At 42.3% G+C, this 60948-nt stretch overlaps 1 non-coding gene across 1 annotated transcript; it reads right to left on the minus strand.

Annotated features, from left to right (window-relative positions):
- Positions 1–40724: 40724 nt before the first annotated feature.
- On the minus strand, positions 40725–40888 carry LOC132385318 (U1 spliceosomal RNA). The gene has a single exon (XR_009509148.1). It is a non-coding gene; the product is annotated as a U1 spliceosomal RNA (small nuclear RNA).
- Positions 40889–60948: the final 20060 nt, after the last annotated feature.

Genomic DNA, 60948 nt, shown 5'->3' on the forward strand with positions numbered 1-60948 from the left:
CATTTCTACCCCATTCTGGTGTTTGGTCTGAACAAAAACTGAACTTTGTGACCATGTCTGCATGCTTTTATGCATTGAGTTACTGCCACATGATTGGCTGATTAGATATTTGCATTAACAAGCAGTTATATAGGTGTACCTAATAAGGTGAACACAGAGTGTACTTCTGCATCTGAATGGAATCCCTCTTTGTAGTCAATTAAAGTATATATCTCCTTCAAGGAATTTGAAATTCCTGGATGAAAAAGGCTGTAGATTTTTTCTGGTAGATTGGTGAAAACGGAGAATACAAAATCTCTCTGGTATGCTTTTTTGGTTTGCCTTTTTTTATTTTTATTTATTAGTCATTAACTAGATGTTTGTAATTCATTGCATTTAAACTTTCTGTTTAAAAATAATAAGTGACTGGATTGGCCACTGGGGTTTTGTATGCAAATTAGATGTCTTCAGGCATGGGAAAGATGGAGCCATGAACGACTTTATTTTGAAGCATCAAGGAAGATTGAAGGTGAATGCGGAGGAGGTCAGTGGTCCCCCTCCATGGGTCGATGGCATTTGGTAGCCGGGTCAGTGGTGTTTGGAAGGCAACAGGTTGGCAACGCGATAGCATAGTGGCTGCTCTTTTCAAAAGGATTGAGTGTGAGGGCCACTCTCCTCGATTCTGACGAGAGTATGTGTTCGAAATTCTAAGATGTATGTGAGTATTGGACTGCAGTTTGTATTGCTCTACTTCAGCTTTCTGTGTTTTCATTCTTGTTGCCAATCAGCAGGTTGGTGTTTCGGGTGGGCGATGTATTAGTTTTTGTGCGAGGAAGGGGTTGGGGATTTGGGGTCTGATGTCCATGTTGGTTTTTCTGTGTGGCTAATCTGTTAGCTTTTGTGAGTGAGGGAGAGGTTGGGGGTTTGGTATTATTGTTGATGTTCTTTTTTGCAAGGGAAGGGGTTAGGAGTTTGATGTTACTGTCTCTGTTTTTTGTGTGAGGGAGGGGTTGGGGGTTTTAGGGTTTAATTTTCCAACTGCCATTTTTCATGTGGGCAATTTGTTAGTTTTTTCTGTGTAACAGAGAGGTGTGGGGGGGGTTGTGGTTTGCAAGGTTTTTTTCCTTGTTCCTTTTCATGCAAGGAGGGGTGTTGATGTCTTTTCTTTCAATGACTCCCATGGTTTTTCTGTATTCCATGGCTATCTGGAGAAGACAAATATCAGAGTCGTATTGTACATGCATACTTTGCCGAAAGAAAATTAGTCTTAGAACCTTTGTACCTGCATGCCGTCTGCCTTATTGCTGTTAAATGTCAGCTTGGTATCTGTGTTCCCATTCAAACATCTAACTCCATGTCGTTCTGATTGTGATTGTGACCTGGCCAGCTGCAGCAGACCAAAATACAAGAGATTCTGCAGGTGCTGGAAATCCAGAGAAGTGCATGCAAAATGCTGGAGAAGCCCAGAAGGTCCGGCAGCATCTATGGAACAGAATAAAGAATTAATGTTTCAGGCCGAGACCCTTCAACAGGACCAAAAACCAAAGTTGCCCATTCACGTGTGTGAAATGTCGCTGCTGGAAATCTTGTTTATTTTTATTTCACTCTTTTCTCTTCTTTTATCTTATTTATAAAACCGTGCATTCTCATGCAGAGTTGGGTTTATTATCACTGACATATGTCAGGAAATTTGTTGTTTTGTTGAAGCAATACAGTGAAACCAATAAAATATTACTGTAAGTCACAAAAATAAATATGAGGGGTGATTGATAAGTTCATGGCTCATAAGAAGGAGTCAATTTTAGAAAACCTAGCACATTTATTTTTCAACATAGTCCACTCCTACATTTACACACTTAGACCAGCAGTCGTGGAACATACAGATCTTGGACCCCCAGAAAGTGTCCACAGATGGGTGATTGATAAGTTCATAGCCCAAGGTAGAATGAGATGAGTTCCAAGACGCTCTCGTTACATGCACATGCAGTTCAACTCTGAGTGATTATGCAGAAAGTTTGAAGTTAATAACTCATCTCCTTCTAGCTTAGGCCACAAAATTATCAATCACCCCAATGAGTTATTAACTTCAAACTTTCTGCATAATCACTCAAAGAGTTGAACTGCATGTGCATGTAACGAGAGCTGTATAACTCATCTCCTTCTACCTTAGGCCACAAGCTTATCAATCACCCCTCGTAGTGCAAAAAGATGCATAACAAGATAGTGTTCATAGGTACATGGGTCATTCAGATATCTGATGGAGGACAGTAAGAATCTGTTACTAAAACATTGGGAGTGTGTCTTCAGGCTTCTGTATACCCTCCCTCATGGTAGTAATGAGAAGAGGGCATATCATGTATAGCTAGGGCCTTTAATGAGGGTGCTGCTTTCTTGAGGCACTATCTCTTGAAGATGTCCCTGATGGTAGTAAGGATTGTGCCTGTGATGGAACTGACTGAGTACAATCACCTACAGCCTTTTTTTTTTAATCCTGTGCATTGGGGCTTCCATACAGGAAGCGATGAAACCAGTCAGAATGGTCTCCACAGTACTCCTCCAGAAATTAGCAAGAATCATTGGTAGCATACCAGATCTCCTGAAACTCCAATTGAACTAAAGCCACCGGTCTGCCTTCTTCAGTGTGTTCATCAATATGTTGTGTCCAAGATAGATCTGAGCTGTTGATACCCAGGGACTTGAAACTGCTCACCTTTTCCACTCCTGGCCCCTCAATGAGGATTTACGTGTGTTCTCGAACTCATTACAAACTACTTGTTAGGATTTTGAGAAAATTAAGTATGTCATCAAATGTCTGTAGGTGGAGAACATTCTGACCGGTTGCATCACAGCCTGGTTTGGAGGCTGCAATACACAGGATCAAAGAGGCTGTAGAGACTCTGCCAGTTCCATCACCGGCACAACCCTCTCCATCATCAAGGATATTTTCAAGATGCAGTGCCTCAGGAACGTAATATCTATCACTAAGCGCCCTCACCATCCGGGACATGCCCTCTTCTTGAACGAACTTCTGAATGATTCAGAAACAGTTTTTTCACCTCTGCCATCAAATTTCTGAATGGCTCATGAACCCATCAACACCATCTCATTTTCCTCTATCTAATTTTGTAACTTATAGCTATTTTATGATTTCACACTCTACTGTTGCTGCAAAACAGTAGAATTCACATATATAAGCCTGATTCTGATTATGAGACAATGCAGACAGGTAGCTGCAATAACCAGGTGGATGATAGAAGAAGTCAAAACACTTTGACAAACTCAATGCTGAGTATTACAAGATGGTACATTTCAGTAGGAGAAGTAACAAAACTCTAAAGGGGTACAGCACGATAAAACCATAAGGGCATAAGCATGGTAACATAGTAAGGGATGGCATGGTATTGCAGCAGAAGTCAGCATGGCTGCATAGTAGATAGCATAAAGCTTGACAGCATGAGCGGTCATGGCCAAATCCTGCTCCTGCCTGTAAGGAGTTTATACATTCTGCTCATATGACTATGTGCTCTGGTTTCCTCCCATATTCCACAGACTTATGAGTTAGGCTTAGTAACTTGTGGGCATGCTATGTTGGTGCCAGAAGCCTGCCATCACTTGTGGGCTGCTTCCGGCACATCATTTGACAGTGCTGGTTATCGATGCAAACAACGCATTTCACTGACTGTTTCAATAAGTAATTCCAAAGTTCAAAGTACATTTATTACCGAAGTATAACCTTGAGATTTGTCTCCTTACAGGCAGCCACAAAACAAAGAACCCATTAAAAAAAACTGTCAAATGCCCAATGTGCAGAAAAAAAGTTATAATCAATAAATTATACAACAAATAAAGTTAATCTATATGTTTAAGTCTTTAACCTTTATGGAATCTGTTCAAAACAGAAGAAGTATCAACAAATGCAGTTATAATGCATGCCGGACCCTGGCCTACCTAGAGAGACACAGTACAAGAACAAGGTCTGACTTTCTGTCTGACTGGACATTAAAACTCTTGGTCAATAAGTTTGCAAAAGGCACAAAATTAGGAGGCATTGTTGACAGTACAAAAAGGTTATCATAGATTGCAAGGGGATCTTGATCAGTTTGAAGTGGTTTGAGGAATGGCAAATGGGTTTCAATACCGACAAGCATGAGGGGCTGCATTTTTATAGTTTTTTACACCAGAGAGGAGTTGCTCACACAGAGCACGGTAGATGTGTGGATTGCACTGCCAGGAATTATGGTAGAGGCAGATACATTAGGGACATTTAAGAGACTCCTAAAGGGGCACATGGATGAAAGAAAAATGGAGGACTATGTGGGAGGGAAGGATAGATTGATCTTGGGATAGGTTAAAGAGTTAGCATAACATTATGGGCTGAAAGGCCTATACTATGTTTTATTAGCTTTAATTCTAAAGTTAGATAGCTAAATCTACTCCTATGTCTTATGGACTTAGAGCTTGTGTCACCCTGTTAAAGGAAGGATATATTTAAATTGGAAAGAGTACAGAAACGATTTAAGAAGATGTAGCCAGGACTAGAGGGAATGCGTTATAAGGAGAGGTTGACCTGGCTAGCTCTTTATTCCTTAGAATGCAGGGGAATGAAGGGCAATCTTATAGAAATATTTAAAATTGCAAGGGGGCATTAAATAATATTTCCCAAGAAGAATGCTGAGTATTCTGCTTTGATGTGAAGTCCAGGAATGATTCCTTTGTGAAACGTGAGAATTGCAAATTAGTTGCATTCAAACTGGGGTATAATATCGGAAATTTAATTGAAAAATATCTCCAGTCTGTGTGGTAACATTCCGTGAATCACATGTACTGGATATATGCTTTGGTTGAATTGATCCAGCAGGAAATGACATGAATTCTGATAAAATCTTCTGAATCTCAAAAGACTCATTGAATAAAGTACAAGGGGTGATTGATAAGTTTGTGGCCTAAGGTAGGAGTCAATTTTAGAAAACCTGGCACGTTTATTTTTCAACATAGTCCCCTCCTACATTTACATACTTAGTCTAGCGGTTGTGGAGCATACGGATCTTGGACCTCCAGAAAGTGTCCACAGCAGGGCTGATTGATAAGTTTGTAGCCTAAGGTAGGAGGAGATGAGTTATACAGCTCTTGTTACATGCACATGCAGTTCAACTCTTTGAGTGATTATGCAGAACGTTTGAAGTTAATAACTCATCTCCTTCTACCTTAGGGCACAAAATTATCAATCACCCCTGATGAGTTATTAATGTCAAACTTTCTGCATAATCACTCAAAGTGTTGCTCTTCAGTGATTTAATCACAGCAACAATGTCTTCTTTCTTAAGCGGATCTGTGTTGACATCCTCTGCTGCCAGATATGTCAGGTTCTTCTTCTGGTAGTAGTCTATTTCAGTAATTCTCTGAAATACTTCTTGTTCTTTCTCAGTTGTCAAAGGCAGATCATTCTTATCTTTCATGGGACCACTGAATCTGGCCTGGAACTTTCCATATACCAATTTTGAATTCTTCTTTCATCACCTTGATTGCTTCTTCAGCTTGCACAGAAAGGTCTTCCATGTAGACTTTCGTATCCTTTCTTACAAACGTCTTCAATTTCTTGTTAACTTCGGTGTATGTGAATTGAAGCTTTGCCTTAAGTCATATTGCCTTTGCATCTATCACTTTATTCTTAATTTTCCATCTTTCTTCTAAGGCTGTCCATGTTTCCTGCTCTATCCATTCTTTGTTCTTTTTTCCAACTCTGTATCCTAGACAAACCTCACTGCTCTCATTTGCTGACACATTGTGTCGACCTAATATCCTCATCAAAATCTTCCAAGGCCTAAAAACTGTTTTTAATCTGAACGGTAAAGGTAGATCTTACATCAGTGTCCTTAAGCTTCCCAACATCAAAATGTCTTTGTACACGTGTTCTGGTCCTAGTGCTCATCAGCCTGAGTTTCATCGCTGCTACAAGCTGCTGATCACCTCCTGTATCCGCTCCTCTCTTGAATCCTGCAAGGATTGTCTCCACATACCAATGGCCAGTCTGGCTCGTGTTGCACCCATTGGATGAGCTCCGTGCCAGTTCGTGGATTTCTCGGTGTGGTAAGAGGGTCCCTCCAATGACCAGATTGTCCATGGCACAGAATCCCACCAGTTTTTTGCCATTATTATTCATCGTTCAACAGCCATGACCCTAGTGAAGTGTGCATTATTATTTCCCACTTGGTTTTTACCTCTCCCATGACGATCATTGTGTCATGCTGTGGTGTTAACTCTACCTCTGATCACAGTTGTTCACAGAAGACATCCTTTTCTTCAATGTCACTATTATTAGTTGGAGCATAGCAATGGATCACAGTCAAGTTCACTCGCTTCCCTTTCAGTCTGACTCTCATCAGCCATCTGTTAATCTGTTTCCACTCCAACAACCCACTGATTCCACAGCTTCCTGGACTATACCTCTTCCCACCCTGTTACTTGTAAAAATGTCAAACCCTTCTTTCAAATCCTCTGTCTCCACCACATCTGCTCTCAGGATGAGGTTTCTCATTCATCAAAGATGTCCTCCTTCAACAAAGAAAGGTGCTTCCCTTCCTCCACTATTAATGCTGCCCTCACCTACATCTCTTCCATTTCATGCACGTCTGCCCTCACACCATCCTCTCACCACCCCACCAGGGATAGGTGAACCCCACTTTTCCTCACCTACCATCTCACCAGCCTCTATATCCAGCACATAATTCTCAGTAATTTCCATCATCTCCAACCGGATCCCACCACCGAGCATATCTTTCTCTCCCCACCACATTCTGCCATCCGCAAGGATCGCTTCCAACATAACTCTCTTGTCCGTTTGTCCCTCCCCCCACAATCTCATTCCTGGCACTTATCTTTGTAAGAGGAACAAGTGCTACACCTGCCCATTCACCTCCTCCTTACCTCCATCCAGGGCCCCTAACAGTCCTTCCAGATGAGGGAACACTTCACATGTGAGTATATTGGGATCATCTACTGTATCCGGTGCTCCCGGTGTGGCCTCCTGTATATCGGTGAGAACCGATGTAGAGTGGGAGACCACTTCCCAGTGGCCACCCATTTTAATTCCACTTCCCATTCCCATTCGAACATTTTATTCCATGGCCTCCTCTACTGTGGCGATGAGGCCACACTCAGGTTGGAGGAGCAACACCTTAGATTCTGTCTGGGTAGCCTCCAACCGATTTTTTGAACTTCCGGTAATGGTACCCTCCCTCCCCCCACCATCTCCTTTACCATTCGCCGTTCCCATTTTCCTCTCTCATATTATCTCCTTACCTGCCCAATACCTCCTTCTGGTGCTCCTCTCCATTCCCTTTCTTCCGTGGCCTCTGTCATCGCCAATCAGATTCCCTCTTCTCCAACCTTTTGTCTCTTTCACCAATCAATCCCCAGCTCTTTACTTCACCCCTTCCCCTATCCCATTTTCATCTATCACCTACTCCCTTGTATTTCTTCCTCCCCCACCTACCTTCTTACTCTGACTTCCTATCTCTTTTTTCCAGTCATGATGAAAGGTCTTGCCCGAAACATTGACTGTTTACTCTTTTCCATAGATGCTGCTTGGCCTGCTGAGTTCCTCCAGCATTTTGTGTGAGTTGCAAACACTTCTCAATGATCATCGTGATACTGGCCATTTTCCCTTCTTGAGTATAAAATTGTTTCACCAGTTGCTGCCTTTAGCTGCCATATCCTGTCCATCTACTTTCCTTGACACCCAGTATATGTAGACTGTAATGATACATTTCTGCAGTTACAGTATTTGCATAGGTTGCCAGTGTTGTACATGGTTCATACATCAATTTTGGTGTTGGTCTTGGCAATGTTCAGGGCTTCCTTCATCATGCCAGTAGCTTTCTCTTGGTTTTCACCACTGTCAGTCATGCAAGTTCTGGGTGGAGATTCAGGAATACCATCGCACTCAGATGTAGAAGGATTCTTCATTGCTGTTTTGATAACAATTTTATTTTACCAGTTAGGGTTGTTAGACTTGAGCTGAACCCCCTGAACCCCTGAACCTGGATGGACCACTCTTAATCTGGCCTCTACCTTTTGACTTGTTTGGCATGGGTGCCCCTACCAAGTGCCAAAGCACTCCAGCCAACATAACTCTCCAGATCATTGAGACATGCAGGCCTCCAAATCCCACAACAAGGTTGAGGTCCTCTTGGAGGGCTTAGGATTTAGGTTCCTTGAAATTTTCTCTAAACTATCAGAAGACTTTTTTTTGTAAACCATCATTTCTATGAACAGCAAAAGTTATAAACAGAAAATTAATGTTTGATACAATCCTCTTTTTGCCCCATGCTTTGAAAAGGAAAATTACCTATCACCTTCTCACTTGTTTTCCTTCCACTTCCCCCACCGTCTCACTCTGGTTTCTTCCCCCTTATTTTACAGCCCTGATGAAGGTTCTAGCCACAAAATGCTGACCTTTTATTCCATTCCGTAGATGCTGCCTGATCTACTGAGTTCCTCTAGTATTTTGTACATGTTGCTCAATAACGATCTCCATTATGATCTTCTTCTTCTTCTGCTTCTTAAACCCATCATCCTGACTGTGGCAAAGGCCATCAACAGCAGCTCACCACTGTCCTCTGTCCTGGGCCAGTCTTTCAATTTGTCCTGAGGTGTAGCTCATCTTCTTGATCCTTCTTCTCCCAGGGATGAGGTCTATGCAGTTTCTTTTGGCACTTCTGAAGCTCTGGGCTGTTCCAGGATGGGGTTGCTCACTCCATGCCCAACTCTCCTCCTTTTACAGCCAGGCTTGGGATCCATGGCAGAGTTTCCATTATGATAGTTTTCCTTATATTCAGTTACTTCTGAGATGTCTCCACCTTATTATTTGCTCAGATGAACAAACACAGTTTAATTTTCAGCTGTGAAAACAGCTTTTTAGTCATAATATGAATTAATTTTAAAGTAATTAAAAAGGTCGATACAATAGTGTAATAGGACCATAAGCCAGAGGAGCAGAATTAGGCTACTTGGCCCATCAAGTCTGCTCTTCCATTTCATCATGGCTGATTTATTATTCCCCTCAACTCCATTCTTCTGCCTTCTCCCGACACCCTGACTAATCAAGAATCTCTTCTTCAATACTCGATGATTTGGCCTCGAATATCGGTGGCAATGAATTCCACAGTTTCACAGCCTTCTGGTTAAAGAAATCCCTTTTTATCTCTGTTCTAAATGGACATTCCTCTATTCTGAAGCTGTGCCCTCTGGTCCTAGACTTACCTTCAATAAGAAACATCCTCTTCACATCCTCTGTCTAGGTCTTTCAATATTCAATGTTTCAATGACATTGACCCTCATTCTTCTAAATTCCAGTGAGTACAAGCTCAGAGCCATCAAATGCTCCTGATAGATGTTAACTTTTTAATTCCTGAAATCAATCTCATGTACCTCTTCTGGATCCTCTCCAATACCAGCACAATTTTCTTAGATAAGGGGCCCTAAACTGCTTACAATACTCTGAGTGCAGTCTAACTAATGCCTTATAGAATCTCAGCATCACATCTTTGCTTTTATATTCTAGTTCTCTCAAAATGAATGCTAACATTGTATTTTCCACTGACTCAAGCTGTAAGGGAATCCTGCACGAGGACTCCCAAGTACTTCTGAACCTCTGAATTTTGAACTTTCTCCCTATTTATTCCTTCTACCAAAGTGCAGACCATACACTGCCCTAGGCTATGTTCCACCTGCCACTTCTTTGCCCATTCTTTCAATAATGCCCTAGTCCTTCTGCAGACTCCTCGTTTTCTCATCACTACGTGCCTCTCCACCTATCTTTGTATCATCTGAAATACCAATCCCTGTGGAGCAACACTTGTCACCAGCAACCAACCAGAAAAGGCCCCCTTCAATCCAATCTTTGCCTCTTACCAATCAGCCAATTTTCTATCCATGCTAGTAGCTTTCCTGTAATACCATGGGCTTTTATCTGGTTAAGCAGCCTCATGTGCATCATCTTGTCAAAGGCCTTCTGAAAATCCAAATAAACCATATCCATTGACTTTCCTTTGTTTATCATACCTGCTATTTTCTCAAAGAATTCCTTCTATTTAGTACTAGCAACAATACTCACTTCTGCCTTCAACGCTTTCAAATATCTGGTATACTGCTAGTTTCTTCCACAGCAAAGACTGACTCAAAATACTGTCCACCATTTCTTTGTCCCCCATTGCTATCTCTCCAGCAACATTTTCCAGCAGTGCAATATCTACTCTTGCCTCTCTTTTACTCTTTATATATCTGAAAAACCTTTTGGTATCCTCTTTATATATTTTTGGCTACCTTACCTTCATACTTCATCTGTTTTCTTCTGATGGTTTTTAATTGCCTGTTGTTTTTTGAAAGTTTCCCAATCTTTTAAATTACCACTTTTTTTTGCTATATTATATCCCATATGTTTTATTTTTATGCTGTTTTTGATTTCTCTTGTCAGCCACAATTGTCTCATCCTTCCTTTAGAATACTTCTGCATCTTTGGGATGTATCTATCCTGTTGAATTGCCCCAGAAACTCCAGATTGCTGTTCTGCCATCATCCATGCTAGTGTCTTTTTCCAATCAACTTTGTTCAGCAAATCTCTCATGCTTCTGCAATTCCCTCTACTCCACTGTAAAGCTGATAAATCTGACTTTATCTTCTCCCACTCAAACTGCAGTGTTACTTCTATCATATTATGATGACTGGCTCCTAATAGTTCCCTTACCTTAAGCTCCCTCATCAATTCTGGTTCATAACACAAAACCTAATCCAGAATTACCTTTCCCCAAGTGGACAGGTCATACCTTCCCCAGAAGAGATCGCAATGATCCAGAAATCTGAAACCCTGCCCCCTGCACCACTTTCTCAGCCACTCATTTATCTGTACCATCATCCTATTCCTGCCCTGATTAGCATGTGACACTGGGAGTAATCCAAAGATTACTACCTTGGAGGTCCTGTTCTTCAGCCTGTTCCCTAACTCCCTGAACTCACTATACAGTATGTCTTCCCCCTTCTACCTACAGTATATCATCAGTGCCAATGTGCACCACAACCTCTGGCTGGCCACTCTCCCTCTTGAGAATCTTCTGCAGCTGCTCTGAGACATCCCGGACCCTAGCACCTGAGAGGCAACACACCACTTGGCTTCTCTTTTGCAGCCACAGAATCTCCTGTCCATCCCCCTATCAAGTCTTCTACCACTACCACTCTGCCTGGCTTTACCCTTCCCTGCTGACCCTCAGAGTCGGCCACATTGCCACTGGTCTGGCTGCTGCTGTACTCTGATAGGTCATTCACTTCCCTCCCCCAATGCCCAGCAGTATCCAAAGGGATATACTTGGTGCTGAGTGGAACGGCCACAGAGGAACCCTGCACTGTCTGCTTACTCCCTTTGTGGTCAACCACCTACTATCTGCAGCCTGCACTCGGGGTAACAAAGAGAAATGTATTTAAAGGCTAGCTGAATTATATATCTGTCTCCTATACTGAAAATCAATATCAACATATTCTGCTTCTATCCAGAGCATATGGAGATATGCTTTGGGTGGGAATATAAAATCAATAGTTTGTTTTCCCTGTATCAGCAATCTCTGGTGCATAATGTGTTTGTGATTCCTTTGAAACTCTTGTTTAATTGTCTCAATTAAACAAACACAATTAAGGAACCTGTATGCTAATTCAGATTAGAAATAACATGTTACATAAATACTGGAGAAAACCACTCACAACACAAGGTTTGCATGAGCTGATAAGAGATTGTAAACATCTTCCTCCAAAGCAAATGTCTCATGATTCAGTTTCTTGCATGGTATCAGGTTGTTATTCAAAATCTATTTAATTACTTTTTCTCCATCTTGCCTGCACTTTGTTTACAATTGCTGGAATAAAAGAGCTGAATAGCATATCTTAATGCGGAGAATTTCAAGATTATTTATATTAAACTTAGTCTGTTTAAGGTATCATAAATCCTTGGTTTTAGAAGTTACATTTTAGTTTGTAACATTAATTAATTTCTCCAGTGAGATATGTATACAGAAAGGTGCTGGAAAAAGGGCAGTAATATCATGAAGGATCCCATTCACTCTGCTCATGGACAGTTTGTTCCACTCCCATCAAGGAGGAGGCTGCGTAGTATCACCAGATTCAAAAAAAGTTACTTTCCACAAGCAGTAAGACAGATCCACTCACTCACCCACAAACCTGCCCCACCAGTAGTTTATCATTTCATGTCAGTCACCTTATATACAGACACTCCTTTTATAGACATACAATCAATCTACATACATATGCTGTCTCAAATATTTATACTTATTGTGTTTTATTTTATTATTACATTCTTTATCTTATGGTTTTTTGCACTCTATTGGATACAGAGTAATAATTATTTTGTTCTTCTTTACATTTGTTTCTGGAAATAACATTAAACAATCTTGAAGATTGAATCAGTGCTTAGTTTCCAGTATCTTCAAATTCTGTAGGGTAAAATTGAATAGGTTAGGAATTTATTCCCTGGGGTGTAGGAGAATGAGGGGAGATTTGATAGAGGTATGCACAATATGAGGAGTTTAGATAGGGTAAATGCAAGCAAGCGTTTTCCTCTGAGGCTGGATCAGAATAGCTGGATCAGAGGTGAAAGGTGAAATATTTCAGGGGAACCTGAGGCAGAACCTCTTCACTCAGAGGGTGGTGAGAGTGTGGAACGAGCTGCCAGTGGAAGTGGTGAATGCAGGTTCAATTGTAACATGTAAGAGAGTTTGGTTAGGTATTTGAATTCAATGTACCTTTATTATCAAAGAATATATAAATTATACAACCTTAACCTTGGCTTACAGGCAGCCACAATGCAAGAAACTGGAAAGAACACATCTAAAAACAGACAAAAATCTAATACGCAGAGAAAGAGAATAAAAAACACAAATCATGCAAGTAATAGCACTCCAAACAAAATTGAGTTCATAGACTCGGAGTCTGGAGCAGCTGCAGTAGGCCCATAGCCTCGGTCTCAGTGGGGCAAATTGCCACGAAGCATGTAGCAGCTGGAGCAGTCTCACAGCCTCAGCGTTGGAGAGAGAGGAGTAAATGTTGCGGAAGATCAAGCAGAATTGGCCCAATCCTCACCTCCGGTCCTGCCACCCTGCCTTTTCAGTCTCTCTGGGCTGGCCTTTAAATCACCACAGCGATATTCTCTGAGCCTGTACCCCACCGCCCAGCCTGTGGCCATTCTCAACCTTCTCAAATCAGCCCGGCGCTTAGTTCGATTCAACCTCACTCTTGGTTTAGGTGAACAGGCTCAGAAACTCTTCCGCACTGACGCCTCTCCAACTCACTCAATCCAACCCTGGTCAGACCCCACTTGGAGTACTGTGCTCAGTTCTGGTCACCTCACTACAGGAAGGATGTGGAAACCATAGAAAGGGTGCAGAGGAGATTTACAAGGATGTTGCCTGGATTGGGGAGCATGCCTTATGAGAATAGGTTGAGTGAACTTGGCCTTTTTCCTTGGAGCGATGGAGGATGAGGTGACCTGATAGAGGTGCATAAGATAATGAGAGGCATTGATCGTGTGGATAGCCAGAGGCTTTTTCCCAGGGCTGAAGTGGTTGCCACAAGAGGGCACAGGTTTAAGGTGCTGGGGAGAAGGTACAGAGGAGATGCCAGGGGTAAGTTTTTTACTCAGAGAGTGGTGAGTGTGTGTAAGGGCTGCCGGCAACGGTGGTGGAGGTGGACACAAAAGGATCTTTTAAGAGACTTTTGGATAGGTACATGGAGCTTAGTAAAATAGAGAGCTATGGGTAAACCTAGTAATTTCTAAGGTAGGGACATGTTCGGCACAACTTTGTGGGCCGAAGGGCCTGTATTGTGCTGTAGGTTTTCTATGTTTCTATGTTTTTATCTCCAGCTTCAACACCATCTTGACAATGCCTCAACCTTGCTCTGACCACGTCTCCTTGAATACTGCACACTCCAACTTTGCATTGCACCTGCATGGCTCCACCCTTGAGTCAGCCTCACCTTTGCTCGCTTCTTCATTGTTTGCAATGATAGTTTACCACACTTTACCTCAGGAAAGTGTTATTAATGATGTTTTTCATTGTATTTCTTGGCTTATGAACCACCAGTAAGCTGTCACCCAACTTCAGTAATGCCATCTTCAACCCGATGGGAAGGTTATGGTCCAGATGTGAGACAATGGGACTAGGCAGAATAAGAATTTGACACAGATTAGATGGGCCAAAGTGCCTATTTCTGTGCTGTAGTGCTATGCCATTTGGGACTTTCTCAGCCCCTGAAAAAAAAACAGCTCTTTCAACTATCACTTATTTAAAAGCTGTGACCCAATCTGAACCTTTCTGATACCTTCTCTAATAGGGTAGCAAAACCAAGAAACATATTCAATAGAGCTTATAATTTATTTAAGTATATCTGTATAGTTGAAATACAACTAAAGATTACTACTTTCATATCAGATGCTCTATTTTCTTATCTCATAATTTATGGAGATAAAATGAGACAAGGAGAGTACGTAATGATGTACATCTGAATTAATCAGACCCACTTCTTTCACATAGCATTCATGATGTACCCATGGATATTCACTCAATTAGCCTCCTAATGGGATGTTTTACATAATTAATCGTTCATCTACAATGGTAACAGATCAAAAATACAGAATGATTATCCATCCTAATCTCACAATTGGATTCTAATCTACAGAAGTCCAAAGAGGATGTTGCCCTGGTAACCTAGCTCTTAATTAGTCCTACCAGAAAGATACCGAGAGGGTAGAGACAAAAGTGAGTGCAGGTGCTGGAACCCGGAGCAACAAACAACCTGCTAGTTGAGCAGCATCTGTTGGAGGAAAGGAATTTGTGATGCTTCAGTTTGAAATCCTTCATCAGGACTGAATGTGGAGAGGGGACATGTTAAGAGGATGCTTTTCCAGAGGCAAGACATCAAAGAACAACTACCTTTATTTGTGACATTTTTAATTGAAACATGCAGTGAAATGTGTCATTTCTGTCAACAAGCAATACGGTCCAAGGATGGGCTGGGGACAGCCCGCAAGTGTTGCCATGCTTCTCACACCAACAGAGCATGCTCACAACTTACTGTCCCTTTGGAATGTACATCTTTGGAATATGGGAGGAAACCAGAGCACCTAAAGGAAGCCCACTTGTTCATGGAGAGAATGTACAAACTCCTTACAGACAGAGGTGGAAGTGAAGCAGGATCACTGGTGCTGTAAAGCATTGGGTCAAAACTTGGGAGGAGGTATTGGTTTGCCAGAGCTGTTGGGAATAGTTTAAACTAATGTGGCAGAGGAATGGGAACCAGTATGATAAAGCTGAGGCAAAGTTCAAAAAGGGCAAAGACTGCAGGACTATTTTTAAATGCTCGGAGTATTCGGAATAAGGTCAACAAACTCATGGTACAATTAAAGATTGGTCAGTCTGACACTGGGCATCACTGAATCATGGCTGAAAGGAGCTGAATATCAAAGGATATACTTTGTATTGAAAGGACAGGCAGGAAGGCATAGGTGGTGATGTGGCTCTGTTGGTAAGAGATGGAATTACATCTTTAGAAAGAGGTGACATTGGGTCAGAGAGTGTTGAATCTTTGTGGGTGGAGTTAAGAAAATGAAAGGGGATGAAAACATTATGGGAATCATATAAAGGACTCCAAATCATAGCCAAGATGTGGGGTTGAGATTGCAAAGAGAGCTGGAAAGGGTATGTCATAAGGGCAATGACACAATTGTAATGGGGGACTTCAAGGGGATTGGGAAAATCAGGTTGGTCTTGGATCACAAGAGAGGGAATTCATTGAATTATGAGATGGCTTTTTAGAGCAGCTTACACGTAAGCCTACTTGGGGAAAGGCTATCTTAGACTGGGTGTTGTGTAATAACCCAGATCTTATTAGGGAGCTTAATGTAAAGGAACCCTTAGGAGACAGTGATCATAATAGGATTCAATTCACACAGAGAGGGAGAAGCATAAGTCACATGGATCAGTATCACAATGGAATAAAGGGAATTACAGGGGCATGAGAGAGGAGCTTGCCCAGGTGGATTGGAGGGTGAGACTGGCAGGGATGACGGCAGAACAGAGGTAGCTGAGATTTCTGGGAATAGCAGGATAATCGCAAGATATTCTTATAGCAGAATAGCAGGATAACTTCTTCCCACAGAAGAAGTTGTTCTCAAATGGCAGGACTTTTCAACCGTGGCTGACAAGGGAAGTTAAGGACCACATAAAAGCCAAGGAAAAGGCATATAATGCAGCAAAAGTGAGTGGGAAGTTGAATGATTGAGAAGTTTTTAAAATCCAACAAAAAGGCAACTACAAAAGCCATAAGAAGGGAAAAGATGAAATATGAGAGCAAACCAGCTGATAATATAAAGCAGGATACTAACAGTTTTTTTTTCAGTTATATAGAGAATAAAAGAGAGATGAGAGTTGATATTAGACCGCTAGAAATTAATCCTGGAGAGGTAGTAATGGGGGACAAAGAAATGGTAGATGAACTTAATGGGTACTTTGCATCAGTCTTCACTGTGGAAGACACTAGCAGTATGCTAGACGTCCATGACTGTCAGGGAGCAGGAGTGAGTGCCATTGTTATTATAAGGGAAAAAGTGCAAGGCAAACTGAAAGGTCTTAAGTTAAATAAGTCACCTGGACCAGATGGACTACATCCCAGAGTTCTGAAAGTGGTTGCTGAAGAGATAACAGGTCATTGGTTATGATCTTTCAAGAATCACTTGATTCTGGCATGGTCCCAGAGGACAGGAAATTTGCAAATGTCACTCCACTCCTTAAGAAGGAAGGGAGGCAAAAGAAAGGAAATTATAGGCCAGTTAGTCTAACCTCAGTAGCTGGGAAAGTGTTGGAGTCCATTATTAAGCACAAGGTTTTGAGGTTCTTGTAAGACGAATGATAAAATATGTCAAAGTCAGCATGGTTTCTGTCAAGGGAAGTCTTGCCTGACAAATCTGTTAAGAGCTCTTCAAGGAACTAACAAGCAGGATAGACAAAGGAGAGGCAGTGGATGTCATTTACTTGGATTTTGAGAAGGCATTTGATAAGGTGCCACACATGAGGCTGTTTAATAAGATAAAATCATATGGTGTTACAGGAAAGGTACTGGCAAGGATAGAGGAATGGCTGACAGGCAGGAGAGAGCAAGTGAGAATAAAAGGGGTCTTTTCTGGTTGGCTTCAATGAGTAGTGGTGCTCCTCAAAGGTCAGTATTGGGACCGCTACTTCTTACATTGTTTGTCAATGATTTGGATACTGGAATTGATGGCTTTGTTGCAAAGTTTGCAGATGATACAAAGATAGGTGGAGGGATAGGTAATGCTGAGGAATCAATGAAATTACTGCAGGACTTAAACTAATTGGAAGAATGGGCAAAAAAGTGGCAGATAGAATACAGTGTTGGGAAATGTATGATAATGCATTTTGAACTTTTATCTAAATGGGGAGATGATTCAAACATCAGAGGTGCAGAAGGACTTAGGAGTCCTCGCGCAAAATTTACAGGTTGAGTCTGTGGCAAAGAAGGCAAATGTAATTTTGGCATTTATTTCAAGGGGAATAGAATATAAAAACAAGGAAATCATGCAGAAGCTTTATAAAACATTAGTCAGGCCACACAGAGTATTTCAACAGTCTTGGGCCCCTTATCTCAGAAAGGATGTATTGTCATTGGAGACAGTCCAGAGGAGGTTCATGAGGATGATTCTGGGAATGAAGGGTTAACATATAGATACATAGAAAATGGCAGAATACAGTATTAATAAGATACTTGTTATACTTATTATAGATATTATGCTTATAGTATTAGTAAGTATTAATGGTAAGACTCCTGGCAGTGCAGAAGATCAGAGGGATCTTGAGGTCCGAGTCCATAGGACGCTCAAAGCAGCTGTGCAGTTTGACTCTTAAGAAGGCATATGGTGTATTGGCCTTCATTAATCATGGAATTGAATTTAGGAGCTGAGAGGTAACGTTGCAGCTATATAGGACCCTGGTCAGACCCCACCTGGAGTACTGTGCTCAGTTCTGGTTGCCTCACTACAGGAAGGATGTGGAAACCATAGAAAGGGTGCAGAGGAGATTTACAAGGATGTTGCCTGGAATGGGGAGCATGCCTTATGAAAACAGGTTGAGTGAACTCGGCCTTTCCTCCTTAGAGCGACGGAGGATGAGAAGTGACCTGATAGAAGACCCTCTTAAAAGATCCTATCTTATCTGCCTCCACCACCATCTTGACATTGATTATATTGGGTGAGGTTGAGGTTAAGATTAGATCTCATTGAAGGATTAGCAGGCTCAAAAGTGGTGATTGGCCACACTTTCTCCAGTTTGTAGTTTGCAGATTGTAGTTTCATCGAGTATGAAAAAGTCCCTTTGTTCCAACTCATCCACGCTGACCTAATCTATCTAACCTCATGAGTGGTCTGTATTTGGCCCATTTCCCTCAAAACCTTTCCTACTCCATCCAAGTGTTTTTCAAATGTTGTAATTGTACACATCTAGCACCTTGTTTCATATACCATCCCCTGCCCTCAGATCCCTTTCAAATATTTTCTCTCTCACACTAAACCTGTACCTTCTAGTTTTAGACTCCTCTATTCTGTGAATACAAACTGTAATTGTGACTACCTACCATAGATACGTGCCTCATGATTTCATACACTTCCAATAAGCTCACCCCTTAGCCTTTTTTGTTCCAGGGAAAATAGGTCCAGCCTATCCAGCCTCTCCTTATAACTCAAGTCCTGTAATCTGTGAATGATTTTATGAGGGGTATGGACAGGGTAAATTCATGCAGGCTTTTTCTCCTCAGGTTGGATAAGACTAGAACTAGAAGTTATAGGTTTAGGGTGAAAGTGTTATGTATTTAACATTTCAGTAATACCTGAGTAAAGCTTGTACAGGAGTTATTCCCAGCTTTGTGCTTTCCTTTCAATTAGATTTATGTCAAAGCATAACAAGAAGGTGACATATTTAAGGAGAAACTGAAAGGCAACTTCTTCACTTGAAGGATGGTACGATTGTGGAACTCTGGAAGTGGTGGACGCTGGTTCAGTTGTAACATTTTCAAGATGTTTGGATAGGTGCATGGATGAGTGGGTGGAAGGTGGTTGGAGAGCTATGGTCCAGGTGCAGATAGATGTGACTAGGTATAAGGCTAACCTGGTATGAACTAGATGGGTAGAAGTGGTAATTTGGAGAAGGCAGGAGAATGGGGTTGAGGGGGATAATAAACCAGCCCTGATGGAACGGTGGAGCAGACTCCAAAGGGCTGAAAGGCCTAATTCTGCTCCTATGCCTTACGGTGTCATAGTCTAAGAGTCTGTTTCTGTGCTGTAGTGATCTGTGACTCTTTGATTCTAATCCCAAGTCAGAAATTCAATTCACTTCCGACGGGATGAGTTAATAAAGTTATTCTCAGAAATTCTCAGTTATTCACAAAAGAAGAATTTAATTTGAAAACCTTAACTGAGGTTTGTTTAAATTTTTGGAGATGCAAAAAGATGAGAAAGTGTGATGAGATGAGAAGGCACGGCCAGTCACCCCTTTTGATCTAATCATAACCTCAACCTCATCCAATATAAATTTTTGGAGAGCAACAAACAGCCTGCTGGAAGAACTCAATGGATTGAGCAGCATCTGCAAGAGGAAAGAAAACTTGAACTATGACTTGAACTTGATGAACCAAATGTGATTGTTTCTTTTGGAAGACAGATGCCTCGTTACTTGACACACTAAACTTTCATTTAACCAAAAACTAAATTCTAAATTCCAATCCTGCCAAAATGGCACATCTAGGATTTCTTCCAATCAAGGGATTATGATTTTAAAGTGACTGGAGGAAAGTATAGGCAAGAGATGAGATTGCTGGGGCCTTGACCAGTATCTCCATGTCCTCTCTAGGCAATGACGAGGTCCTGGAGGACTGGTGAGTGGCTAAAGTTGTATTTCTATTTAAGAAGGGAACAAGGGAAAATCCCGGGAACTATAGACTGGCAAGTCTCACATTAGTTGCAGGGTAAATGCTGAAGAAAATTCTAAGTGATTGGATATATGAGCCAGCATAGTTTTGAGTGGGGCAGGTCATGACTTACCAACTTGACTGAGTTTTTAATACAAGGTGACGAGAGAGGTTGATGAAGGTAGGGCAGAGTGCTGAGTGCCTGGAACACTCTGTCTGGGGTGGTGGTAAAGGCAAATACATTAGAGGGTTTTAAGAGACATTTAGATAGGCACATGAATATGAGGAAAATGGGTATGGACATTGGGTAGGTAGAAGGGATTAGTGTTTGGGTGGTTTTGGTATACTTTTTGGCTGGTTTGGCACAGCATTATGGGCTGAAGGGCTTGTTCCTGTGCTGTACTGTTTTATGTTCTATATAGGTCAGAGGTACTTTTTTTACAGAGAGTGGTAGGTGCATGGACCGTGCTGCTAGGGTTGGTGGTAGAGGCAGATACATTAGGAACATTAAAGGTAAGACCATAAGACAGAGGAACAAAAGTAGACCATTTGGCCCATCCAGTCTGCACCACCATTCCAATCATGGCTGATTTATAAGGTAGGCACACGGATGAAAGAAAAGGGAAGGGAAGTGTTAGATTGATCTTGGATAGATTGAAGAATCAGCACGTCAGCATGACATTGTGGACTGAAACACTTTAATCTGCTGAACCGTTCTTTGTTCCTAGTGTCTGATTATAGTAGCTGGCAGCAGTTTCAGACCCTTGAATATGGAAATAAAGATTCTTGCTGAGGCTGCACAGGTTGGTTATGATCCACCTGCAGCGCTGTGCAGAGTTTTGATCCTTGTGCTTAAGTCTACATTGACACATTCACTGTCCTATGGTGTTTTCATGTCCTTGCTGCAACCTGGAAGAGTTCCTCTTGGCAAGAGACAGTTTATCACTTTATCATTTCCCGTCAGTGTCACCTTATGTTCAGACACTTCTGTACCCAGTGTCTCTTTATGTACATACAGTGAGTCTATATATACAAACTAATCTCATGCATGTACGGCCACATTCAAACAGTTACTTCTACATTGTGTTTTAAGATTCAAAGTACATTTATTATCAAAGAATGTATAAATTATACAATCTTGAGATTGCATAAGAAGCCCAAAAGAACTCGATTTAAAAAAAATAAAGTCCAACTCCCAACTTGCAGAGAAAGAGAAAAAGCACTAATCATGCAAACAATAGAAGCGAGCAACAACAACAGTAGGCCCAAAGCCTCAGTATCAGCTCATCATATTAGCAGGGCAAGTCACCACAAAGCTCGCAGACATGAAGCATGGAAGCCGGGCCGGCCTCACAGACTCAGCGTCGTAGAGAGAGGAGAGCGAGCAAAATCGGCACGACTCTCGACACCCTGCCTTTCCAGTCTATCTGGGCCAGCATTTAAATTGCCCAAATAGTGAATCGTATTAGGACTTGGGCTCCATTGCAGTGAATCGCTCTAGGCCTAGATTTCACTGCCGAAGAAGCCATTCTTGAACGCTCCAAATCAGCTCGGCAATCCAACCTCGCCCTTTGGGTTAGTTGCAAGGTTTACAGCATTGCTTTTATGTTTACATTAGTTGTGCCTTTATGCTTATTGCTGCTGTGGACAAGCTTGCTTGCCCCATTACAGGAAAGTTGTGGAGGTATGGGAAGCATGCAGAAGAGCTTTAGCAGGATGCTGCCTGGATGAGCTCAAAGGAGAGGGAAGGGGAAGAGTCAGGTACTAGAGAGTACCCCAGTGGCTGTACCCCATGTCAATAACTACTCCTGTTTGAGTACTGTTGCGGGGGACAGCCCACCTGGGGGAAGCAACAGTGGCCGTGCCTCTGGCACAGAATCTGGCCCTGTGGCTCAGAAGGGGAGGGAAAGGAAGAGGAAGGCAGCAGTGATAGGGGACTCAATAGGGGGTCAGACAGGCGATTCTGTGGACACAGGAAAGAAACTCGGATGGTCGTTTGCCTCCCAGGTGCCAGATCGCATGTTTCAGATCGCATCCACGATATCCTGCAGTGGGAGGGAGAACAGCCAGAGGCTGTGGTAGATATTGGTACCAATGACATAGGTAGGAAAAGGGAAGAGGTCCTGAAAACAGACTACATGGAGTTAGGAAGGACGTTGAGAAGCAGGACCGCAAAGGTAGTAATCGCAGGATTACCGCTTGTGCCATGCGACAGTGAGTATAGGAATAGAATGAGGTGGAGGATAAATGTGTGGCTGAGGGATTGGAGCAGAGGGCAGGGATTCAGATTTCTGGATCGTTGGGACCTCTTTTGGGGCAGGTGTGACCTGTACAAAAAGGACGGTTTGCACTTGAATCTCAGGAGGACCAATATCCTGGCAGGGAGATTGGCAAAAGTTACTGGGGAGAGTTTAAACTAGAATAGTTAGGGGGTAGGAACCAAACTGAAGAGATGGGGAAGAGGCAGTTGGCTCACAAATAGAGACAGTGTGTGAGGGAGGATAGGCAGGTGATAAAGAAGGGACGCACTCAGACCGAAGGTTTGAAATGTGTCTATTTTAATGCAAGGAGTATTGTGAACAAAGTGGATGTGTGGATCAGTACTTGGAGCTATGATGTGGTGACCATTACAGAGACTTGGATGGCTCAGGCACAGGAATGGTTATTTCCAATGCCGGGTTTTAGATGTTTCAGAAAGGACAGGGAGGGAGGCAAAAGAGGTGGGGGTGGGCACTGTTGATCAGAGATAGTGTCACGGCTGCAGAAAAGTTGGACATCATGGAGGGATTGTCTGCAGAGTCTCTGTGGGTGGAGGTTAGGAACAGGAAGGATAACAGAGATATCAAGGAGCAGATATGGAAACAGATCCTGGAAAGGTGTAATAATCACAGAGTTGTTGCGATGGGAGATTTTAACTTCCCAAATATCAACTGACATCTCCATAGAGCAAGGGGTTGAGATAGGGTGGCATTTGTTAGGGGTGTTCAGGAAGGTTTCCTTTCATAATATGTAGATAAGCCTACAAGAGGAGAGGCTGTACTTGATTTGGTATTGGGAAATGAACCTGGTCAGGTGTCAGATCTCTCAGTGGGAGAACATTTTGGAGATAGTGATCATAATTCTATCTCCGTTACAATAACATTGGAGAAAGATAGGGACAGACAAGTTAGAAAAGTGTTTAATTGGAGTAAGGGGAATTATGAGGCTATCAGGCAGGAAATTGGAAGCTTAAATTGGGAACAGATGTTTTCAGGTAAAAGTACAGAAGAACTGTGGCAAATGTTCAGGGGATATTTGTGTGGAGTTCTGCAGAGGTACGTTCCAATGAGACAGGGAAGTTATGGTAGGGTACAGGAACCGTGGTGTACAAAGGATGTAATAAATCTAGTCAAGAAGAAAAGAGAAGCTTACAAAAGGTTCAGAGAGCTAGGTAATGTTAGAGATCTAGAAGATTATAAGGATAACAGGAAGGAAAATTTAGAAGAAAATTTAGGAATGCCAGAAGGAGCCATGAGAAGTCCTTGGTGGGCAGGATTAAGGAAAACCCCAAGACATTCTACAAGTATGTGAAGAGCAAGAGGATGAGACGTGAAAGAATAGGACCTATCAAGTGTGACAGTGGGAAAGTGTGTATGGAACTGGAGGAAATAGCAGAGGTACCTAATGAATACTTTACTTCAGTATTCACTATGGAAAAGGATCTTGGTGATTGTAGTGATGACTTGCAGTGGGCTGAAAAGCTTGAGAATGTAGATATTAAGAAAGAGGATGTGCTGGAGCTTTTGGAAAGCATCAAGTTGGATAAGTCGCCAGGACAAGATGAGATGTAACCTAGGCTACTATGGGAGGTGAGGGAGGAGATTGCTGAGCCTCTGGCAATGATCTTTTCATCATCAATGGAGATGGGAGAGATTCCGGAGGATTGGAGGGTTGTGGATGTTGTTCCTGTATTCAAGAAAGGAAGTAGAGATAGCCCAGGAAATCATAGACCAGTGAGTCTTACTTCAGTGGTTGGTAAGTTGATGGAGAAGATCCTGAGGGGCAGGATTTATGAACATTTGGAGAGGAATAATATGATTAGGAATAGTCAGCATGGCTTTTTCAAGGACAGGTCATGCCTTAGGAGCCTAGTTGAATTTTTTGAGGATGTGACTAAACACATTGATGAAGGAAGAGCAGTAGATGTAGTGTATATGGATTTCAGCAAGTCATTTGATAAGGTACCCCATGCAAGGTTTATTGAGAAAGTAAGGAGGCATGGGATCCAAGGGGACATTGCTTTGTGGATCCAGAACTGGCTTGTCCACAGATGGCAAAGAGTGGTTGTAGATGGGTCACATTCTGCATGGTTGGTGACCAGTGGGGTGCCTCAGGGATCTGTTCTGGGACCCCTTCTCTTTGTGATTTTTATAAATGACCCTATGAGGAAGTGGAGGGATGGGTTAGTAAGTTTGCTGATGACACAAAGGTTGGAGGTGTTGTGGATAGTGTGGAGGGCTGTCAGAGGTTACAGGATAGGATGCAAAACTGGGCTGAGAAGTGGCAGATGGAGTTCAACCCAGATAAGTGTGAAGTGGTTCATTTTGGTAGGTCAAACATGATGGCAGAATATAGTATTAATGGTAAGACTTATGGCAGCGCGGAGGATCAGAGGGATCTTGCGGTCCGAGTCCATAGGACACTCAAAGCAGCTGCGCGGGTTGACTCTGTGGTTAAAAAGGCGTATGGTGTATTGGCCTTCATCAATCGTGGAATTGAATTTAGGAGCCGAGAGGTAATGTTGCAGCTATATAGGACCCTGGTCAGATCCCACCTGGAGTACTGTGGTCAGCTCTGGTTGCCTCACTACAGGAAGGATGTGGAAATCGTAGAAAGGGTGCAGAGGAGATTTACAAGGATGTTGCTTGGATTGGGGAGCATGCCTTATGAAACGCCTTGAGTGAACTTGGCCTTTTCTCCTTGGAGTGATGGAGGATGAGAGGTGACCTGATAGAGGTGTATAGGATGATGAGAGGTATTGATCCTGTGGATAGTCAGAGACTTTTTCCCAGGGCTGAAATGGCTGCCACAAGAGGACACAGGTTTAAGGTGCTGGGGAGTAGGTACAGAGGAGATGTCAGGGGTAAGATTTTTACTCAGAGAGTGGTGAGTGCGTGGAATGGGCTGCTGGCAACGGTGGTGGAGGTGGATACGATAGGGTCCTTTAAGAGGCTTTTAGGTAGGTACATGGAGCTTAGTAAAATAGAAGGCTGTGGGTAAGCCTAGTGATTTCTAAGGTAGAGGGACATGTTCAGCACAGCTTTGTGGGCTGAAGAGCCTGTATTGTGCTGTAGGTTTTCTATGTTTCTAAGGACAGGTAGGACAAACTTGGCTTGTTTTCTCTGGAGAGTCTGGATCTGAAGAGAGATCTAATAGAGGTTTATTGAAATGATGAAAAATGCAGATAGGGTGGAGAATCAGAGTCGTTTACCCAGTGTGAAAATGTCAAGTACTTCATTTTTTTAAAATTGCGATACCCTATGGAACAGGTCCTTCTGGCCTTTAGAGCCACACCGTCCAGCAATTCCCCATTTAATTCTAGCCTATCATGGGACAATTTACAATAACCAATTAACCTACCAACTGGTATGTCTTTGGAATGTGGGAAGAAACTGAAGCACCTGAAGGAAACCGAAGTGGTCACGGGAAGAATGTACAAGCTCCTTCAGGCAGTGGTGGGAAGTGAAACCGGGTAGCTGATACTGTGAAGCATTGTAAAGCACTATGCTACCATGTGAGCTTCCAGCTCAGGTGTGCTGATTGGTAACACAAGTTATGCATTTCACTGTATATTTTGATGTACGCGTGATAAAAAAAACTTGAATTTATTCAGGAGGTTCTGTGGATGAGAATGAGATTTCCGAGTGGAATGTGCCAGGGTCAGGGTATTCTGGGATTGAGTTTACAGCATTCTTAAGTGGGAATGTGAGCAGCCAGAGGTCATTGTCCACATCGGTACAAATGACCATAGGTAGGATGGATGGAGAGTTCCTGCAAAGTGAGTTCAGGGAGTTAGATGCTAAGCTAAAGGACAGGCCCTTCAAGGTTGTGAGCTCAGGATTGCTACCTGTGTCACTTAATATTGAGGTCAGAAATAGAAGGATCACACATTTAACAGGTGGCTAAGTAATTTGTGCAGGAGGGAAGGCTTCAGATTTTTGGATCATTGGGCTCTCTTCCATGGAAGATGGGAACTGTACAGAAGGGATGGTTTGTACCTGAACTGAATAGTGGAGTGGTTGTGGAGAAAGATGCTTTTAAGCCTATGTACAAAGTCAAGAATCAAGAGATTAAGCATAGCGTGATTTATGTTCTGAGCTGTACAGATTTCAATGCAATGAATATTGTAGGAAAGGCAGATAAGCTTAGGGCATGGACAGCATTAGAATTATGACATTGTAGCCGTAAGTGAGACTTGGCTGCGAGAGGGGCAGGACCGGCAGCTCAATATTCTGGGGTTCTGTTGTTTTAGGCATGACAGAGTGGGAGGGACTATTGGGGGAGGGGTGGCATTACTAGACAGAGAAAATTTCATGGTAGTACTCAAAAAGGACAGACTGAAGAGCTCACCTAGTGAGGCTTTATGGGCAGAACTGAGGAATAAGAAAGGTAAAACCACATTAATGGGATTATATTCTAGACCATCCACCAGTCCAAGGGATTTGGAGGATCAAATTTGTAGAGATATAGCAGACTGTTGCAAGAAGCATGAGGTTTCTGTATATTGACTGGGACTCCTGTACTGTAAAAGGACTAGATGGGATAGAGTTTGTCAAATGTGTTCAGAAAAGTTTCCTTAATCAGTCCATAGAAGTCCCAATGAGAAAATGTGCAATATTTAATCTGCTATTAGGGAAAAACAGGACAAGGGACAGAAGTTTGTGTTAGGGAATACATTGCATCTGTTGATCATAGTAAGGGTATAAGACCATAAGATGTAGGTGCAAAATTAGGCCATTTGGCCCATTGAATCTGCTCCACAATTTCTTCATGGCTGATCCATTTCCCTCTCAGTTCCAATCTCCTGCCTTCTCCCCGTAACCCTTCATGCCCTGACCAATCAAAAATCTATCAATCTCTGCCTTAAATCTACATAAAGACTTGGTCTCCACAGCTGCCTGTGGCAAAGAATTCCACAGATTAACCACTCTCTGGTTTTAGAAATTCTTCCTCATCTCCATTCTAAAATGATGCCCTTCTATTCTGAGGCTGTGTCCTCTGGTCTTAGATCCTCACACCAGAGGAAACTCTATATCCAGTCCATCAAGGCCTTTCACTATTTGATAGGTCTCAATGAGGTAACCTCTCATTCTTCTGAATTCTAGTGACTACAGACCCAGAGCCATCAAACACTCTTCATGTGACAAGCCATTCAATCCTGGAATCAATTTTGTGAACCTCCTTTGAACCCTCTCCAGTTTCAGCACAACCTTTCTAAGATAAGAGGCATAAAACTGCTCACAATACTCCAAGTGATGCCTCACCAGTGGTTTATAAAGCCTCAATATTATATTTTTGCTTTTACAAACGTATATTCTAGTCCTCCTGAAATGAGTGCTACCATTTCATTTACCTTCCTTACCACAGACTCAAGCTGCAAGTTAGTCTTTAGGGAATCCTGCACAAGGACACCCAGGTCCCTTTGCACCTCAGATTTTTGAATTTTCTCTCCTACACTTTTATTCCTTCTACCAAATTGCATGACTGTACACTTCATGACACCATATTCCATCTACTATTGCTTTGCCCATTCTCCTAATCTGTCATTAGTTTCAAAGTAATTATGAAAAGGATAGGCATTGATATTCTAAATTGGAGAAAGGCCAATTTTGATAGTATCAGAATGAATCTTGCAAGTGTGGTTTGGGACAGGTTGTTTTCTGGCAAAGGTGTACTTAGTAAGTGGGAAGTCTTCAAAAGTGAAATTTTGAGAGTAGAGTTTGTAGGTTCCTGTCAGAATAAAAGGCAAGGATAACAGGGTTTAGGGCACCTTGGTTGTTCAAGATATATTGAGGCCATGGTTAAGAAAAAGAAGGAGTTTCATAGCAGCAATATGCAGATCTGAACAACTGTGTACTTAAGAAGTATAAGAAATGCAAGAAAGTACTTAAGAAGGAAATCAGGAGGCTAAAAGAAAGCATGAGGTTGCCCTAGCAGACAAGATGATGGTGAATCTTAAGGGCTATTAGGGGAAAAAGGAGAGCAAGAGTCAAAATTAGTCCTACGCATGGAGCTAAGAGAGACAAGGAGATCTTAAGTTGAATTTTTTGCAGCTCTAATTACTCTGGTGATGGGCACAGAGACTATAAAAGTGAAGCAAAGCAGCAACGGGATCATGGCCACTGTGCAGATTACAGAGAAGGAACTGTTTGCTGTCTTGAGGCAAATTATGGTGTATAAATCCCCAGGGCCTGACAAGGTCTCCCTTGGACTTTGTGGTAGGCTAGTAAAGAGATGCAGTATTTAAAATATCCTTAGCTATGGGTGAGGTGCCAGAGGACTGGACAACAGTTAATGTTGTCCTGTTGTTAGAGAAAGGCTCTAAGAATAAGACAGAAAATTATAGGCCAGTTAGCCTGACATCAGTAGTGGGAAAGTTATTGGAAATTATTCCAAGTGACTTGGATAGGCAGAGACTGATTAGGGATAATCAGATAATCATGGCTTTACACATGGCAGTTCACGTCTAACTAATCTCACAGAGATTTTCAAGGAAGTTACCAGGAAAGTTGATGAAGGCATGGCAATGGATGTTGTTGACATGGACTTTAGCAAGCCCTTTAATAAGGCCCTGCATGGAAGAATGGTCAGGAAGATTCAGTCACTCTGATTCCTCTCAGCAGTGTGGCTGTGCGGCCACGTGGTAACTGAAATGCTCCCATGCACATAGCCATTATTGCCATGCAGCTGGAATTTTCCTTAAAGTTTTTAGCAATTTTTAGGCCATGAGTAAGTTTCCTGCTCAGACCAATGAGCCACACCACTGTAAAAAATATTAGAAGGAACATTGTTCAGTCACTCGGCATTCAAGATGAGGTTAGACATTGGATTAGACATTGGCTTCACAGGAAAAGCCAAATAGTGGTAGCAGATGGTTACCTCTCTGACCAGAGGACTGTGACTAGTGGTGTGCCACAGCACTTGGTGCTGGGTCCTTTGCTGTTTGTCATCTATATCAAAGATCTAGATGATAAAGTGGTAAACTGGATCAGCAAATTTTCAGATGACACAAGATTGGGTGTGTTGTGGATAGCGAGGAGGACTATGAGAGATTGCAGCGAGATCTAGACCAGCCTGAAAAATGCATGGAAAAATGGGACATGGGATTCAGTGCAGATAAGTATAAGGCTTTGCACTTTGGTAGGACCAACCAGGGTAGGTCTTACACAGTAGGGAATTGAAGTGTGTGATAGAATAGCGGTATCTGGGAGTACAGATCCATAATTCATTGTAAGTGGTGTCACAGGTACATAGGGTCATAAAGAAATCTTTTAGCGCATTGGTCTTCATAAAGCAAAGTACTGAGTACAGGAGTTGGGATGCTATGTTGAAATTATAAAGGATATTGATGAGGCCTTAACTTGGGATATTGTGTGTATTTTTAGACAGCTACCTAAAGAAAAGATGTAAGTAAGATTGAAAGAGTGCAGAGAAAATTTACAAGGATATTGCTGGGACTTGAGGACTGAGTTATAGAGGAAGGTTGGCTAGGACTTTATTCTCTAGAAGATAAAAAATTGAGAGGCGGTTTCATACAAGTATACACAATTATGAGGGATATAGATAGGATAAATACAAGCAGCCTTTTTCCATCTAGGTTGGGTAAGACTATAACTAGGGGTCATGGGTTAAGAGTGAAAGTTGAAATGTTTAATGGGAACATGAGGGGGATCTTCTTCACTCAGAGGTAGGTGACAGTGTGGAACAAGCTTGCCAATGAAACTGGTGGATGTGGGGTTGGTTTCAACATTTAAGAGAAATTTAGGTAAGTACATGGATGGGAGGGGTATGAAAGTCTATGGTCTGGGTTGATGGAACTAAGCAGATTAATGGTTCATCATGGACTGGATGGGCTGAAGGCCTGTTTCTGTGCCATAGTATTTCACGACTCCATGACTCTTGAAGATTGAATCCATTAGAAGATGTACATTTAAGGTGAGAGGGGGAACGTTTACAGGAGATGTGCAAAGCATGTTTTTTTTTTGCTCAGAGAGTAGTTGATGCCTGAAATGGGTTGCCAGGTGTGGTGATGGAAGCAGATATGATGTATGTGTAAGAGTCTTTTAGACAAACCCACATGCATATGCAGTGAGTAGTGGGAGATGGATAACATGCAGGTCAAAGAGATTTGGTGTACTTTGGCATCGTGTTTAGCACAGACACCATGGACCTATCCTCTGCTGTACTGTTCTACACTTAGTGGCTACTTTATTAGGTATACTTGTAAACCTGCTTGTAAGTATCTAATCAGCCAAACATATGGCAGCAACTCATTGCACAAAAACATGCAGACATGGTCAACAGTTTCAATTGTTGTTGAGACCAAACATCAGAATGGGGAAAAATGTGATCTATGTGACTTTGACTGTGGAATGATTGTTGGTGCCATATGGGGTAGTTTGATTATCTCATGATCTACTGATCTCCCGGGATTTTCATGCACAGCAGTCTCTAGAGTTTACTGAGAATGGTGTGAAAATTTTTTTAAAAATCCGGTGAACAGCAGTTCTGTGGGCGAAAATACCTTGTTACTGAGAGAGGTCAGAGGAGAATGGCCAGACTGGTTCAAGCTGACAGGAAGGCAACAGTAACTCAAATAACCATGTGTTACAGCAGTGGTGTGCACAAGAGCATCTCTGAATGCCCAACATGTTAAACCTTGAGGTGGATGGGCTCCAGCAGCAGAAGGGCACGATCATACACTCAGTGACCACTTTGTTAGGTACAGGAGATATCAATGAACTGGCCGTTGGGTCTATGTTTTATAGAGGGCAACACCGTAGCATTTCAGGTAAAGAGTTCTAGGTTCAAACCCTGACCTCCTGTACTGACCATATGCAATAGGTATGCCCTCACACTCTTTCTCTGTGGGGGTTCACAAAGGTGTTCCAGTTTCATTGGTGCATTGGCCACTGTAAGTTGCCCCAGAATAGGTGGGTGGTAGGAGAATGAGGGGATCATTCATGTGTGAGGGAAATGAGTAAGTGGAACTAGTCTGATGGAACCTGGCATAGACTATACAGACTGAGAGCCCTCTTGCTACGTGGTAAGGAACTATTTAAATAAATCAGAAACATATGTTGTCGAAACAGGAATATTCACTCATCCCCTCAAGCTTGTTGAATAATATTATGAATGATCTGAGGGTCACCTCAGCAGTGCGTTCCAGCCTGTTCCTGGTAACCTTTCACCTTCTGGTTTATGAAGAATTTATTTACCTCTGTCTCTAATATTCAAAGACTGCACTTCTGCTGCCCTTTGAAGAGGTCAAATAACTCTGAGAAAAAAAACATCTCTGTCCCCAGTGGAAGAAACAATGACCCTTAGTTCTAAATTCTTTCACAAGAGGAAATATTCTTCTCTATATTCAACCTGTCAAGACCCCTTACATCCACTTCACAATGATCTATGTGAGCCTTCATCAAGCTTAACAGCTTAACAACAGTATCTCTGGTTCCCTTTTGTGAAATCTTTCATTGATCAGGGTTTAGAATATCTGGTCTCATCAATGAAACAAAATATTGAAAGATTTTTCCCTGTGCCAGGAGAATCTAGAAATTGGTGTGCAGTAAAGCATTGACTTTGGAAGACAGCGGTGGAGAAAGAGTAATTTTTGTGAAAGTTACTTGGTTAATTAAGCAAATCACTCCTACTGGGGCATAGGTGACTGAGAGCAGCTTGCTGGCGACCTCTGTCCTGGGCCAGTCTTTCAAGTTACCCCCAGGTATAGCCCATCTTCTTGGTGTAGATCCTTCCTATCCCAAAGATGAAGTCTTTGGAGCTTCTATTGGGGTTTCTGCAGTTCTTGTTTTTTACAATGTGGAGTTGTTTTGCCCATGCACAACCCTCCTCCTTTCATAGCCGGGCTTGGGATAGTCCATGGCGGAGTTATGTTTGTGAAAGGTGCTGTGAAATGCAAATATTTACTACTGTTGTAGAATAAAATGGTGCATATCACATTGCACGTTCAATGCTTGGCCTCATATTTTCACAAAGGATCAATGTCTACTCACAAAAAAAACACGCCAGCTGCTCGAAACCTGAAAAAAAAAAATGGAGAATGCAGAACTGCTCAGTGGGTCAGGTGGCAATGGTGGAGAGAAAAGCGGGGCAAAGATTTCATATAATTGATATGAAGATGAGTGCCTAGTTCTCTCCACGGATGTTTCCTGACCTGTTGAGCTTCCACTGTTTTATTATGTTTCAGAATCAGAATCAGGTTTAGTATCTCCGGCATACGTCATGACATTTGTTGTTATGCGGCAACAGTACATCACAATACATAATAATAAATACAGTAAATTGCAGTCATATACAGTGCCTATGGAAAATCTCTACAAGGTAATCTAAATTAATTACAAATGTAAAATACAAAATAATTGATTGCATAAGTATTCGCCCCCTTTAACATGACACAACAAATCATCACTGGTGCAGCCAATTGGTTTTAGAAGTTACATAATTAGTTAAATGGAAATCTGTTTTTGGAGACCTGTGTGCAGTCAAGGTGCTTCAGTCGATTATAGTTAAAATACACCTGTATCTGGAAGATCCAACTGCTGGTGAGTCAGTATTCTGGCAAAAACCACACCATGAAGATAAAAGTACACTCCAAGCAACTCTGCAAAAAGGTTATTGAAAAGCACAGGAAGCGGATACAACAAAATTTCCAATTCCCTGTGTATCTCTTGGAGTACAGTTAAGTCAATCATCAAGAAATGGAAAGAATATGGCACAGCTGTAAATCAGTCTAGAGCAGCTAAGTTACAGAGGAAGGTTGAACAAGTTAGGTCTTTATTCTTTGGAGCATAGAAGGTTGAGGGGGACTTGATAGAGGTATTTAAAATTATGAGGGGGATAGATAGAGTTGATGTGGATAGGCCTTTTCCATTGAGAGTAGGGGAGATTCAAGCAAGAGGACATGAGGAGAGTTAAGGGGCAAAAGTTTAGGGGTAACACGAGGGGGAACTTCTTTACTCGGAGAGTGGTAGCTGTGTGGAACAAGCTTCCAGTAGAAGTGGTAGAGGCAGGTTCGATTTTGTCATTTAAAAAAAATTAGGTAGGTATATGGACAGGAAAGGAATGGAGGGTTATTGGCTTAATGCAGGTAGGTGGGACTAGGTGAGAGTAAGCATTCAGCATGGACTAGAAGGGCCGAGATGGCCTGTTTCTGTGCTGTAATTGTTATATGGTTATATGGTTAGAGCAGGCCATCCTCAAAAACTGAGTGACCATGCAAGAAGGGGACTAGTGAAGGAGGCCACCAAGAGACCTGTGACAACTCTGGAGGACTTGCAAGCTTCAGCAGCTGACATGGAAGAGAATACACATACAACAACTGTTGCCTGGGTGCTTCACCAGTCACAGCTTTATGGGAGAGTGGCAAAGAGAAAGCCACTGTTGAAAAAAATTCACATAAAATCTCGGCTAGAGTTTGGTAGAAGGCATGTGGGAGAGTCTGAAGTCAGCTGGAAGAAGGTTCTGTGGTCTAATGAAACCAAAATTGAGCTTTTTGGCCATTAGACTAAATGTTACGTTTGGCATAAGACAAACACTGCACATCATCAAAAACACACCATCCCTACTGTGAAGCATGATGGTGGCTTCATTATGCTGTGGGTATGCTTCAATACAGCAGGCTCTGGAAGGCTTGAGAATGTAGAGGGTAAAATGAATGCAGCAAATTATAGGGGAATCCTGGAGGAAAACCTGATGCAGTTTGCAAGAGAACTGCGACTTGGAAGATTTGTTTTCAAGCAAGACAATGACCCCAAGCATAAAGCCATAGATACACAGGAATGGCTTAAAAACAAAGTTAATGTCTGAGAGTAGCCAAGTCAGAGTCCAGACCTTAATCCAATTGAGAATTTGTGGCTGGATTTGAAAAGGACTGTTCACTCATGGTTGGCATACAATCTGACAGAGCTCGAGCAGTTTACTTAAAGAGGAATAGGGAAAAATTGCAGGGTCCAGATGTGCAAAGCTGATAGAGACCTATCCACACAGACTCAAGGCTGTAGTTGCTGCCAAAGGTGCATCTATTAAATACTGACTTGAAAGGGGTGAGTAGTTATGCAATCAATTATTTTATGTTTAATAATTGTAATTAATATAGATCACTTCATAGAGATTTTATTTCACTTTGACACAAAAAAGGCTTTTTGTGTTGATCAGTTTAAAAAAAAAGCCAAAAAAAATCTATTGTGATTCAATGTTGTAAAACAATAAAACATGAAAACTTCCAAGAGGGGTGAATACTCTTTATGGGCACGGTATATATAAAATTGTAATTATTACTTAATTTAACATATACATATATGTTAAATTAATAAGTACTGCGAAAAGAGAAAAAAAGTAGTGAGGTAGTGTTCATGGGTTGAATGTCCATTCAGAAATGGGATGACGGAGGAGAAGAAACTGTTCCTGGATCATTGAGTGTGTGCCTTCAGGCTTCTGTACCTCCTTCCCTGAAGGTAGCAATGAGAAGAGGGCATGTCCTGGGTGATGGAGAACCTTAATGATGGATGCCGCCCCTTGAGGCTTCACTCCTCGAGAAGCTCCTCTGGACTTTCCTCATGTCCCTCAAATGCTGCTCACTTGGACCAGGAAAGAATGTTTACCATGGGCAGATGAAGCATTGTGTGAATGCTATGTTGCAATATGAATGCAATATTCACCCTCAGTGAATATTGTTTTGACATAAATGTGATAAATAAGTAAATCTGAATATAAATCTGAGACATCCTTCACATCCTGGAATTCTGAGTGTGACTAATCCTTGGGTGATGACCGGGAATGCTCTTTACAGGGGGCAAAACTGGGGGTGAGCTTTCCAGTTCATAGATGAAATCACAAGGAAAGCATGTCTGTTGTCAAAAAACAACAACATTCAACAATTATAAAGAATTATGTAAAGGTATATCAGAGGTTAAACTATGGATATGAAATAAAATGTGCATAAATATATAAATACCAGCGTGTATTTACAATGTAAACAACATTATAAAAAGTGGCTTAAAGTGCTTACAGTACATTGACTGGGGTAATAGGTAGATGGAGTTGTGGGGAAGGTTGCTAACTAGAAATATTTGATAAGAATACGTGTGCAGAAATTTCAATAGGACTCTGGAACCATTTCCCAGCTATTTGTGTGTCCACTTTCATTGGTTTGATCCTATTAAATTTAGTAAATGCTAATGAGCTACAGATTTCTGTGCTGAAGCCTCCTGTTGGAGGTGGCGGGAGAGCATGTATGGGGAGCGTGCCACACAATGGGATTAGATCACAGGGCCACCTGAAGGTTTTCATGTCCTCTGTATAATTAGCTAGACTCTGGCGTATTTATTTGAGTTGCTGTGGGTGAGCAGCTGTGTATTAGTTTTGGCAATGGCACACATTACTTTTGAATCACTCACCGTGAGCTTGTGTCGGAATGAATCGCACTTGCTGAGAACGTGCTCTCATCGTGACCCATAACATTTATCCTTTCTCCAGCTTGTTATAGTTTTGCAATCAGAACTGTGACCAATCCTGAGTTTTTTTCAGAAAGCCACTTTCAGTCCTTTTGGCTGCAGTTAATAAGGGCAAAAAGCAGTTTTCTGTAAACAAACAACCATTCAACATGAAATTTTCCTTTTATCAGAGCAGAAGGGGTGAATGGTATAATTCTGCTTCTATGCCTTATGACTTATGGCTAAATATCTTCTGTCTTATTGTCTAATTCAGAAGAATGAGGGGCAACCTCATTGAAACCCATCGAATAGTGAAAGGCCTTGATCGAGTGGATGTGGAGAGGACGTTTCCTACGGTGAGAGAGAAAGACCAGAGAACACAGCCTCAGAATAGAGGGGCATCCTTTAAGAATGGAGAAGAGGAGGAATTTCTTTAGCCAGACAGTGGTGACTCTGTTGAATTCTTTGCAATGGGTGGCTGTGAAGACCAAGTGATTATGTATATTTAAGGCAGTGGTTGATAGATTCTTGATTGGTCAGGGCATGAAGGGATACAGGGAGAAGGCAGGAGATTGAAGCTGAGAGGGAAAATGGATCAGCTATGGTGAAATGGTGGAGCAGAATCTATGAGCCAAATGGCCTAATTCTGGTCCTATATCTTATGGTCTTATGGTCTAATCCTGCTCCTACACTTAGTGGCCACTTTATTAGATACCTCCTGGAGCTGTACTGAGTGTATTTCTGCATGTCCGTGGTCTTCTGCTGCTGTAGCCCATCCGCTTCAAAGTTCGATGTGTTGTGCATTCAGAGATGCTCTTCTGCACACCACTGTTGTAGCACGTGGCTATTTGAGTTCCTGTTGCCTTCCTGTCAGCTAGAACCAGTCTGGCCATTCTCCTCTGACCTCTCCTATTAACAAGGCACTTTTGCCCAGAACTGCTTTCTTTCTTTTTCAATCTTTTTATTAATATTTTAAAAAAAACATAACATAATATTATATTACATATGTTATGAATACAATAGATTTGAAATTGAGTTGATAACAAGATAACAATATCTTATTAACCTATCAATGAAAAAGGATCATACAATAACAATCTAATCTATATTGGTTATACATGAAAAGATTAAAATAATCATCAAAAGAAAAAGAAAGAAAATGAAATATAAGAAAAAATGTATATTTAAGAAATAATAAAAAAAAACTAAACCTAAACTAACATGGGCAATAATAATAGTTTATAAATATATAATAGTGTCAAAAAACTCCGGAACTCCATACCGGAACAAGAATAATAAGAGTAAAGGTCTGGAAGAAGTCAAATTAATTCATGTGAAAGTGTCGAATGAACGGTCCCCAAGTTTCTTCAAATTTAATTGATGAATCAAAAATAGTACTTCTAATTTTTTCTAAACTTAAGCAAGAAATAGTTTGAGAAAACCATTGAAATGTGGTAGGAGGATTTACTTCTTTCCAATTTTGTAATATAGATCTCCTGCAGAACTGCTGCTCACTGGATTTTTTTTTACACTGCATTCTCTGTAAATTCTAGAGACTGTTGTGTGTGAAAATCCAAGGAGATCAGCAGTTTCTGAGATATTCAAACCACCCTGCCTGGCACCAACAATCATTCCACAATCAAAATCACTTTGATCATATTTCTTCATCATTCTGATGTTTAGTCTGAACAACAACTGATGCTCTTGACCATGTCTGCATGCTTTTATGCATTGAGTTGTTGCCATATGATTGGCTGATTTAATATTTGCGCTAATGAGCATGTGTACAGGTGTACCTAATGAGTTCACGGCTGGCGTACAGCACATCAAAGAGAAAAATAATGCTGTGGCTGATTGCCTCTCATGACCCGCCATCAATGCCATACAGAGCAGGGTTGACTATACTGGCATGGCTACTGACCAAGCTACCAACCCAGAGGTCCAGGCTTACAGGACAGTAGTCATGGTTCTGTGGTTGGCTAACGTCAAGTTCGGGGATGCAGGAGTTTCTCTCCTGTGCGATGTCTCAACAGGACACTCTCACCCTACAGTACTGTTTTTAACTTCAGCCACAGCCTCTTGCATCCAGGAAGAAAGGCTTCTCTGAAACTCGGTGCTTTAAAGTTTGTGTGGCTTGGCCTTAGGGAGAACGTGCAAGCCTGTGTTGTGTGTCAGTGGGCAAGAATTAATTGTCATGTTCAGGCACTATCAGCACCATTAGAGGTCATTGAATGACCATTTGATCACATCAATGTTTCAATGGTGACCTGTTTTGTCTTCTCCCACACCCCCCCACCACCCCATGGTCTCACGCATCTCCTTACCATGGTGGACTGCACAACTTGGAAGCCAGAGGTTGTCCTTCTAACATTGATGAAGGCTGCAGATGTGGCTCAGGCATTCATCAACACTTGGACAGCTCGGTTCAGCACTCCACCTGATACTTCTTCCAACCACAATCCCCAACTGATATTTCTTCAACCATAGTACCCAATTCACATCAGACCTCTGGGCCGCAATGGCCCAGAGCCTCAGTGTTAAATTGTATCACAGCACGGTGTATCACCCACAGTCCAATGGCCTGTGTGAGTGGTTTCACTGCTCCTTAAAGGCTGGACAAATGATGGACAAATGTCGGCACGATCATCTCATGTGGATCGTGCTGGGGCTCAAAGTGGCTCCAAAAGAGGACCTGCAGTCTACCCCAGCTGAGCTGGTGTACAGATAGTCACTACGGGTGTCCAGTGATGTTAATCATCATGTCATAACTGCCTGGTCCGCTCCTCAGCAACATTCCACCCTCCTCAACAAACTCAATAACTTTACAACTATTCCTGCTTCCGATCATGGCATACAGCACTCTTGGGTTCCAGGTGACCTACGTTCTACCTCATTCACTTTTGTCTGCCATGATACACATCATAAGCCCCTTTATGGAGCCCTTTCCACATTTCAGAATGGGGCAAAAAGACTTTTTTTATAGATAGGAAGGGTAGGAAGACTTTTTATATAGATAGGAAGGGTAAGCTTGAATGTATCTCTGTAGATCTCCTTAACCGGCCCACCAAGACCTGGATAGTTGCAGTACAATACCCCTGCATCATGGCATGACCATGTGCATATCAACACACCACTGGGTGAGCCAGAGGCACCTACTGTTGCTCTACATAGTTCAGAAACACCATCATTGAGTTGTTGTGTTCACTTAACAGATGGTGTCTAAATAATCATCAACGTTTGCTGGGAGCAGGCCGGAGAATGAAGCTGAGGAGGGGAAAAAAGGATCAGACATGATTGAATGGTGGAGCAGGCTCGATGGGCCAAATGGCCTAATCCTGCTCCTATGTTTTATGGAACTCACAACCAGTGTAAGGCAACTGCTTTTGTTTGTTCAGAATGGAAGTGAAGGGCTGCAGCTTTTGTTAAGCACAGAAAATGATGCTCACATATTTCAGTCACAAAATCCTACACTCTCTTCTCACTGCTGCCATCAGGAAGGAGGTACAGGAGCCTCAGGACTCTCACCACCAGGTTCAGGAGCAGTAATTACCCCTCAACCACCAGGCTCTTGAACCAGAGGGGATAACCACTCAGCTTCACTTGCCCTATCACTCAACTATTCCCACAACCTATGGCCTCAATTTCAAGGTTTCTTCACCTCATGTTCTCAATATTTATTGCTTATTTATTGTTATTATTTCTTTCTTTGTATTTGCACAGTTTCCTGTCTTTTGCATATTGGTTGTCAACCCCATTGGTGCAGTCTTTCATGGATTCTATTATGGTTATTGGACTTAAAAACATAGAAACGTAGAAAAACCTGCAGCACAATACAAGCCCTTTGGCCCACAAAGCTGTACCAAACACATCCTTACCTTAGAAATTATCTAGGTTTACTGATAGCCCATCTATCTAAGCTCCATCTACCTATCCAGAAGTATCTTAAAAGACCCTATTGTATCTGCCTCCACCCACCCATTCCATGCTCTCACCACTCACTGCGTAAAAATTTACCCCTGATATCTACTCTGCACCTACTTCCAAGCACTTTAAAACTGTGCCCTCTCATGCTAGCCATTTCAGCCCTGGGAAAAAGCCTCTGACAATCCACACAATCAATGCCTCTCATCATCTTATACACCTCTATCAGGTCACTTCTCATCCTCCTTCACTCCAAGGAGAAAAGGCCAAGTTCACTCAATCTAGTCTCATAAGGCATGCTCCCCAATCCAGGCAACATCCTTGTAAATCTCCTCTGCACCATTTCTATGGTTTTCACATCCTTCCTGTAGTGAGATGACCAGAACTGAGCACAGTACTCCAAGTGGGGTCTGACCAGGATCTTATACAGCTGCAACGTTATCTCTCAGCTCTTAAACTCAATCCCACGATTGATGGAGGCCAATGCACCACATGCCTTCTTAACTACAGAGTCAATCTGTGCAGCTGCTTTGAGTGTCCTATGGACTCAGACCCCAAGATCTCTCTGATCCTTCACACTGCCAAGAGTCTTACCACTAATACTATATTCTGCCATCATATTTGACCTACCAAAATGAACCAGTTCAAACTTATTTGGGTTGAACTCCATCTGCCACTTCTCAGCCCAGTTTTGCATCCTATCAATGTCCCGCTGTAACCTCTAACAGCCCTCCACACTATCCACAACACCCCCATCCTTAGTGTCATCAGTAAATTTACTAACCCCTTCCACCACCTCCTTATCCAGGTCATTTATAAAAATCATGAAGAGTAGGGGTCCCAGAACAGATCCCTGAGGCACACCACTGGTCACTGGCCTCCATGCAGAATATGACCCATCTACAACCACTCTTTGCCTTCTGTGGGCAAGCCAGTTCTGGATCCACAAAGCAATGTCCCCTTGGATCCCATGCCTCCTTACTTTCTCAATATTCCTTGCATGGGTTACCTTACCAAATGCCTTGCTGAAATCCATATACACTACATCTACTGCATCTACTTCATCAATGTGTTTAGTCACATCCTCAAATTACAGCACGAACGCAGTCCCCCACTACTACAAATTTTGCAGTCAAGTGTCCCGCATTTGGAGACATCGCAGGCATCAGCACTCCCAAAGTGCAATGGGATAGCCTCATCCTGGAAGAACCGTCTTAATGATCATGGTCTCTCCCCTGCCAGGTAAGTATTGCTTATGACTTATTCAGTATGCCTACAAGAAAATGTATCTCAGGGTTGTATATGGTGACATATATGCACTTTGATAATAAATTTACTTTGACTATGACTCTCATAACTTTCCATCAGGTCTCCCCTCAGCTTCCAACACTCCAAAGAAAACAAGCCAAGTTTGCCCAACCTCTTCTTGTCTTCTCCAATCCAGGAAGCATCTGGTGAACCTCATTTGCACCCCTTTCCTAGGCTTCCACATCCTTCCTGTAGTGTGGTGATCAGAACTGCACAGAATAGTCTAAATGTGGCCTAACTAAAATATTATTGAATACCTGACTGGCAGACCACAGTACGTGCGCTTGCAACACACGGGGCTCCACAGAGGACTGTCCTGTCCCCCTTTCTCTTCACCATCTACACCTCGGACTTCAACCACTGCACAGAGTCTTGCCATCTTCAGAAGTTTTCTGATGACTCTGCCATAGTTGGATGCATCAGCAAGGGAGATGAGGCGTACAGGGCTACGGTGGGAAACTTTGTCACATGGTGTGAGCAGAATCATCTGCAGCTTAATGTGAAAAAGACTAAGGAGCTGGTGGTGGACCTGAAGAGGGCCAAGGCACCGGTGACTCCTGTTTCCATCCAAGGGGTCAGTGTGGACATGAATTACAAGAACCTGGGGATACGAATTGACAATAAACTGGACTGGTCAAAGAACACTGAGGCTGTCTACAAGAAGGGTCAGAGCCGTCTCTGTTTCCTGAGGAGACTGAGGTCCTTTAACATCTGCCGGATGATGCTGAGAATATTCTACGAGTCTGTGGTGGCCAGTCCTATCATGTGTGCTGTTGTGTGCTGGGGCAGCAGGCTGAGGGTAGCAGACACCAACAGAACCAACAAACTCATTCGTAAGGCCAGTGATGTTGTGGGGCTGGAACTGGACTCTCTGACAGTGGTGTCTGAAAAGAGGATGCTGTCCAAGTTGCACGCCATCTTGGACAATGACTCCCATCCACTCCATAATGTACTGGTTAGGCACAGGAGTACATTCAGCCAGAGACTCATTCCACCGAGATGTAACACAGAGCCTCATAGGAAGTCATTCCTGCCTGTGGCCATCAAACTTTACAACTCCTCCCTCGGAGTGTCAGACACCCTGAGCCAATAGGCTGGTCCTGTACTTATTTCCACTTGGAATAATTTACTTATTACCATTTAATTATTTTTGGTTTTATTTTTCTATATTTCTACTCTATTCTTGGTTGGTGCAACTGTAACAAAATCCAATTTCCCTCAGGATCAATAAAGTAAATCAATAAATCTGTCTGTCTGTCTGTATACAGCTGTGACATGACTTCCTGATGTTTCTGCTCAATGCTCCATCCTAACAACATAGAATGTCAGACTTGGGTGACAAAAAGTGTGAGAGAGTAGGTGTGCTGGCTTCCCCAGTGAGAGATAAATATTGGTAATGGTATTGGTTTATTATTTTGATGTGTACAGTGAAAAGCTTGTCTTGTTTACTGTCTATGGAAATCAAACTGTTACACAATGCATTAAGGTAGAAAAATGTAAAACAACAACAGTGCAGAATAAAGTTGGTCAGTGGTTAGATAATGCTGCAGCTCTGTTAAACGTTGTTTAGACCACACTAGGAGTATTGTGTTCAATTCTGGTCACCTCAATATAGGAAGGATGTGCAAGCTTAAGAGAGGATGCAGAGGACGTTTTTCAGGATGTTGCTTGGATTAGAGAAATGTCTGAGTATAGACTGGGTGAGCTTGGTCTTTTCTCTCTGGAGCAAAGGAAAATAAGAGATGACTTGATAAAGATTTTCATGATGATAAGAGGCATAAATCAAATTGATAGTCAGAGACTTTTCCCCAGGACAAAAATAGCTAAAACATGAGGTTGTAACATTCAGGTGCTTGGAAGAAATTATAGCAGGGTTATCAAAGGTACATTTTTCACACAGTGGTAGGTATGTGCATTGTCCAGACAGGGGTAATGGAAGCAGATACATAATGGCTATTTAAGATAGAAGGCTGGAGGATAGAAAAGTGGAGGGCTATGTAGGAGAGAAGGATGAGATTGATCTAAGAGTAAGTTAGTGTATCGACACAACATCGTGGGCTGAATGTTCTGCACTGTGCTGTAATTTTCTACAATAAGATCCATAGGTGGATGCAAAAGATCTCCCAGCACTATTTCAAGGAAGAGCAGAGAAATTGCTCAGATGTTTGGTTAATATTTTACTCTCAATTACTTGATTAATTACAATTATCTGGTTGCTATCTCTTTCCCATTGGTGGGAACATGAAATGTAAAATTTGATTGCCATTTTCCTCCACATTGTAACAAATATCAAAAGATATTCGAATTGAGATAACAAATAGTGATTAAACTAAATAAATGGCAGTCATTTTGTTTTCCATTTTCATTAAATATGTTCAGAAACTAGGGAGAAACTTGTCAAAGAAATTGTATGATGACCTACCATGCAACAGTATATTTTTTCATTAATGAAAGTCTGGCCTAATAGATCCAAATTGGCTGGAAGTTGAATTATCAAATAAAGCTGTATTCTAATTAGATCACTTAGTTTTATGAATTTGGGCTGATTCCCTCTTGGAGTTAACACATTCAAAAAATAGAGAGGAGATAGTATGCATGCGGGTATTCTGCACTGCCTACCAGCCTCTTGCTTGCTGCTTTCGGATGAAGGTGTCGACATCTGACAGTCTCTCACTGGCTGCTCCCAAAGAAAGGTCACTTCATTCAGATGCTCTCTCTCTCTCTCTCTCTCTCTCTCTCTCTCTCTCTCTCTCTCTCTCTCTCTCTCTCTCTCTCTCTCTCTCTCTGTCCCTCGATGCTCTCAGAGGATGGTGCCGAAGTTCTGGGTCTGCGTTTTGTGGATTGGACTCTGTAGTTCACATTATGATTGATGCACTATCAATTTCTCACTCTGAGATGCAAGGCGAGATATCGGCTTTTATTGACTGGAAGAAGGAACAAGCAGTGAGTGACCACCATACTACATCCTGGAGACTGAGAGGCCGGGCTCAGACCTAGATCGCCTTTATACCGGGGTCAGTGGGAGGAGCCACAGAAGCAGTCAGCAGGGGGCGTGTCCTGACAGGTATATGTAGTTCACCACAATGATGTGCTTGTAGTTTCTGATCCCTCCTTTTCTTTGATGCTATTTTGAGCAATTTTGAATCAGAGTAGTCTGCAGATAACAAGCACTGAGCTGAGCTCCATATGCAGGACTCTTTCGACTTTCTGTTTTAAATTCTGTTGTTTTCTTTGTTGTTGTTTGTGTGATTTGTTTTTTATGTGCGGGGGGGTGGTGTTTGATGTTTTCCTTTGAACAGGTTTCATGATTTTCTTTGTTTTGTAGCTGGAGAAGACAAATCTCATAGTTGCATCCTGCATACACACTTCGATAATAAATGTACTTTGAATCTCTGAATCTTTGAGAAAGTTGTGTAAGGACCCCCACCACCCAGGACATGCCTTCTTCTCATTGTTACCATCGGGTAGGAGCTACAGAAACCTGAAGGCATACACTCATTGATTCAGGAACAGCTTCTTCCCCTCTGCCAAAGTGGACTTTGAACCAATGAACACTACCTCACTTTTTTTATATTATCTCTGTGTTGCACTATTTTTAACCAAGCACATTAACAATGCACATTATATACTTACAGTGAGCTGTTCTCACTGACAGCAGAAGGGGCAAAGGCAGGCCACTGGTGCCTTAAAACCAGTTGCTCTGGGCAGATGGGGCTCATGGTAGCTCATCTAAGAGAGGGAAAACTCTGATTCCAAACCTCGGCTGCCTTGCGGCTATACCCGCTCACGGGAAAGGCTTCGGGAGTAAACCCCGAGGAAAAATCTGGAGTCGGAGTCCTGAAGGCGGCTGACTGCTGTACCCAGCACCGGCACGGCAACCCCTGCAATGCTGCTGGCACCAAACCGTACCGACTTCCGTCGTTCCTTTGGACCTGTCATCAACATGGAGGGGGGGGGGGGTCCCACTGCATGGGCAACAGACGGATCTCCTTATCAATTCTGCCCTGGCTTGCGCCCTGGAGAAGCCACTCCAGCTTCACTCCAATGACTACTAGAGGCACAGTACCCATGGTCAACCACGACCGATGGATTTACTTACTTATTTATTTTTTTCTTCTATATTATGTATTACATTGAACTGCTTCTGCTAACAAATTTCACGAGACCTGCCGATGATAATGAACCTGATTCTAATATGATTCAAAATTTGTCACATTCCCTTACAACTTAGAAAGCCACTCTGCCCCTCCCTTGATCATTAGTCCATAAGTCATGGTGTTCACAGACCTCCACTGTCCTAGCATTTACCATAAGGCCATAAGAAATTGGAGCAGAATCAGGCCATGCAGCCTATTGGAGTCTGCTCTGCCATTCCATCTTGGCTGATCTCAGATCCCATACCCAATACACCTGCCTTGTCACCATATCCCCTAATGCCCTGACCAATCAAGAATCTATCAACTTCCGCTTTAAATACACCCACAGATTTGGCCTCCACTGTAGTCTGTGGCAGAGCATTCCACAGATTCACTACTCCCTGGCTAAAAAAAATTCCTCCTTACCTCTGTTCTAAAAGGTCACTTCTTGGCATTGGTGCCGAAGTGTGCATGGTAAAACATAGAACCAGTGTTGCCTGGTTCAGAGTCACGCGCATGAGTCTGCTGGAGGCTCTGCTGACAGGGCTTACTGAGACATTCAGCACCTCTGCCAGGCATCTTAGAAAGTTTCCTATAGTCCTGCGTGTATTAGCAAGGACTGTGTGAACTTGGTCAGGCATTTGTTGTATAAAGAGTTCTCTAAAACTAAAACAAGGACAATAGAGCTTGTTTGATTGCCCAGGAGAGATAGCATGTATCCATTAGTTCTGAAGGCCGAGCATCACCCAAGCTGGGCAAGGAGAGCAACTGTCTGACGTGCTCAGACCCAGGCAGTCCAGCAGTCTGTCATAGGTGAGTTTTCAGAGTGACATGTTTATCACGTGCAGGCGGGTCTTCTGGGAGACTCACCACTCTGGATGCCGTGGAACTACTTAGCGTTGCTACAACGTAGTAAAATTTGGCATTGTCCACGGTGATTCCTCACAGTGCAAACTGGGCTTCTGCCTGTGGAAATCATGTGGTAGCGTGCTGCTCCCAAAACATCAGCAGCTTCAAAGCGGCTGCGTTGGTCGACATGTCGTCGAGTAACTCTGGAGTTGTCTGACAGTGTTGGGGTCACCAATGTAGGATTTTGTGAATAAGACATGAGAGTCATCTCATGTGTTTAATAAAATCACAGCCTTTTACTTCCATTATGAACAAACCAAAAACTGCCACCTTGCCCTGAAGTCATTACGTCAGACATCATCTCTTAAAGTGAACACAACAGCTCATTGACAGTGATTGTGAATTATGTCGAATAGTTTTTATTATGAATAATATGTGCCCTCTGTCACCCGCTACATTACCCTACAAGAGCACAATCTGGGTGGTGGCAGTCTCTGATGATGCTGCTTTCCTGCAACAATGCTCCATTCGATGGATAGGGAAGCTAGTCTTTTCCCCAGATTAGAAATGTCAGATACTAGAAGATATAGGTTTAAGGTTAGAGGGGAACACAGACAACACACTAGAGGAACTCAGCAGGTTGAGCAGCATCTGTGGAAACGAGCAGTCAACATTTCGGGCCAAGACCATTCGTCAGGACTGAAGAGGGGGCCCTATAAAGAAGGTAGGGGGAGGGTGGCAAGGAGAAAGCTGGAAGGTGTCAGGTGAAAAACCAGTAAGGGGAAAGATCAAGGGGTGGGGGAGGGGATAGGCAGGAAAGGTGAAGAAGGAATGTAAGGGGAAAGCACTATGTGTAGTAGAAGGAGGCAGAATTATGAGAGAGGTGATAGACAGCTGGAGGAGGAGACAGAGTGAAACTGGGATGGGGGCCAAACTCAGGTTGGAGGAGCAACACCTCATATACCGTCTGGGTGGTCTCCAGCCCCTTGGTATGAACATCGAATTCTCCAACTTCTGGTAATTCCCCCCCCTCTCCCTTCCCCCATCCCACGTGTTGCTTTGACCACATCATCTGCAGTGTACTTTGTGTTAAATTTAAAGGGGAAGTTTAAACTAGATTTGTGAGGCATGCTTTTTTTACAGAGAGTGGTAGGTGCCTGCAACACACTGCCGGGGAAGCTGGTAGAAGCAGGCAAAATGACTGTGTTTAAAAGGCATTCAGATAGCCACAGGAGTGGGGAGATACAGATCAGGTGCCAGATGGGATTTCACATGCAAATCCTGAAGAATCTCAGCCCAAAACATTAACCATTTATTCCACTCCATAGATGCTGTCTGACTTGCTGAGTTCCTCCAGCATTTTGTGTGTGTTGCTCAAGATTTCCAGCATCTGCAGAATCTCTTGTGTTTTGTGGTTGAAGGGAAGTAGCTGTTCTTGAACTTGGTGTGGGACTTCAGACTTCTGTACCTCCTGTCCATATCAGTATGTTGACAGCAATTTTAAGTGATGAGCCAAAGTTCAGATTCAGGTTCAGTTTCAGAGTCATATTCACTTATTTATCGCAGGGTGTGCTAGGGACAGGCCGCAAATGTTACCACATATTCTGGCGCCAATCTAGTATGCTCACAGTGCTCAGCAGAACAACTCAAAACACAGCAAAACAAGCCCCTTTCTCCTCTCCCACCCTCCTACACACTCGGATGGTCTTCCAACTTCACAATCGATCTCAACTTCAGGACTTCCAACTGACCTTTGGGCTTCAGTTGTCAGTATCGACCCCCAGAATGGACCCCAAGTTCCAAGCTCGCTGACAATTGGCTAAAGCAAAGTGAGACAAAGCTATATTTGAACTACTCTCTAATTTGCTGATGGACTTTGCATGGTCTGAAGTTAAACCCTCTAATATTAAAAAAAAATCAAACATTAATCAGATTTGGCCACCCAAGTTGCCAAGGAAGCGCGAATCTCAGTGATCATTACCACCTGGTCCTGATAACAGGATTGCCTGAGGAGTAGAAATTGAAGACAGCATTGTTCTTCTTGGACCCTGGGCACAGACTTGCCTTTGAAATGTATTTATTTTTAAAATGTATTTATTGAGATACAACACAAAATGGGCCTAGCAACTCCCGATATAACCCAAGCCTGTTTATCATTTGGATCTGAATTCTGATAATAAATGCTGATGTAACACTGAAGGGTTTCTGAGACCACTGATCAATTGCAGTCACACGGGAAGGATATCCAAACTCCTGCTGAGTTTCATTAGGAGCACATGTTCGGAACACATTGTATGTGTTACGTTCTTTCATTTTCTTTTAACAACCTCTTGAATCCCGCGAGAGTTTTCAATAGAATACTCCATGGGAATGCATTTTGCATTTCACCTCTACTGATTCATATAGTCAGAGGTTAGAAACTCCTTTCATTAGAAGTGGAAAACAAAAAAAAAGCTGCAGCTGTTGGAAATCTGAAATGAAAACCAGGAAATGCTATGCAGGTCAGGCAGCACCTGCAGAAAGAAGTCAGGCAGTCTGTACTTAATAAAGTCAGTTTCTTCTCTAATGAATAAAGTGGCCACTGAGTGTACGTTCATGGTCTTCTGCTGCTGTAACCCATCCACTTCAAGGTTCACGTGTTGTGCATTCAGAGATGCTCTTCTGCACACCACTGCTGCAATGTGTGGTTATTTGAGTTACTGTCACTTTCCCATCAGCTTGAACCAGTCTGGCCATTCTCCTCTGATCTCTCTCATTAACAATATGTTTTCATCCACAGAACTGCTGCTCACTGGATTTTTGTTTTGTTTTTCCCACCATTCTCTATAAACTCCAGAGACTGTTGTGTGTGAAAATCCCAGGACATCTGCAGTTTCTGAGATACTCAAATCACCCCATCTGGCACCAACAATCATTCCACAGTCAAAGTAATTTAGATTTCATTTATTCCCCATTCTGATGTTTGGTGTGAATGGCAAATGAGCCTCTTGACCATGTCTGCATGCTTTTATGCATTGAATTGCTGCCACGTGATTGGCTGATTCGGTATTTGCATTAGCAAGCAGGTTGCAGAGGCATACCTAATAAACTGGCCATAGCATATATATCAGAATTGGGAAAAGTTAGAGGTCAACAAGTTTTGAGACACTAGAAGAACATGGAGGGGTGGAGAGATTAGGGAAGGAAAGTATCTGATAGTGTAGAGAGTAGGCATTCGGTGCCTTTCCGGCAGCCCAATCAGCAGTGTGAACAGCGCAGAGACAAGCAGAGTGGCCATTGTTGGGAGTGGGCCAATGGTGAGAGTGGGAGTGGCAGGCTTTGGCTCAAAGGAGGCTTTGGCTTGGGTAAGCTTCTGTTAAGTTTCACTTTCTTCTTACTGTGTTGGGGGTACTTAGTGTAGTTTAAGTAGCCATTGTGTGTTCTTCATGCTGAATGCTGGAGTCGTGGGAGACTCAGAGTCTCCCAGAGAACTATATCTTCCTGAAGTGCTTCCGGCTGCAGCTCCTTGAAAGGTCGTGTTCGGGATCTGGAGCAGCAGCTGGATAACCGTGAACAGAACACCCGGATGGTATGTCACCTCCTTGGTGCCGGGGTCCAGGATGCTTCGTATTGTGTCCACAGTATTTTGGAGGGTGAGGGAGAGCAACCAGATGTCTTGGTACATATTGATACCAATGACATAGGAAGGGAAAGCAAAGAGATCCTGAAAAAACAATTTAGAGAGCTAGGTAGAAAGCTGAGAAGCAGGACCTCCCGGGTAGTAATTTCTGGATTGCTGTCTGTGTCACGTGTTTAGGGGAGAAACAGGATGATTTGGCAGATAAATGCATGGCTGAGGATATGGTGCAGGGAGCAGGGCTTCAGGTTCTTCGATCATTGGGATCTCTTCTGGGGAAGGTATGACCTGTTCAAAAGTGATGGGTTGCACCTGAACCCGAGGGGGACCAATATTCTCGTGGGCAGATTTGTTAGAGCTGTTGGGAGGGTTTAAACTAATTTGACAGAGGCATGGGAACCGGAGTGAAGGGACTCAGATGAAGATGGATGGCAAAGAGGCAAAGGCAGTCAGACAGTCAGAAAGGGCAGGCAGATAATAGGACATCATTGCCAGCAGGGTGATTATCAGTGCATTAGGGATGCAGAATCAAAAAGGGTAGCAAATATAGTACTCAAAGTGTTATATCTCAATGTACAGAATATAAGAAATAAAGTGGATGATTTTGTTGCACTATTACAGACTGTTAGGTATGAAGTTGCCGTCATCACTGAGTCGTGGCTGAAGGATGGGTGTAGTTGGGAGCTGAATGTCCAAGGTCACACATTGTATTGGAGGGATAAGAAGGTAGGCAGAGAGGGTGGCGTGTCTCTACTGGTAAAGAATGGCATCAAATCAGTAGAAAGATATGACATAGGATCAGAAGGTGTTGGATCCTTGTGGGTTGAGTTAAGAAACTGCAAGGGTAAAAGGACCCTGATGGCAGTTACATACAGGCCTCCCAACAGTGGCTGGGATGTGAACCACAGGTTACAACAGGAAATAAAAAAGGTGTGTCAAAACGGCAATATTATGATAGTCATGGGAGATTTTAAAATGCAGCTAGACTGGGAAAATCTGGTTGGTAATTGATCTCAAGAGAGTGAATTTGTTGAATACTTGCAAGGTGGCTTTTTAGAGTAGTTTGTCTTTGAACCTACTAGGGGATCTGTTATGCTGGATTGAGTTCAACTTGAAATTTGATAGGGAATAAGAAAAGTCTGATGTAGTAGTATTTCTGTGGAGTAAAGAAAATTACAGTAGTATGAGAGAGGAGTTTAGAACATGAACATAGAAGAGTACAGCACAGGAACAGGCCATTCAGCCCACAGCGTTGTGCCAAACCAGCCAAAAAGCAAATCAAAAGCACCCAAACTCTAATCCCTCCTACCTCCACCATGTCCATATCCCTCCATCTTCCTCACATTCATGTGCCTATCCAAACATCTCTTAAAAGCATCCAATGCATTAGCTTCAACCATCGTATCAGGCAGCACATTCCAGGCATCCACAAACAGAGGCAAGGGGGGATTTCTTTAGGCAGAGTGTGATGAATCCATGGAATTTATTGCCAGAGACTGCTGTGGAATCCAAGTCATTAGGTTTACTTAAAGTGGGGGTTGTTAGCTTGTTGATTAATAAGGATGTCAAAGGTTATGGGGAAAAGGCATTGAACAGAATATCCTACAAAAAGTAGTGGATACAGCCCAGTCCATCATGGGTAAAGCCCTCCCCACCATTGAGCAAATCTGCATGAAGTGTTGTCACAGGAAGGCAGTATCCATCATCAGGGATCCCCACCATCCAGGTCATGCTCTCTTCTCACTCCTGTCATCAGGAAGGTACAGGAGCCTCAGGACCCACACCACCAGGTTCAGGAACAGTTATTACCCCTCAACCATCAGGCTTTTAAACCAAAGGGGATAACTTTACTCGCCCCAGTATGGAAATATTCCCACAACCTATGGACTACTTTCAAGGACTCTTCATCTTGAGTTCCTGATATTTATTGTTTATTTATTATTGTTTTTGTATTTGCAGTTTGTTGCCTTTTGCACACTGGCTGAATGCCCAGATTGGTGCAGTCTTGGCCAAAGTAGTTTGGAAAGAGATGCTGGCAGTGATGACAGCAGAGCAGCAAAGGCTGGAGTTTCTGGGAAAATGGGTAAGGTGCAGGATAGATGTACAGTGTTCAAAAAACTCAAGTGGCAAAATAGTACAACTGTGGCTGACAAAGGAAGTCAAAGTTAATGTAAAAGCAAAAGAGAGGGCATACAACAAAGCAAAAATTAGCTGGAAGTTAGAGGATTGGGGAACTTTTAAACACCTACAGAAAGCAACTAAAGGATTCATTAGGGGGAAAAGATGAAGTAGGAAAGCAAGCTAGCAAACAATATTAAGGTGGATAGAAAAAGCTTTTTCAAGTATATAAGAAAATAAAAGAGAGATGAGAGTGGATATAGGACCCCTAGAAAATGAGCCTGGAGAAATAATAACGGGGACAAGGTAATAGCAGATAAACTAAATCAGTATTTTCCATCTGTCTTCACTGTGGAAGACACTAGCTGTGTGAAGGGTATGAGAGATGAGAAGTGAGTGCAGTTACTGTTACAAGGTGCTCAAAAAGCCAAAAGACCTAAAGGTACATAAGTCACCTGGACCAGATGAACTGCACCCTAAGGTTCTGAAAGAGGTAATGGTGGAGATTGTGATCTTGATCTTTCAAAAATCATTGGACTCTGGCATAGTGCCAGAGGACTAGAAAATTGCCAGTGTAATTCCACTCCTTAAGAAAGGAGGAAGGCAGCAGAAAGGAAATTATAGACCTGTTAGCCTGACCTCAGTGGTTGTGAAGATATTCAAGTCAATTATTAAGGATGAACTGATGGAGTACTTGGTGACACAGGGCAAGATAGGACATAGTCAACATGGTTTCCCTGAGGGAAAATCCTGCCGGACAAACCTGTTGGAATTCTTTGAGGAGATTACAAGTAGGATAGCTAAAGGGGGTGTAGTGGGAGTTGTATATTTGGACTTTAAGAAGGCTTTGACAAGGTGCCACAGATAAGGCTGCTTACCAAGTTAAGAGCACATGGTATTACAGGAAAGTTACTGGCATGGTTAGAGCATTGGCTGATTGGTAGTAGGCAGCGAGTAGGAATAATAAAATCCTTTTTTGATTGACTACCAGTGACTACTGGTGTTCCACAGGGGACGGTGTTGTGGCTGCTTCTTTTTATGATTTAGACGATAGAATAGATGGTTTTGTTGCCAAGTTTGCAGAGGATACAAAGATTGGTGGAAGGATGGGCACTGTTGAGGAAACAAGAAGGCTGCAGAAGGATTTAGACAGATTAGGAGAATGGGCAAGAAAGTGACAAATGGAATACAATGATGAAAAATGCATGCTCACACACTTTGGTAAAAGAAATGAATGTGCAGACTATTTTCTAAACGGGGAGAAAATCCAAAAATCTGAGATGCAAAGGGACTTGGGAGGCCTTGTGCAGAACACACTAAAGGTTAACTTGCAGGTTGAGACAGTGATGAGGAAGGCAAATGCAATGTTAGCATTCATTTCATGAGGTCTAGAATTCAAGAGCAGGGATGTGATGCTGATGCTTTATAAGGCACTGGTGAGGCCTCACCTTGAGTATTGTGAATAGATTTGAGCTCCTCATCTAAGGAAAGATGTTTTAGCTTTGGGGAGGGTTCAGTGGAGGTTCACAAGGATGATTCCAGGAATGAAAGGGTTAACATACGAGGAACATTTGATGACTGCGGGCCTGTACTCACTGGAATTCAGAAGGATGAGGAGGGATCTCAAGACAGAGTAGAAGTGGAAAGGATGTTTCCCATGGTGAAAGAGTCTAGGACAAGAGGGCACAGCCTCAGGATCTAAGGAATCCATTTAGAGCAGAGATGTGGAGAAATTTCTTATGTCAGAGAGTGGTGAATTTGTGTAATTTGTTACCACAGGCAGCTGTGGAGGCAAGGTTGTTGGGTGTATTTAAGGCAAAGATTGATAGGTTCTTGATTGGCCACGGCATCAAAGGTTACATACATGGACATAAATAGGACATACATGGTAAATGGTAGGGCATTGAAGAATGCAGTAGAACAGAATAATGGTGCATAGTTCCCTGAAGGTGGAATCTCATGTGGATAGGGTGGTGAAGAAAGCTTTTGGTATGCTGGCCTTTATAAATCAGAGCATTGAGTATAGGAGTTAAGAGGTAATGTTAAAATTGTACAAGGCATTGGTAAGGCTGAATTTGGAGTATTGTGTACAGTTCTGGTCACAGAATTATGGGAAAGATGTCAACAAAATAGAGAGAGTACAGAGAAAATTTACTAGAATGTTACCTGGGTTTCAGCACCTAAGTTACAGGGAAAGATTGAACAAGTTAGGTCTTTATTCTTTGGAGCATAGAAGGTTGAGGGGGGACTTGATAGAGGTATTTAAAATTATGAGGGGGATAGATAGAGTTGACGTGGATAGGCTTTTTCCATTGAGAGTATGGGATATTCAAACAAGAGGACATGAGTTGAGAGTTGAGGGAAAAAGTTTAAGGATAACACGAGGGGGAATTTCTTTACTCAGAGAGTGGTAGCTGTGTGGAATGAGCTTCCAGTAGAAGTGGTAGAGGCAGGTTCGGTATTATCATTTAAAGTAAAATTGGATAGGTATATGGACAGGAAAGGAATGGAGGGTTATGGGCTGAATGCGGGCCAGTGGGACTAGGTGAGAGTAAGCATTCGGCACGGACTAGAAGGGCCAAGATGTGTTGTTTCCGTGCTGTAATTGTTATATGGTTATATGGTTACGGGGACAAGGCCAGGGAATGGGGCTGAGGGAAAATGGATCAGTCATGGCTGAATGGCAGAGCAGATTCGATGGAACAAATGGCCTAATTCTGCTCCTATGTCTTATGGTCTTATGGAACTGTGGACCTCACAACCTATCTCATTGTGGCCTTGCACCTTATTGTCTGCTTGTACCCGTAACTGTAACACTTTATTCTGCCTCCAATTATATCTTTTCCACCGTACCTCAGTATATGAGGCTATAACAATCCAATTTATTAACTTAGATCCTGAGAGCAAGAGAGGCCAAAGGGGAGGAATCCAGATGATTTGGGAATTCTGAAGATGGATCATGGCTGAGAATTCCTGAACAATGAAATGGCTCAATGGCAGAAGAAATTGAGCATCATGTCAACCTTAATCACTGAAGTGGGAACAAAAAAAATGAATTGTGTGTGTTTCTTTTTCACAGATACTGCCGGGACTGCCGTATATTCTCAGCATTTCTGTTGTTAGATTAGATTTGTCTGCCTGCTGAATAAATATTTAATAAAGAACATTAGTTTAAAAATTAAGAATTCTTAATGGAGAGATATGGACCAAACTGAGTATTATTGATAATAGGGCTGAGAATTAAAATCAATTTTCCAATACTGACGTCCTCCCAAAGCATTATCACAGTCAGAGTTCTTTGCAAATATTGTTCAGCCATGAGTTATGAGAAGCTTAATTGCAGTAACACCAAAATAAGGAATGTATAATTTTAGCAGAACTGATAGATCCTTAATCCCGTGCACACAGCAGCTTCAGCAACAATACAGAGCCTGGCTTTTGTTTCACAGTCAGTTGCGGTGGATGAAACCATTATTGTGATTAATAGTGTTGGTGACTAACAAGATTTAATTCCTATCTCATAGATAGATAGTTATAGATAGATAGAGAGAGAGAGAGAGAGAGAGAGAGAGAGAGAGTGAGAGAGTGTGTTATACTTTCCCCAATGCTGATCAACACCTCCTCTACTGTCACACCCCACCAGTAACTCCTCTATCCAGTATCACTTTATAGATGTATTAATTATCTATGTGTATCTCATGTATTATGTATTTTTATCTTATGTATTTATATTCATTGTGTGCTTTGTTATTGTGTTCTTTATCTTATTGTGATTTTTTGTGCTGCTTTGGATTCAGAGTAACAAATATTTTGTTCTCCTTTACCCTTGTGTACTAGAAATGATGAATTTTGAATCTAGTGGATGTTACAACGAATGATCTGACCATGTGGCTGATTAATTATGTTCTTCTGCACTTTAGTCTGTTTTTATTAACTACCTAATTCCCCTTTGCAAATGCCGTGGCAAGAAAACATCCACATTCTAATCACTCTTTTCGTAAAATAATTGTAATCGAAACTTTGCTTCAATTCTCTTTCTGGTCTTACATTTGGGCTGATTGTTACAATCTTGTCAGACAGTGGAACTAATTTATCTTAATTTACCCTTTGTCTTTTGTCTTTTGTCTGAGAAAGGAAGTGCTGGAGTTGGAGAGGGTCCAGAGGTGGTTCACAAGAATGATCCAAGATATGAGTAGCATTAGATGGTTCTGGGCCTGAACTCACTGGACCTTAGAACAAGTACTGAAAGGCCTGGACAGGTTGGATGTGGAGAGGATGTTTCCCATAGTGGGGGAATCTAGAACCAGAGGGCACAGCCTCAGAATAAAAGGATGTCCTTTTAAATCAGCGTTCAGGAGGAATTTCTTTAGCCAGAGGTTGGTGAGCCTGTGGAATTTGTTGCTACAGATGGCTGTAGAGGCCAAGTCATTGGGTATATTTGAAGCAGAGATAGGTTCAAGATAGGTTCTTGATTAATTAGGGTGTCAAAAGTTACAGGAAGAAGACAGGAGAATGGGGTTGCAAGGGATAATAAATCAGCCATGATTCAATCAAGTAGGCCCGATGTGCCAAATGGCCAATTCTGCTCCTATTTTCTTAGGGCCTGATGGCCTTAAAATATGTTGTGTAATTAAGTCTCTGTGAGTGTGCTAGAATCCATGCTGAGTTGGGAGCTGGTCACTCCTGTTGGTGCTGCTCTTCAGAGTTTGCTCGGTGGAAGACAAGCTGGATTGAGTTCATCTGCAGCTGCACGAGTGCATGATGAGGAACTGCTGCTTGCTTGTCCTTGCAGAAACAAGGCTCCAAGACAAAATCTCATGCATTATCATCCTTCAGGCCATGCTAGCCGGGGACTTGGGCTATATTATTTTTTAGTGACTATATGTTTTTCTGCTATCGTAATTATATGTACTGTGTGCGATGTATGACTATTGGCACTATGTTTTGAGTCTTGACCCCAGAGGAATGCTGTATTGTTTGACTGTATTCATGTCTATGGTTGAAGGACAATTAAACAAACTTGAACTTGAAGATCATCATTGAGATTACATTTCCTTACAGCTGAGATTAATTCAATGTGTCTGTCACACTTTATTCCAGTGTTTCCTTTTGTTTTCACACCCATTCCATAAAGAATATAGTTCATTCCACTCCACTGCTTCTCCCATTTATTCACGGTCCTTAAGAATAAACCAGGCATTCTCTGAATAAATGAGAAGTTACATGGAATATTCCACATAGGATGGGTGTGGGGAAGGGTGTGCGATATTTTGTTGACCTGACTGAATACTGAAAGGCCTGGATAGGGCAGACATGGAGAGGATGTTTCCATTAGCAGGAGAGTTCAGGATCCATAAGACCATAAGATACAGGAGCAGAAGTAGGCCATTTGGCCCATCAAGTCTGCTCTGCCATTCAATCATGGGCTGATCCAATTCTTCCAGTCATTCCCACTCTCCTGCCTTCTCCCCATACCCTGGCTAATCAAGAACCTATCTATCTCTGCCTTAAATGCACCCAATGATTTGGCCTCCACAGCCGCTCATGGCAACAAATTCTACAGATTTACCACCCTCTGACTAAAGTAATTTTTTAAATTAAATGCAATTGTGAACAATAAACAGATCAGAAATGCTGATCAAGTCAACTAGTTCCCAAAGAGAACTCTGATAGGCCAATCAGATGGTTCACTGCTGCTCAGCGATAGAACACAAAAAAATCATATGTATAACTAAGAAACATTAAAAATAGTGAAAATACCGGAGTCATGATGATCATGATGAAGTCTGCTGGAGAGAGACATTTATACACATGCTGTCCTTCATAATTCAGAGAGATTGAAGGATAAGGTTGCAGGGTGACAGAACGTGGCAGGAGCACTTGGAACTAAAAACTAATCCCTACCGGGAGAAAACAGCACCTAATCTTTCCGCATTGTTCTCCAACAGTTTAAGGGCTGAGTCCAGCTGGAATATAACTCACAAGTGCTCTTGAAAGTCGGGTATTATCCCTACCTACCAACAACCAAACATTGCCATCCTGTTCCCCTTCATGATAGCTTATGAAGAACCATGTGACTTCCCTCCCAGAGATGATCGGTGTTTGTGCACTCAACTCTCGAAGGCTTGGACCCCATCGTCGCAGATGTTTCCAACTGGAAGGCTGTTCCAAATTCTGATAGCGCAGTGAAGACAGCTTCTATCCAGTTTGTAGGTTCTCGCATCAGGCATAGAAACAGCATGAGCAGGCATGGAGAAACTTGATCGTGTGGTGCGCCGTCTCTCATAAGATGAAGGCAGCATGGCGCGAAGGTCTGCAGGGCTGTGGCTGGTGTGCATTTTGTACAGCACAGTAGCTGCAACAACCTGTTGTCTGTGGTGTAAACTACTGATGGCTAGCTGTGGCTTCATCTACGCCTTTCTTTGAATGGAATCAAGCTGGCTGAGGACACTCTGTGAGGCATTCATCCATGATAAGTGTGCATACTCCATGATGCTTCGTACCTGGGCTTTGTAAACCATGGCTCTGCCCTCTTTGTCTAGTTTGGATGCTGCTTTCCACAGAGCTCCAAGCCTTTGTCCAGCCTTGTTTGAAATAGTGGAAAGGTGTTTATCCCACACTGCAGCTCTGTTCTAAATGGACATCCTTCAATCCTGATGTCATGCCCTCCTTTCCTAGTATCCCCTACCAAGGGCATGGTCTCAGAATAAAGGGACATACCCTTAAAACTGAGAAGAGGAGGAATTTTTTCAGCTGAAGGCTGGTGAATCTGTGGAATTCATTGCCATACGAGGTTGCAGAGACCAAGTCATTGGATATACTTAAGATTGATTGGCTCTTGTTTGGCAATGGGTTAAGGGTTATAGGAAAAAGGTGAGAGGACAGGACTGAGAAAGAAAATCAATAGATTGAATTGTGGAGCAAATTTGATGGGGTGAATGTTTAATTCTGATCCTACATCTTATGGACTTGTGGTCTCTGCAAGCCCATCTTCTCTGAAAGTTCATTGCAAATTTCTGAACAATGGCATAAATGCTGTAGAGATGTTTAACAAGCTGTGAGCTGTATGCAGCCAATAGACTATATGCAGGCAGATGAGATTTAATTCATTTCACCATCATGTTCAGCACAGACAATGGGGACCAAGGGGCCTGTTGACATTCTGTACTGTACTGAAAATTCAGTTCAGGTACTGGAGGTTAGTGGCCTAATGGTCTGGAGCCAAGCACTGAAGGCCTTGGAGACCAGAGGCAGCCTGTCCTGGGGTTGGAGGCCTATGTGTGCGAGGAGGTTGGTGCATTAAAAAGGGCCTGTTTTGCTGTTGTTTTCTTGGCCTACTCTGTTGTCATTCCTACTTGTGTTGCTATGCTGAACATTGTGAGGAAGCTATGTTACCACCAGAATGCATGGCATCACTTGCTGGCTGCCCCTAGCACATCCTTGAGTGTGTTGGCTGTGAATGCAAATGACACATTTCACTCTATGTTTCAATGTACATGTGATAAATAAATCCGAATCTGTGACACCGGAACAAGTCTAAGTTCAAAGTTCAACGTAAATTTATTATTGAAGTACAGGGTATCAAAGGTTACGGGGAGAAGGCAGGAAAATGGGTCTGAGAAGGATAATGAATCAGCTATAATAGAATGGCAGAGCAGACTCGGTGATCTGAGTGGCCTAATTCTGCTGCTATGTCTTATGATTTTATGGTACATGTATGTTACCATATACAAGAGATTCATTTTCTTGTGGGCAATCACCGTAAATAATGAAAGAGTCAATGAAAGACCATACTCAACAGGATAGACAAACAATCAATGTGCAAAAAACAACAAACTGCTCAAATAAAAAAAGAGAAAGCAAAGAAATTATAAAAATCAATAACAATAATAATATTTATGATAACAGGTACACTATTCTGATAAGAAGTACTCACCACTAAACTTATATGAGAGTACAACTCAGAAAAAATGAAGTTATTACTATTACAACTGGCTCAGAGTTGGAGACCTCTACCCAAAAACAATCCAACACATTACATGATCCTGCAGCAGTTTAACTCAATCTGATTACTTATAAACTGAATACTTATATACTGAATCTGTGTAAACAATAGCAGTGAGCAGCAAGGACTCAAGTTGGTTCGGAATGCTATTGTTGCTGCTTGCTTTTATTGTTTATATGATTTGTTTTGTATTTTTTTCTCCTTTTCTGTGGGTTGGTCTTATTTTTTTTTTAATTGGGTTCTTTTGGGTTCCTTGCATTGAGACTGCCTGTAACCAAACAAATCTCAAGGTTGTGCAATTTATGCATTCTTTGATCATAAGTGCACTTTGAAACTTTGATACTTACACAGGCACAATCAAACTTCATTCACCAAAATCTTGCTTTAAAGTGCAAACTCATAAAATAAATCATACCTTACCATAAGTACAAGCCTGATCCAGTTTTAGAGTTGGAGTCCTACAAGTTATATTATGACTGATCAGTTTTTACAGATAGGACAATCCATAGTAACTGTCTGGATGGAATATTACAGGATAAACAAGCAAGAACAACTTACGCCATAGATATCGACATTCCAACCACACATAACATGCAGAAATCAATGTGAAAAACATCAGTTCTTCAACATCAATGCTGAATTAAAAGATAAAATTGAAAGACTATGGAACATGAACAGGGTATACATTGTCTCAATGGTAATATCTACCACTGGTGTCATCCCAAAGTCACTACACAATAGCATTAAACAATTAGGCCTACACAGTAATATCTATGTAAATCTTCAGAAAGCCACAATACTAAACACCTCTAGAATAGTCCAAAAGCTCCTAGCAATTGAGAAATGAGTGTGCTTTGCTATGCCCGTACCTCAGGTTTTACCAGATTGAGCTGAAAAAAAAATAGAAGTAAGTAATAAGTATTGAGAACTTAAGATGAAGAGTCCTTGAAAGTGAGCCCAAATATTATGGAAACATTTCAGTGATGGGGTCACTGAAGTTGAGTAAATTATCCCTTCTGGTTGAGGGGAATAACTGTTCCTGAACTTGGTGGTGTGAGTCCTGAGGCTCCTGTACCTCCTTCCTGATGGCAACAGTGAGGAGAGGGTATGGGCTGGATGGTGGGTGTCCCTGTTGCTGGATACTGCTTTCCTGTGACATCCCTTTACATAGATATGCTCAATGGTGGGAAGGGATTTACCTGTGATGGACTGGGCTGTATCCACTACCTTTTGTAGGATTTACTGTTCAAGGGCATTGGTGTTTCCACATCAGGCCAT

This window comes from Hypanus sabinus, chromosome X2, assembly GCF_030144855.1.
Source record: "Hypanus sabinus isolate sHypSab1 chromosome X2, sHypSab1.hap1, whole genome shotgun sequence".
Lineage (NCBI taxonomy): Eukaryota > Metazoa > Chordata > Chondrichthyes > Myliobatiformes > Dasyatidae > Hypanus > Hypanus sabinus.